A 61,663-nucleotide genomic window follows, 5' to 3' on the forward strand; every position below is an offset into this window, starting at 1 on the left:
AAGTTCACGTATTGTAATAAAAATATAAATATAAAACGAAAACAATTAACCGCTAATTTCTCTTTATATATATATATTATTAAAAAGAATTCTATATTCATAGCCTATAAGATAGAGATTTTTTCATTTTTTATTAAAAAGAATTCTATATTCATACCCGATAGGATAGGAGGCTAAAAACAATGATAGGTAGTAAAAATAAGTAAATTATTAAAATTTAAAGATTTTATTTGATTTTAGAAAAATAGAGAGAATAGATCATGCGGTTCTACTCGTGTTTTATATAACAGATTTTCCATAATTCTATTAGTGATTTAGGACGTGTTTGTTCGAAACCTGCATGCGCCACGCAAAAAAAAAAAAAAAAAATGGATCGCCGACCGACGGAAGCGACGTGTTTCGTTCGACGCCAATGTTTTGGCGAGCCCACATGCACGCATGCCCATTAGTTCATTTTTCTCGCTAATCACGGGCACAGCGTAAATGACACTTCACTTTATCAAGATTTTTACAAGCTCTCAAATTAGCACGAACTAAACATACCGTTAATATCTCGCCTCTATTAACACGACGAAAATGCTCGAAGCAAACATGCCCTTAATATCGCCAGGGGTGCTCTCTTGCCTTTCTCCCCCTCGTCAGTGGTGCTGGTAGTAGCCTTCACGACTAAATCCACCACCGCTCTCGCACCTCAACTCCTCTGGCGCGTTGGGCTCCTCCGCGGCTCCACCAAACCCTAATCGTTCGGGCGCAACCCCGCCCGCCTCGATCCGCTCCAGCGGCCGGCCGCCGAGGCGCGGCGGTTCTTGCAGTCGCGCGCGGCGGGCCCGTCCAGCGCGGGCGCAGTGCCCTCCCCGGCGGCACGGCGTGAAGGCAGGCTGAGGCCTTATGCGAGGTGGATTTCCGCGGGCGATGAGACGGAAGCTGGCGGCTGCGGTAGCGGCGGCGCCGTGAATGGGAGCGGCGGGGGACTGCTGCGGCTGCGGGCTGCGTACATGGAGGCCCGCGTGGGGCGCGGGAGTGTGCTTTGGCTCGTGAGCGTCGAGGTGAGCTGCCGCTGCTTCGATCCGGTGCGGGTTTGGTGGGTGGGCGGGCGGGGAGCGGAGTGCTCAGATTTCCTCAGAGCAAATTTTGGATTGTTTGGGAACCTGCCGAATGTCGCAAGGAAGAATTTGCACCACTTAGCAAAGTTGGAAGCCGCAAAATCAAGAGTAATCGGAACATGAGTCTTGATGCTTGCGACATTGAGGGAGGAGATGGCTGGAGCACGGGCGACGGTGAGGGCCGGAGTGGAGGAGCCGGAGCTGACGCTTCCGGTGTCGGTGCTCATGGCGGCGGGAGAAGAGCAGCGGAACGAGGAGCAAGCAGGCCCTAGATCGGAGCCCGCTCTGATACCATGTAAACGATCTCAGGAGAGAGAGAGAGAGTTTGAGGGGCAGAAGGCACACTCTACCGTGCTGTGCTGCCATATGCTTATATAGCCACGGGAGGCAAGTTAGGAGTACAGGAGATATACATGGAATCCTAACAAACCAAAACAAGCAAGAGATCAGAGGGCAATCGGTTGCTATACAAACCGATCTCCTATTATACAAACCGATCTCCTACCATACAAGAAGATACATCGCTAAAATTGGGTCGCAACAAAACTATGGAAGTAGTCAGATCAAAATTTGATCATTCGGGTGTATTTCTTGGTTGTTGCTTTCTCAATTTGCTAACGATTTGGGTTCTTATAGGTCAGTCCTGTCATTGAAAAGATATGCACTTTTGTATTGATCTTGATGATTTTCTTTCATTCTTTGCTTGTGCTGCAGATTTTGTTAATTCTAATCTGGACTCAAGGAACTGGTGCGGATTCTGGTGAAAGCAAAGCATTGTTTCCGCAAGACGCAGAAGCTGGAGAGAAGGATGTCTACCTTAGCCATTCCTGCATACATGATGAGATACTACATCAGCGGCGAAGAGCTGGGCGGAAGGAGTACTCTGTCATGCCGCAAGTCTACCATGAGTCTCGATACAAAGTGGAGCATGTAAGTGGAAGACACCTGTTGGCTGTGTCGTCTTGGCGTGCTCCACATAGGAATGTCAAGAAGCCAATACGCATATACCTCAATTATGATGCTGTTGGGCACTCGCCCGACCGGGATTGTAAAAATGTTGGTGACATCGTTAAGGTCGGTTTGTCGCATTACCTTCTCATTGCGTCAGTAGCTGCTTTATTATTTAGGTAGTATCATTGATTTTGTTGTTTCTGTTTGGTAGCTTGGCGAACCTCCTGTACCATCAGCACCAGGAACTCCTATCTGTGATCCTCACAGCGATCCACCATTGGTGGGAGATTGCTGGTACAATTGCACCCTTGAGGACATAGCTGGGGAGGACAAGAAGCAACGGCTTCGGAAGGTGCAGTTCTTGTTCTTTTGGTTGTCTCTCTCTGTCTTAAGTTAAAAAGACACAAAAAATTCAATTGTCATAGAAGTTGTAACTATGCCATGCCCGTGTGTTTCTGACTTTTGTTTTGTATTTTAAATTGAATCATTGGACAGGCTCTGGGACAGACAGTAGAGTGGTTTAGAAAAGCTTTAGCTGTTGAACCTGTCAAGGGCAACCTGCGGCTCAGTGGGTACTCAGCTTGTGGTCAGGATGGCGGTGTACAGCTCCCTCGTGTGTATGTTGAAGGTAATTTACCATTATGATGAGTCATTTTCTTTGTCCTGTTTGCTGATTGCCTGATTCTATATATCATATGAATCTGTCTTGAATCGCAGATGGTGTTGCTAATGCTGATTTAGTCCTCTTAGTAACAACTAGACCGACAACAGGTAACACCCTTGCATGGGCTGTGGCCTGTGAACGTGACCAGTGGGGTCGGGCCATTGCAGGTTTGTCAACCACCTCACACTTGCTTGCAAACATTCACATATGGGGGAGTTTCTAATGTTTTCTGACCTAACATATACGTTTCTTTTGCTTTTAGGACATGTTAATGTGGCCCCTCGTCATTTGACGGCTGAAGCAGAGACACTACTTTCGGCCACTTTAGTACATGAGGTTATGCACGTTCTTGGCTTTGATCCTCACGCTTTCACACATTTTCGCGATGAAAGGACAAGGAGGCGTAGTCAGGTACTCAGTTGTTTCTTCTATTCTTCTGGTACATCAACTTCTGCTTAATAGGGCTCCAATTCTTAGAGCCTCAGTTTATTGTTTTTATATATTTGAGTTGCAACATTAATATCTGCTTTAAAGATTTATATGACTAAATCGATGGGCATTGTCCACTCGTTGAATGAATAAATTGATGATTTGCCACTGAAAGATTGACCCTTTGATTATGATGCCACTCATGTCAATGAAATGTGGGACCATCTGAGTCAATGACCATGGGGCAGAGTGGTAAATAAGCGAAGCCACTTCTTAGCTGTGGCAAAAAATCAATTGGCTCCTCGTTGAATATGCTATTTGGTAGTTACCATATGAGCCTAATATGTGAGCTTATAGGATAAACCTGTGAAAGGCTAAATAGACTCCAAGTTTACAAGTGCTTATAAGTTGGGAGGATTGGACTTAAGTGAACAACTTTTGGGTCCCATATGGAAAGAAGCAAGCCTGTTGGGTGTTTATGCTATAATAACCTTCGTGACTTGGCTTATAAGATAATTATAAGCAAGGTGATAAAATCCTCTAATCTTCTGTCACATACTGCCATGGCAGACCCATGCATTTATGGTAAAATGTATGCCATTACTGCAGTTCAATATTTCTTAATGTTCTGACTTTGATACTTCTGTTAAGCCTTGTTTATGTGTGATCGGGTAGCAGCTAACTCATCTTTTTTTTTTCTTATGAAAAACTGGTGTAATAAGTTATCGTATTTTTTATGGGAAAAAGAATAGAAATCCATGCTTGGCTTACCTCTAGGGCCAAACATTGTGAAGGATAGCCCTGAGGGACAGAGCTTTGGAAAATAGTACACGTCACCATATCTTGTTCCATAGCATGATAGCAATGCATCACTAAGCAGTTAACTAATCTGCTTCTCATGGCTCTACTAGAAATATTTACTCTCTCGCTGCATTGATTAGTAGCAGAGCCTGAAATTATGTTGAAATGCTTTCTTTATCTTTTTCTCATGATAGATTATCCCTATCTTCTCAATCTCGATCTATTCTTCCCTCAGGTTACTGTTCAGACTTTGGATGAAAAGCTTGGAAGAATGGTTACCCGTGTTGTGCTACCTCGAGTTGTCATGCACTCCAGGCATCATTACGGAGTAAGTTGTAACTAAATATTGGAGAACTATTTTATCTTTTACGAGCCATTGTTGTGATGCAATTCTTTGGCATTGTCATGCTTTTTACTTAGAAAAACTACCTTATTTAAAATAATCAATTTCTTTGTTGTGTTAAGGCATTTTCCCAAAACTTTACTGGGTTGGAATTGGAAGATGGGGGAGGCAGGGGTACCTCAGGTACATACATAACATGAGTCCTATATAGTTTGATTATATGTCTGCATTATGCAAGTTTCCAAACACCTTTAAGTGTTTATTGACATTTGGCATACTATTAGGTTCGCATTGGGAGAAAAGACTCTTAATGAATGAGATCATGACTGGATCAGTTGATACAAGATCATTGGTTTCAAAAATGACTTTAGCATTATTGGAGGATAGTGGATGGTATCAAGCTAATTATAGCATGGCTGAGCATTTAGATTGGGGTCGGAATCAGGGAACAGAGTTTGTTATCTCTCCTTGCAATTCATGGAAAGGGGCATACCATTGCAACACAACACAATTATCAGGATGCACCTATAATAGGGAGGCAGAAGGTTACTGCCCTATAGTAAGCTATAGCGGGGACTTGCCCAAATGGGCTCAGTATTTTCCTCAAGCTAATAAAGGTATGGCTCTAACATACTGTGTTGACACTGCATAGATCATCTCTTTTCTGATATTAAATAGAATGCTGAATGATATGGAAACTTCAAAGGAATTTAAGCCTCCTGTTTGTCTGTTTTCTTTTGTTCAAATCCCTACTAGTTCTTACACTCTTTTCTAGTCTAGTTAAAATAAAAAAAAACTCATGATTGAACAACTGATTCTACATTTGTTTGCTCTGTTGGAATTCTTTAACGAGCACAATCATTCAAGACAAAATATTGCGGCATCGCACATATTTTGTGATTCCATTTATAAATATTTTATAGATATTCAATATATTGTACTATTAGTTATGGTAAGATGGGGCCTTCATAGATTCTATGCCTACATTGAATAAAAGAAAATAAACTCGTTACATATGTAAGTTTGGAAAAATAGCTTCTGCAGAGGTTTCAGCCATTGGCACAATAGGAAAAAAGTGACAAGTAGCACCTTTTACTTGCAAGGTTCTAAATGACGATAAATGGAGGCCACCCACCTAGCAGCGATCTTATGGCCTCACTAGCAATAATATAATAACAGGTAGGGCACCTGTTCCTAGTATACGGACTAGTCAACTTGTCTTTAGAACGTTGCTTACTTGTGCACCCCTGTTGTAGAATTCCTAGATCCGACGCTCCTTTCCTGATGTATTCTTTCTAACATCCTTTCTGATCCTCTTGTAATTTCTTCTGAGCAATTTCTGTATGTTAGCATCTTACTCTTGTTCTCTCGCATATGATATATTCGGAATTCCATGTCCGCAGGTGGTCAGTCTTCATTAGCAGACTACTGCACATACTATGTTGCTTATTCTGATGGTTCATGCACTGATGTAAATAGCGCACGAGCGCCTGACAGAATGTTAGGTGAAGTGCGAGGAAGTAATTCAAGGTGAGGCTGTTGACAATAATTTGGACATATGCTTTACTACATGCACAAGTTGCATCATAATTATAAATTTGTTAATGAGCAGGTGCATGGCCTCAACTCTAGTGCGAACTGGGTTTGTCCGGGGATCTATGACCCAAGGAAATGGCTGTTATCAGCATCGCTGCACAAACAACTCATTAGAGGTGAATATACTCCTTCGTATCAGTTTGCACTGGGTTTGCTTTGCATTCTTGGGTCCCTGTTCTGTCTGGAGTTTCTTGTGCTGAGTTTGTTTCTATTTCCTGCTAGAATGTCTTTATTATTTTGTAATGATCACTATAAATATATTTGTACAGCTGTAAGAATTTGGAGGTCATTCTTGAAGACCACCCGTTCAATAGTTTAAATTACTTTTTAAATACTGTTTCCTATAGTGAGTGCATCACAATATCCTGTTGTCAAGTTGGAGATGTTTCCTAACGTTTTTTCTAAAAATTGCTCGTGCTGTGTTTGAAATTCATACTGTTAGGTTGCTGTTGATGGGATCTGGAAGTCATGTCCACAATCCGGCGGGCCTGTTCAGTTTCCAGGGTTCAATGGTAAGTGTTATTACCTTAAGATGTGTCACATCAAGCTCTCCTTTTCTTACACAAGTTAATTTTGTGCTGAAGGGGAATTAATTTGCCCGGCATATCATGAGTTGTGCAACACTGTACCAGTCCCAGTGAGTGGCCAGTGTCCCAAGTCTTGCAGTTTTAACGGTGACTGCATTGATGGAACTTGTCACTGCTTCCCTGGGTTTCACGGTCATGACTGCAGCAGAAGTGAGTATACGCTGTCCGTTGGTTCCTATTCACCCGACAGCCACATGAAATGTTGATTTTTTCATATGTAATTATCACCTTTTTTTGCAACTCTAGTTTTGCACCATCCCTATTCCTAAAAAGATGTCATTTGAGGCATTGACAACGATTTAATACACAGTTCCGTTTATTATTTTTATAATTACATGCTAATAAAAATTATGAAAATTTATAATGGTATGGAATTACATTGATCACAAATGTACAAATACCATTTTCATGTGACAAATTAATATTTTGTGTATGAGTGGCCAAAGTTCACAAAGTTTGGCTGTAGACACTCCAGAGCAGCATCTATTTAGGGAAGGGGGGAGTGTCTTAAAAAGGAATATTTTTATAGTTAAGCAATAGCATCAAATAGTAGCATAAGTGAGAAAAGTGGCGTGCATGTTTTTGTTGTTCTGCTTAAAGTGCATTGTCAATCAGGATGAAACAAATAGGCACCATGTAAACCTCTATCATATTTATCAATAGTATGAAGTACTTGTGTTGTTGCTTGCGAAACTGGCATTATGAGTGTAGAGACTAGAACAATACCGTGGTGTTTGGAAACTGTTGAAAAATGCCCAATCGTCTTCCCTCTGGTATATTTGTTAGGAATACCAACTTGTATTCCCTGGAGGCTCTAAGCCTGTATATATACACATGTATAGGTAACAATATGCAAGAAACCCCTTATAGAATGGGGATTACACATAGAGAGAGATATATCTAACACCCCGGGATTAACCACATTGAGTTTGGAGAGATATAACTTGTGCTGAGCTGTACTCTGTGACTTAGTGAAGAAATTAGTCAACTGAAGCTCGGAAGGAACATACTGAAGAGCAATCACTTCATCTTGTACCTGTGTCCGTGTGTAAGAAGCATCAACACCAATATACTTGGTGAGCTCATGCTTCATTGGATCCCGAGCAATACTAATAACACCTATATTGTCTGAGTAAAGAGGAGTAGGTGCAGGAGAAGAATCACCAAAATCTTCAAGTAACCATCGTAACCAACTGAGTTCCGCTGTCAACAATGCTATGGCTCTCAACTCAGCCTCTGCACTAGAACAAGAAAGTGCAGTCTGCATTTTAGTTTTCCAAGCAACAAGAGAACCACCAAGAAAAACACAGTAGGCAGAAATAGACCGGCGATCAAAAGGATCACTAGCTCAAGTAGCATCAGAATAAATACGAAGCTGTAAAGAGCTGGAGCGTGGAAAGAAGAGACGACGAGAGATAGCACCACGAAGATAAGCGCAAAAAATGCAAGAGATGACTATAGTGGAGCTGAGTGGGAGCATAAACGAACTGACCGAGGATGTGCACTGCATGGAAAATATCAGGACGAGTGACACCAAGGTAAACAAGACTCCTAACTACATGTCGGTAGCGAGTGGAATCCGTAAGAGGCTCACCATCAGTGAAATGAAGCTGAAGATGAAGCTCCATGTGAGTCTCAACAATGCGCTCATCAGTGAGCAAAGCACGGTAGAGAAGATCCTGAATATACTTCTCTTGGGACAGGAAAAAACCGTCGTAGTAGAAATCTCAATCCCAAGAAAGTAATGAAGAGGAGGATCGAGATCGGACATAAGAAATTGCTCGTTGAGATGAGCCTTCACAAAGGCAATATACTCAGAATCATCTCCTGTAATAATCATGTCATCAGCATACAAGAGAAGAGTCCAACCACAAGAGGAAGTGTCAATAAAGAATGCATGATCATGATCATGAGCACTAGCAGAAAAATCGGCAACAATGACCATAAAAAAAAACGCTCAAACCAGACTCGAGAGGCTTGCTTAAGATCATAGAGAGTGACGGAGATGAGAAACCATGTCCTCACAGGAACAGAATACCCTGGCGGTGGATGCATATAGACCTTCTCACGCAACTCACCATTAAGAAAGACATTCTTTACATCAAGTTGGGAGATAGACCGCTGACGCACAGAAGCAACAAGAGTGCGCACTGTGGTCATGAGGGCCACCGGCGCAAAAGTCTCATCATAAGCTCAACTATGCTCCTGTTGAAAACCATGGGCGACAAGACGAGCCTTGTAGCGCCCAAGAGAACCATCAGAGTGGGTTTTAACCTTATAAACCCAATTGCACGTGATATGACGAACATGTGGGGGAAGAGGAACTAGATCCCACGTGCCGGTGTGCTCGAGAGCAGCAAGCTCCTCTGCCATCGCATGCTGCCATTCCTGATGAACAACAGCATCACAGTAAGAAGACGGCTCGACAGGAACAAAACCAGCAAAGCCAAATTGATCAGGAGGTAGAATCACATGGCAATCACGAAGAGATTAGCGAGGAGATGAAGGAGAAATTGAATCACCTGAAAAAGAAGGCTCATAAGAAACGATGAGTGTAGTGGAAAGAAAAAGGCTCAATAAGACCGGAAGGAAGAGGATAATGTGAGGTGGAGCCCAAAGGCGTGGAAAGCACTGAAGAAGGCACATTAGGAGGAGGCGTCAACGGTACCCGAGGAAGAGAAGAATGTAGCAACAACAGTGAGAAAAGATAGCGGTTTGACTAAGGACGCTGAAGAAGTGGAAGGAGAGGTCTGAGGATAGAAGGGACGTGACTTATCAAAAGTAACATTCCGAGAAATACACAACCGGCGAGCAACAGGGTCCTAACACCTATAACCCTTATGCTCAGCATTGTAACCAAGGAAGACACAATAGATTGAGCAATCAGTTTGGTACATTCATGGGGGGTGAGAAGAACGTAACAAACACAACCAAAAAGACGAAGAGAGTAGTCAGGAAGACGTCCACATAGACGCTAAAAAAGAATCACACCCTTGAGAGCAAATGAGGTTTGGATATTGACCAAATATGTGGGAGTGGAGACTATCTCAGCCCAAAAATGAGGTGAAACAGAAGACAATTATAAGCGCACAAGATTTCTCAGGAAGATGACGATGCTTGCACTCAGCAACACCATTCTAAGCATGAGTTCTAGGACAGGAGAACTGAAACAATGTTCCCTGTTCAGCAAGAAAGGAATGAAGATGCTCAGAAAGAAATTCGCTAGCAGAGTCAGCACGAAAAACATGAATATGAGTGTCAAACTGGGTGTGAATCATAGTGGCAAAGCGCTTATATAAAGATAACACCTCGCTGCGAGAAGACATGAAATAAATCCAAATGTTGCGAGAGAAATCATCTATAAAGATAATATAGTATCTACGACCTTCTTTTGAAACGAAGGGAGGCGGACCCCATACATCTGAGTGAACAATATCAAAAGGACGTTGAGACATTGACTCACTATGAGGATAAGGAAGTTGAACCTGTTTACCAAGCTTACAACCCTGATAATATAATGACACATCTACTGAGACAAACCCTAAAAGATCACGACGGATTAACGAAGATAGACGTGATCCACAAACATGACCTAGATGATGCCACTGCTGGAAGGAGCCAGTAGTCGAGGAAGCAGAAAGATTAGCAATGACAGCGGAAGGAAGATAGAGCCAGTCAAGCTCCCATAGATACTGAGAATCATGGCGCTAGGGGTCAGTACCAATCAGAGCACTCGTGTACGATCCTGAGCATAGCAAGAGTCAGAATCTAGGATAACACGACAACTATGGTCAGTAAGCTGACTAGCTGACATGAGTTGCATGGTGAGTTGGGAAACATGAGCAACAAAAAGAATGTTAAAAGAAGAATTGCTAAGAGTGCCCTGACCAACAACAGAAAGAGAAGTATCATCAGTGGTGACGACATGAATAGGAGAAACAAAGGGATGAATTGAAGACAAATTGGAAGAATCAGAAGTCATATGAAAGATGCTCCTAAATCAAGAATCCAAGGTGAAGTATTTGACTGCATAGAAGGTGGTCTCTCAGTGATAGAATAGCAGAACCAGCAGAACCTGTCGATGCAAAGCCAGAGATAGCAACCAGGCGACGAAACAACATTACAATCTTCCGCTGAGTGTCAGTCGAAGAGGTAGTCGAGGAGGCAGCTGAGGTAGAAACACCAGAGGAACATCAAAGATGTTTCTTCTGGTAGTAGTTCACCTCGACATGGCCCTCCTTGCTGCAGTAGGCGCAGCGAGGGCGACTACCACCACTTGAAGAGGGCGAAGGTGGCAGAGGCGCACGAGGAGCAGATGACGGTGTAGTCGAAGACGTAGGCGCAACCAAGGTTTACAATATCGTTTGGATCCTAAAAATCGGTCCCCGACGGTAACTGGAAATTCGCGATTATCGCGAAAACAACTCAAAATTCGGTGGGAATTCGTTGAAAATTCACTCGGTCAAATTTGAAAATCGGAGAAAAAATCGACCGAATTGACATTCGGTAATATGTCGAATTGCATCGATAACCGAGTGAATTTACTGATTTATTGATTGGTTTTTCCACATTTTTCGCATTGACCGCATTTCTCGGTAACCGTTCGGTTTTTCCGATTTATCTAGTGGTTTTCTCGAATTTAAGTGAAGTTCAACAAAAAAACCAAAAAATGGCTCAACCGTGTAAAATCAATAACTAATTCATTTAAGCTTCAAATCAAGTGAAATAAAATTTATTGGTTTCCTTGTAACATGATCTACATGATAAAAGTATTTATACTCGTAAAAAAGTTGAATATTTTCTGTGAGAAAATGTATTTGCTAAACCTAGTTAAATGCATAGTTAACTCTTTGCTAATCCAAAAATCATGAAACCAATTTTATTAGTCTTCTTACATAATCCTATGTCTTTTAAAAATACATGAACTCATGAAATAGTTATTGGTAACATGCATGATTGTGTAAATGTGTTGCAACTAGATTAATTCATAACTAACCCATCACACCTTTAAAATTAGTGAATCACTTTTATTAGTTTACTTAAACTATGCTTTTTTAAGGAAAAATAATGGTAGACATGATAAAATTAATTACAATGATGTTTCTTAACATTATTCACTTTATGCTTGTGAAAATGTTAAAAATCATGGAGAAATTAATAAAACTTTAAATGAAGTGAAACTAATTTTAAAGATATTCTTAAGATACGTCTTACAAAAAATGTGTTTGTATGTTAAGCTTTTCCTTAACATGAGTTAATAAATGAGCCGTATGTTTCAACTTTTTTTTTTTCAAACTTCCTCCCTATAGAATATGATGCAAACGACATTATTTTTGATTTTTTTTCACATAAGGTCTTAGAATTGTCTCTAGTTTTTTTTTTGTAAATTTTAAATTCAAATTCGAAAACCGTTCACATTATGAAATCAATGCGGACCGGTAAGCTCAGTAACCGCGATAATCGCTAGATAACCGTCGCATTTTCGAACCTTGGGCGCAACAGGTGGATGAGCAGGCAATACTGAAGGAAGTGACAGGAGTCTAGAACCATACAGACGAGTCTTCTCTAAATGTAGCTCCGTAAGAGCCTCCACAAGCGTGACATGGGGATGTCAAGCAAGCAACTGAGCCCGACACTGCTTAAACTCTGGACGAAGGCGAGTCAGGAACTCATAGAGGCGTCAAATGTCACGCTCAGTATGCAGATCCCAGCAGCACTGATAAGAGTGGCAACCAGCAATAAAGAGATGCCAACTGACGCCACATATTTGACATCTGAGCATAAAATGCATCAACTGTGGTATCACCCTGCTGAAGAGACTGCTCCTAACAAACAACAGACATATAGAAAGCATCGCCAGACCCCTCATATGTCTGACGAAGATGAGTTCACATCTGAAAGGCAGTAGAGAACCTAACAATCTCAGAAGAAAACCCGTGCTCAACACTAGCAATCAGAATAGACGCGGCACGAGCATCATCATCCATCCACTAAGCACAATCAGACAGCCGATCACGATACAACTCCAAAGCTTCTTGATAGGTGGAGACGGCCTTCTTATAAGTAGCTGTGGCGATGTCAATATTTGTCTTGTCTCTTTTGTCAATAGTCGGCTGCACGGGCTTCGTCAAAAGCTCCAGGGAAGACGGACAAGTAATGTCGCCACAGAGAACACCCTAAAGACGAAAGCCGCGCATGTGAACGCGCATATGCTGCGTGAAGTCCCGGTAGTTGGAACCATCAAAGATCACCGAGCACTGAGGAACTGAAACGATGCTCGATGACATCATGAAGAGGTGACGAACGATGGGAGGGTGCAAAGGGGAGTAGCGGTCGACGGCAAGAGCACAAATATAGCGGTGAGCTGCTGCAATTTTTTTTTTGCTGCTTTTTTTTTCTTGCATGCTTATCTACAAGTAGCCTATTTTGTTGAATAGACTCGTCGAGTCAACTGAGTCGGACTCGGTCCGACCAGGACGAGCGGAGAGGTGGCCACAAAGGGGTAGCCGCAGAGGGATGACGGGCGTCCGGTAGGCGACAGAGCCGAGAGGCGGGAGACTGGCGGGCACCTGGGTGGATCGGAAGAAGTGGCGCCTCCAGGGAAGGCGATACTGGCGGGCAGGAGCCAACAGGTCCGGCGGGCGGGAGGCGAACAGTGGAGCCAGATTCGGCGCGTCCGGTGGGCGGATCAGCGCGTTGAGCCGGAATGGGTTAGGGGGCGGGCACAGGAGGCCGACGACGCATCGACCATAGCAGGATGACGAGGTTCACGGAGAGGGTGGGGGGGGGGGGGTGACGCGACAGGAAGGATCAAGTGGGTGATGAGAAGCAAGCCACGACAGGATTGAGCGGGCGACGTGGACTAGATCTAGATGGACGAGTTGTTGCGTCCAAAAACAAACCCTAGCTCTAATATCATATTAGGAATAGCAACTTGTATTCCCTGGAAGCCCTGTGATATGTCCAACCTTGATCGGGTGTCCAACCCTGATATGTCCAACCCTGATATGTCCAGCTGCTTCCCATCCCATGGCTTCCGCAGAAGATCGTTTGGGCAATCTGGAGGTGACAGTGGAGCAGTTAGCCACCGCAATGGACAAGGTTCAGATCATGGTGGTCGAGCTTGGGAAGGCGATCACGGAACTTTCCAAGATCCCAGGCAAGCAACCAATTCAACCAACGTGTGGATCGTCCGTTGGGGCTGGAATTCGACAGCATCTGCGACAAGATGAAGGCACTGATGAGCAAGGAGCGCGCCGCTGGTCAGCGCATGCCCCACGTTACGAGTTACCGCTATACGATGGGACGGAGGACCCGCTGCTTTGGCTCCGGCAGTGCGAGCGTTTTGGGAGGTTGCACGATGTTCCCAGAGAGGATTGGGTGGAGATGGCAGGGATGCATCTGCGTGGAGAAGCACATGAGGTATTGGATAACTGGGAGGAGGAAGATCAGCACATCAGTTGGCATGAATTTCATGAGACTTTCCTTCAGCGCTTCACGCGGCACTCGACCGCAGGACCACTCGGCGACTTAGCGAATTTGAAGCAGGGGGATGGCACGGCAGAAGACTACGCGAGGGAGTTCCAGCGTCTCCTTGCGCGTACGCCAAAGGTGTCGAAGGCCAATCAGATCGAGCTTTTTACAGCAGGATTGTCGCCGACATTAGCCGTCGACGTCCGGCGCGATCGTCCACGAGACTTGGCGGATGCTATTGGTCTCGCTCGGGAGGCAGCAAGGCGGGAAGATTTATGGCTTGCCAAGGTTGCACAGGTGTCACGAGCACGCCCCGGGATCAGCCGCAGCATGCCTACATCCGCAGTACCGGGATCATGGGCATCTTGGAACGCGGCGCCACGAAATTCCGTCCTGGGTGTTTCGGCAGGCAGCGGGACAACAGAATTGGGGACACCCAAGTCGCCGTCTTCGGCGTCCAGTCCAGGGGGCGCCAAGGTGTCCTCTGTTCCTACCCAGACTTCAGCGGCCACGTCAACAGGAAGAACTCAACCATACAGGCGTCGACTTAGTGCAGAAGAGATGGCAGAAAGAAGGGAGAAGGGGCTCTGTTACAACTGCGATGAGGTATACTCACGTGGCCACCGCTGCAAACGTCTTTTCCATTTGGAAGTAGTGAGTGAAGGAGAGGAGGAGGAACTTGAGGAAGAGCCAGCCCTGTCCGCCATCGCAATGCGCGGACCGAAGGCCGGTAACACCATGCAAGTGATTGTGGAGCTAGGAGGCCAACAGTTGGTAGGATTGGTGGATAGTGGCAGTACCCACAATTTTGTTAACAGTCATGCTGCCTCCACGGTGAACATTAACCAGATAACGGCTACAGGACAGCAGGTGCGAGTGGCAAATGGTGCTCGTTTACCCTGTCTTGGGCGCATACCACAGGCCCAGTTTTGTATTCAGACCTACCAGTTCGAGGACTCCTTCTTGGTGATTCCGTTGGAAGGTTTTGATGTCGTATTGGGTGTGCAGTGGTTAAAACAGCTGGGCACTATTGGCTGGAACTTCGACTCTCTGCAAATGACTTTTTCGTGGGAAGATTGCAAGGTGTGTTTGCAAGGCATTAGGAGCAATGCGATGGAATCGCAGCTGCGTAGTCTCACAGTTGGGGAGGACAGGCGATTGCAGGACTTACTCAGTGACTTTGATGATTTGTTCAAGGAGCCACAGGGCCTTCCACCTTCGCGTCCTTGTGATCATAGAATTTGCTTGAAGGAGGGATCAGATCCCATCGTCGTACGGCCTTATAGATACCCACATCGTCAGAAAGATGAAATTGAGCGGCAATGTGAGGAGATGTTGGCACAAGGTATTATCCGACCCAGTCGTTCCCCATTTTCGTCGCCGGTACTCTTGGTGCGTAAGGCCGATGGGTCTTGGAGGTTTTGCGTGGACTATCGCGAACTCAATGCCAAAACCATTAAAGATAAATTTCCACTTCCGGTGGTCGAGGAATTACTGGATGAACTGCACGGGGCTCAATTTTTCTCCAAATTGGATTTGCGAGCAGGATATCATCAAGTCCGCATGAGTGAGGCTGATATTGAAAAAACGGCGTTCCGTACTCACCATGGACATTTTGAGTCCCTGGTTATGGCGTTCGGGCTGTGTAACGCTCCTTCAACTTTTCAAGCTCTTATGAACGAGGTATTAGTCAAATTCCTTCGCAAATTTGTATTGGTTTTCTTCGACGACATACTGGTGTATAGCTCTTCTTGGGAGGACCACCTGCAGCATCTTCACTCGGTATTGGGTCAACTTCGGCAGCATCAGTTATATTTGAAAAGATCTAAGTGCGCCTTTGCTCAGGAGATGGTGTGTTATCTCGGTCACGTAATTTCAGCCAAGGGCGTGGATGTCGATCCCAACAAGGTGCAGGATGTGGACCGTTGGCCGATTCCTATGTCTGTGACCGATGTACGGAGCTTCTTGGGCTTAGCGGGATATTATCGGCGTTTCATCCATCATTACGCGACGATTGCTGCACCTCTGACTAATCTTCTTCGTCGTCGGGAGTTCCAATGGTCAGATGAGTCTGCATCAGCTTTTCGGAGTTTGAAAGACGCTTTACAATCGGCTCCTGTTCTCCGCCTTCCAGACTTTGACATTCTTTTTATAGTGGAATGTGATGCCTCTGGCACCGGCATTGGAGCGGTGCTTCAACAAGAAGGGCATCCGGTGGCTTATTACAGTCGACAATTGGCAGATCGACATAAGAAATTAGCAGCTTATGAGCGGGAACTCATTGGTTTATCAAAGGCGATTAGACATTGGTGACCTTATTTGTGGGGTCGACCGTTTGTGGTTCGAACGGATCATACCAGTTTGAAATTTCTCCTCGACCAAGCTTTGGTGACGCCACCTCAACAACATTGGGTCAGTAAGTTGATGGGGTTTGATTTTGTGGTGGAACACAAACCAGGCCGGACTAATATAGTGGCTGATGCACTATCTCGCATGCATGAACATGAGGAAGCCTGTGCAGCGATTTCCTCGCCTACGATGCTGACTCTGGAGAGTTGGGAGAAGGCACTGCGTGAGGATCCAGCAATCCAACAGCGCTGTACAGAATTATTGGCGGAATCCCCAGTTGCTACTGCGTCACACCAGGGCATTATTGAACCCGAACAGGAGGCGACCCGTCACACTGCGTGTCCATGGTCGACACGGGATGGTCTCCTTTACCACAAAGGACGCCTGTTTCTTCCTGCCACGTCGCCAATTCGAGTCCAGGTGGTGGCTGCATATCATGATGCTACTCACGAGGGGGTTCATAAGACCCTACACCGTATTCAGCAAAGCTTCTTTTGGGAGGGTCTTCGCCGATCTGTGGAGGAATATATTAGCGGTTGTTTTGTTTGTCAGCAAAATAAATCTAGTACCTTGGCTCCGGCTGGTCTCTTACAACCCTTGCCAGTACCACATCACATTTGGGCAGATGTGTCCATGGACTTTGTGGTTGCTCTTCCCAAATCACAAGGGAAGACGGCTTTGTTGGTGGTGGTGGACCGTTTATCCAAATATGGACATTTCACTGCTATTAAACGACCTATTACGGCGTCAGCGATCGCAGATATCTTCTTTGACCAGATTGTGCGATTACATGGAATGCCAGAGTCTATTGTTTCCGATCGAGATCCAGTTTTCACAAGCACATTTTGGCAGGACCTTTTTCAGCGTTGTGGAACCAGGCTACTGACTTCTTCTGCATATCACCCTCAGACGGATGGCCAAACAGAAGTGGTTAATCGTACGATTGAGATGTATTTGAGGTGTTTAGCTGCTGAAAGGCCATCCACATGGGTACAATGGTTACCTTGGGCTGAGTTTTGTTATAACTCTTCTTATCACTCTGCACTCCGGATGACTCCATTTGAGTTGGTGTATGGCCGCCAACCTCCTCCATTGGTACCATATAGCCAGGGTGCAACACTGGTGGATGCAGTTGATAGAAAACTGGTAGATCGCGATGAATTATTAGATCGGGCTAGACAGCATCTTTTGACTGCACAGAACCGAATGAAGCAACGCTATGATCTTCATCATAGAGAGGTAACTTATTCTGTGGGAGATTGGGTTTGGCTCAAGCTGCAAAAGCATCGCCAATTGTCAGCTCGACCGGGTCATGATCATAAATTGGCACCCAAATTCTTTGGGCCTTACAGGGTGGTGGCTAGAGTGGGAGAAGTCGCGTATCGATTGGCTTTACCGATCACGGCTAAGATTCATGACGTCTTTCATGTCTCGGTATTAAAGCCATTTAAAGGGCTTCCTCCTACAGATATTCCCGAATTGCCGGAAGATATTTCTTTTCCTTCACCAGATTCAGCACAGTTATCTCCGTATCGAATACTGGCGCAGCGCTTTGTTCAAGGCCATCGACAGTTCTTAATTCAATGGGCAGGTGCAGGAATAGAAGCAGCTACGTGGGAAGACGCTTTGGATTTCCGTCGCTCATATCCTAATTTCAAGCTTGAGGACAAGCTTGTTCTTGAGGAGGGGAGTATTGATATGTCCAACCCTGATCGGGTGTATTTCCGGAAGAGACACCCGGATTTGAGAAGATGAAATTGGCAGCAGACACAAGGTTTTGGAAAGTATCGCTAGGACTGTAGAAAGGAAAGAGTCCTTTTGCTAGTTAAATAGAAGTTGAATCCTATTAGGAGTCAGTAGTTACTATCCTTAGTATTTTCCATGTTTAGGAGGATTCTATAAATTAATGAGAAGAGGAGAAGAGAGGGCATGTTTTAGATTGCAAACCAACCAGTATTAGGCGTTGCCGACGATAAACGGCCGGTGGCACCGTCAGCCAATACCATAGGTCGTCGACGGGCTGTGGCGTCGTCGTCTCTTCAACGTTCTGGGCTTCGCCCTGGAACTCGCGCCTATAACCGCAACCACCCATATCACCCTGGGCCATATGACAATATGCAAAAAATCCTCCTATAGGCTCGGGATATTACATAGGGATTGATATATATCTAACAATATTAAAGTGTTCATTCTCTTATACCTCACAAATCCACTAACTACTGTTGATGTGATAAACAGGATCTTGCCTAGACAAGTGCAGTGGCCATGGTATATGCAAAGCGAATGGTATCTGTGAATGTCAAAGTGGATGGACCGGGATTGACTGCTCAACAGGTGAAACTTTACAAGTAGTTCACTACTGAATTTTGTACTATAAAATGTTCACATCCATTACTGGGTTGGATTCATGAGATTTAAAAGCATGGTTAAGTGCTTGACAGCGGACAAATAAGTGCATTTTAATTTTGCGATGAAAAACATGCTTTATGTTACTCTTAATTGTTGCCCTGTTCTTATTCTTGTAAGCAAGAAGTAACATCGCCCTTTCTTCTTATGCAGCGGTTTGTGACGAGCAGTGTAGTTTGCATGGAGGGGTTTGTGATGATGGTAAATGTGAGTTTCGTTGTTCAGATTATGCGGGCTACACTTGTCAGAAGGGTTCTGCAATACTGCCCAGTCTGTCAATGTGTCATGATGTGCTTGTAAGAGATGCTGACGGGCAGCATTGCGCACCAAGTGAGCTCAGCATACTACAACAACTTGAAGCTGTAGTTCTTGTGCCAAATTACAATAGGTTGATGCCAAGCGGGCGGACCTTCCTCAACTTCTTCAACAATGCCAATTGTGCAGCAGCTGCAAAGCGGCTGGCCTGCTGGGTACTGCTTTCTTCGACCATTTCTCTAAAATTTCTATTATTATTTTTTCCGAATATTTTAACTTTTAACTTAAGTTTGCAATTGCGTACTCATTTCAAAATCAGGCTGGTGTTCATGGTTGCTTTGAACAAACGATAAATTGAAGAGCACACATCCCACCTTAAGTTGACCAACAAATGCCGCTTCAGATAAGCATATATACAAACTAGATAGCAGCGTGTATCTTTTATGTTAACCACTGGTGCTATTTGAGCTAATTGTTAGCCTGTTGTCCTTACCCTTGTTCTTATATAGTCCCTGCAATAATGCTAGTTTCGTCATGTTAAAAACAAGGATTGGTGTTCTAATATGATTTAGGCAAATTTATCATTCGTTTTTTAGCTCACTGGCCATTCGAACCATGGTGTCTGGGGTTCGAATTAACATACGGGAAAGAAAGACAGATGAGACAACTTGAGATTTTTTTTGGCATTATTAGCAATGAGTAACCTTGTCCTTATCGAACTCCTTATTATCAGATTTCGATTCAACGGTGTGATGAGGATGGGGACAACAGGCTTCGGGTATGCTACTCTGCGTGCGAGCTGTATAATACGGCATGTGGGGCGGGTCTTGATTGCACAGACCAGACCCTTTTTAGCAAGAGGGAAGAAGAAGGGAAGGGTGTTCCTTGCACAGGATATGGCGAGAAGAAGTCTTTCTGGCTATAGCTTTTCCTGAGCTTCCCGTTATCACTTTGTTGAAGCTCAGAAATTGTGTAAAGTATAATTGGCAATGTTCTACCCATGTTCTTTTTCTTTCTCCTTTTTTTCCTTTTCATCCACTACTTCCCAATTGTAGGATACGGGAAGTAGAGGTCCATTTCTCCTAGGCACCTGAAGATGGGTGTCTGGTGTAAAAGCTGTGCTGGAGTGGGCTATTTGTTAGGTTAGTCTGACTGGAAAGAGGGGGGGGGGGGGGGTAGGAAGCTGGAAGTGGAAGGTGGCTGGGTAGATTTTTCTTTTCCGCCCCATCAGAAATAGTGGAGGGAATGTATAGGTTGATGTGTGTTATAATCCATGTTCCATTCTTAACAGAACTATTTCAATGAGAGCCCCTGTGCTGTGACTCATGTCTTTGTTGGTCTGATGTTAATATTCGCACATCCATGATTCCAACGGTGGCCTAACTTTTTTTTCTGTAGATCATCGTAAATTTTGTTGCTGTCTTTTGCTTTAAAATGGAAGTTTCAGAAGGGCACAATGTGCGGGGATTGATGTCATGATGTGTGATTATGTTGCATTGCGGCTGTTCTGGAAGCCGACTGCCGATCGCTGATGAGTTACACTTTCTGCTGTTTGTGGAGGCCTAAATGGAGCTGTCACGGGGCCGCGCTACTGCATTTTGCGCGTGCCTGTTGTGATAACAAGCAGCAGTAACTAGTGCCAAGAACCCTTGTCATACGCAGTCATCGCTGATTACAAATCAGCAACTCTTCTGCGCTGCAGAGTCTAGTATGTAATAGGTAACTCCTGTACTACTTTTGTTCTTTGTACTTATCGTTTAGTATAACAACACGGTTTCTAATACACATGTTTTAATATTACTTTTTAAAACTATTTTTTAGTAAAATTTGTTAAACATATAATCATACGAAAATATTTTTATGGTGAATCCACTCATAATTTGTATGTATTGAGTTTAACAATTTTGTGCGTATTAATAGTTGGTTTTTTAAATTTGATTGTATGTATTTTAAAGCGACATTTATTTGAGAACAGAAACAATATAATTTTGATATTATGGATCCCTAAGCATCGAACTGCATGCCATGGCCTCATGTGGCGAGGTGCAGTCGACGGGCCACATTGCCGTGGCTGGAGCGGCAGATCCATACAACCAGTAAATGCACACATATTTTATATATGTAGAATCAATTTAAGATATAGTAATTTAAAGAAGTAAAAAATAATAATAAAAAAGAGAGTTATATATATGAAATTCACAATATGATCATATAATTTCATAAGAGAGAAGAATAACAAGTATTTAGATAGAATGGTAGAGGGGACAGTATGATTTAGCGTTAGCTGTTCGTAGCAATGTTATCGATTTGTGAGGGGATAAAAATAATTCACGTTTAGTATTTTATTGTAAAAATAGCACAATAGAGATGTCCTTTGTAGTAGATGTTAGTGCAGGTGACATGTGAGTGGTAACACACCCTCTCTATAAAGCTGACACTGTATGAGAAGTGCGGGAAGCGACGCACCATCTGAAAAAAATCTGACGATAAATGTATGAAAAACAAATATTGGGCGTATAGATATGGGATGCAAACAATAAAAGATTGAGTATTTTTGAAATACATGGAAAACAAATAATTGAAGATTAAATGTATTTTTAGAAGGAGAAATGAGATTTAATCTTGCACGGTGACAGTTTGATCAACTCCGGTGAAAAATAAAAATCGATTAGATCCGTCATAATTTATGTATTTTATAAGAGTATAGATTATAGTTTTATAAAAGTATAGATTATAGTTGTATGTTTGGAAAGACTCGAGCTACAAGATGGTAGGTTTGCTGCAACCTTGTCCATGACTCCATGCATATGATCTTGTATATATAAAATCATAACTGAACTAACAACCCCGGTATCATTTGGATACCGCGCGCCTTCTCGTTCTCATCCGGGACACCACCATCCTTCCATGGTGATCGAGCTACAAGCTCTCCTCCAACGCTAAGGAAAAAAAGCGAGCGAACGATCCATTGGATCGGCCTGAGCACTGCACATTGGGCCGTTTCGTGGCCGTTGCCGCCGTCTGCCTCGTGGTTGTGGTTTACACGTACGCCGCGTCTTCTCCGGCTGCCGGCGACGCCGAGAAAGGAGCAGCAGTTCCTAAACATATGGCGCCGCAGATAATCGGCAGTCTACTTTTAATTAGAGTTCACATCATTAACTCTTTCAGGATTGTTACTGCAGCCTAATTAGCTCTAAACGCTAGCTTAATCTTGGCACTGTCAAACGGATGGCCAGGCCTTTGCTCCCGATGATCTGGAGGTGGCGCTGCGCGGCGCTGCGTACGTGAACAAGACACTGATTCTGATCGTGCTGAACAAGGCGTACGCCGAGGAGGACGGCCTGCTCGATCTCTTCGTTGAGAGCCTGAGGGGAGAGGAGGACACCGCGCAGCTCATCGACCACGTCCTCCTCGTGGCCATGGACCGGCAGGCCTTCCGCCGGTGCAGGAGCCTCGGCGGCGTCCAGTGCTACCTGCTCCGGGTGGCCGACGGCGCAGACGACCTCTCGTCTGAGCAGCTCTACATGTCGGACGGGTTCATACGCATGATGTGGCGGCGGATCCGGTTCCTCGGCGACGTCGTCAAGCACGGCTACAGCTTCATATTCAATGTGCGTACATTTGAGATCATGCATGCATACACTTGTCTTGCCTTGATTAGCACATAAGCTGCTTGTTTTATGTGTTCATGCAAACAATTGTTGTTGTGTGCCATGCATGTTTAGATTTTGGTTTGTTGATTTGTAAGGATCTGGACGTGATGTGGCTGAGGAACCCGTTCCCGAGGCTGGACCGCGGCGACGGCGAGGAGTCGAGGACTTCCTGATCAGCTCCGACAAGTTCAACGGCCAGCCGCACGACTACGCCGCCAACGAGCTGAACACGGGCTTCTTCTTCGTGGCCTCCAACAACCGGTCGGTGGCGCTGTTCGACGAATGGCACGCGGCACGACAAGTCTCGGCAGGCATGAAGGAGCAGGACGTGCTGAACCGGATGAAGCGGCACGGCGCGTTCCCCACTCTCGCCGTGCGCGCGCGCGTCCTGGACACGGCGCGCTTCAGCGGTTTCTGCCAGGACAGCCGGGACGCGGCGCAGGTGGTCACCGTGCACGCCCCAACTGCTGCCGCACGATGCGGGCCAAGGTCGCCGACCTCAGGGCCGTCCTCCGCGCCGTGAGGCGGCTCAACGGGACGACGGCGGAGCTCAGGTGGCCGGCGCACTCGGTGCGCGAAATCGTGGACGTGAGACGAGGAAGGCTTCTCTCAAGATCCTGCGGTCTGGTGGTCTTCTTGCTTTTCCTCCCGCTAACAATGCTGTAAAGTGTAGCATAATAGAAGTCACTGCTACATAAATTATTTTTAGAGATAATTGTAACCTGTTTTCACAAACGTTTGGTTACTGTCTATGATCTAAGACCCGTAAAAATGGACGGTTCACTTCATCTGTGATAATTGATCCTCAAATTAATATTTTTTTTCCTAAAAGAAACGATTTTTTTTACTCGAGGAACCCGCGGCCGCGACGTTACTAGTCACAAGCCACGCTATATTTTCACACTGTTCTCAGTCTTTAACTTCCATGGGAATTAAACTCGTGACCTCCCTCCCTTCTACCGTCGCGCGTGAACTCTCTTACCACCTCACCTATCAAATAGCTATGATCGAAACGAGAAGTTTTATCCTTTTAACCTTTTATGTCAAAAGTTTTCACAGACAGTTCTTTTAAAGAATCGTCTATGAAAATCGATTTTCACATGCGGATCCTTAATTGAACCACATGTGATAATTGATCCGCCTCTGAACTGTCTTCGATAAAACCAGCATAACTTTTGCATACGGACTCTGATTTGGACGTTTTTTTTTACTTTACGGATATCTACAGAAAAAGTTGCATCCATTTCTCCTTGACTTTGTCGTGTTTGATGAATTTTTTTAAGGTCAAAAATGGCTTGGAAGATTGATTTCTTGCCCCCGAAATTTCTGTATCATTTTCGTAACACGCATTTGTGTCTATAGCCGCCACTCATTACATCAAATTTTAACAAAAAAATATATTGGTTCATATTCTAGTATTTCTAAGGTGAGAAAAAAATAAGAGAAAAATAAAATAAAAATAAAAAATATTTGTGACAGTGCTGACATTTGATGACACTTGATGTGCTATTGATATTATTACTTGTACTTCTGTAATCTAAATCTTGTTGTTGATCTTGTTAGAGATGTTGAAGCTAGTAGTATTTTTTTTCTCTGAGTTTACTTGTATTAATAGGATTTGTCATAACAATAGTATATGTGTGATTAAAACTTATGTGTGAAACTTCAACTGATTATTTAAGTATCTAAATAATTTTAAATGAAAACGTTTTTAACTATAAATTTGTAGATCTCATCGAGGACTATAATTTTCATATAAATTTTGTTCTCATCCGAGTTTGTACGAAAAAATTATAATTTTTTAAGATAAACTATCATCTATTATCACAGACAGTTCCTTATGTGAACCGTATGTGGAAATGGAGAATTATTTTTAGATTATCTTAAAATATCATAATATTTTCATACGAACTCTGATGTAGACAAATTTTATATGAAAATTATAACCCTCGATGAGATCTTCAACTTTGTAGTTGACGTATTGTTCATTTGAAGTTATTTAGATATAAAAATAATCGTTTGAGCTAGACTGATTATTTAGATTTCTAAATGACTTCAAATAAAAAAATCAACTACGGTTCTGAAAATGGTCCTCTATTTTCACATACGATTCTGGTAATCAATCTATTTCCAGATACGGTTTACATAAAAAACCGCATATAAAAATAAATACTTCCTCAGACGGTTTACTTAAGGGGCCGTCTATAAAAATAACCTATAAAAATAAACACTTCCTCAAACAGTTTACTTAAGGAGCCGTCTATAAAAATACCTTTGCATAGACGGTTTCTTTTATCAACCCCCTCTAAAAATCATCTAGACAGTTTAACATATGATCATCATGTGAAAAGGCAATCAGGGTGTCTCAAAAAATCGTTTTTTATAGTGAGTCGTGCTTCTCTAGCAGAAATTTTCTAGTTGAACCAATTGTTTTTGTTGACCCATTAATCTATCTAATGATAAAGAAATTGATATTCTGATATGTGAATTGCAAGAAAAGAACTTCGTTGAGACGTTGACAGTCTGAGAAGGCTTAATGCTTTGTTACTTTTAGACTTGCACAGCCCTTTTGCACCTCAGGTAGTCTGCTTTACAGAATGGTCATGAGAGCATGATCCATCCGACATCATGCAGTACAAGCTTGACATATCACGGAGTTAGAAATAAAAAGAAATAGATCAGAGAGTAAGTTGAAGTTCATTACGATTTCTATTACAGCTGATAACATATCAAAACTGGATTTAAGCTTATTATACACAGGAACTCTGCATTTTTTGCACTTACGAGTTTCGACAGGTACAGGAAATCCTGAATCTAAGCTCAATACAAGACCTAACACATGGGGTCTTCTTCACGAGAGATTCTACTATTCACCACTAAATAAGTTGTCTATTCTACGATATGCAATTAGTGTGTCAATGACATACAGGTCCAGATTCCACATGTCATTCTCACAATGAATGTTATATCGTAAAATAGACACTTATTCAGTGACAAATTGTAGATTATTTCCTTCTTCATATGGAAGAGACACTCCCCTGACATTAACTAAAGGGCCAACAAAGTTATAACAGCTGATGCAACTGTTATTCATATCAATGATTACAATATTCCATTCCACCAGACTGTAAATCCCAGCCCAAGGAAAGCCCTGTGATAGTATATGCCTAAAGCGTTACATTCTTAGCTACTGTACAAGCATTGCATGTGCAATGGTTCTACTAACCTTTGCCAAGCCATCAGCTATTATGCTCGTTACCAAATTTCTGCTAAAAAATTTACGCAACCTGCAAAACTTCCTGACGCTTGATCTCAAATACCTTCTGCAGCGCATCCTCAACAACCTGCATAAGCGGAATATCAACATTATTGTTACGCAGTTTTATGTTTATCCATTCTGCGTAACAAGTGCACTAGTACAAGCAGGCTATGTACAAAATAAGCAATTAAACCAGATCAGTAAAACTCCACATTACCTTATCCGGAGTTGAGGCACCAGAAGTAACACCAACTGTAATAGGCCCTTCAGGTAACCAGTTCTCTTTCTCGACAAGTTCACCATGCTGTTAAAAAAAATAATCAAAATTCAGTAAATTTTATACTTTCAACTGTAATTTCACCTTTTTCCAGTTTCCTATTTATCCATTGCAAAATCACTTTTAAATTCTGTTATTTTTTTTTAAATACTGTACTCTTGGTTATCAGGCAACATATATGGACTATGGAGGGCATTAGAAAGTACATTTAGCTTGTAGCTGATCCTGTTTCCTGGTCCAATTCTTTGTTCACTGTCAATCCAGTATGACGGAATTCCACTGAGTTCTCCAATTTCTTGTAAATGAGAGGTGTTACTGGAGTTCCACCCTCCAACAACCAGAATGAGGTCAACTTTCTCCTTCACTAGCTGATACATAGCGTCTTGTCTTTCCTGAGGTATCAAGCGGATTGATATAAATCGATAAGGTACATCCTGAAGAAAATTTTTCACACACTAAAAGTAGAGCAACATTGGTGTAAAATAAAGGTGGGATATAGTTGTTTCAGTTCCCTTTGCAGGTAGCATGTAAATGGGGATTGAATTGGACCCATGAATGACTAACAGCTATCACTAACTGTATGTTCCCTTTCCTACAACATTACAGTCGAAAAATAATAATCCCACACATAAAGATGAAGCAATACTGTAAGATTGCCAGTGCCATTATTAAATTTATTTTATGCGGGGTAGGGGGTGGTTGTGTGAAGTGTTGTGTTTGTTTGTTGACTTTGTTCCAATTGATCAACGAGATCATGCAGTTGAGTGTCTGTTAATACGTGAACATGGCAAGTTTGGAAAACAAATTGTCTGTTACGGTTGAGAACATTTCGAATTTGATATCTTTGGCCATTTTCAATATGAAGTCCAAAACAAAATATAAAATATAAAATTCGTTAGATGTACCTCTGCTATATTCTTCACAATGATGTACTTTCCCGCAAAAGAAGCAGTGGCAACAGTTTCTTCATGGGAATATTTTCCATGAATAATCGAAGTATAGTCACTCTTCTTGTGCTTTTCGACCATGTTCCACACCTATATTTAACAATGGAGTTCATCAGACTGATATATTTAGTTTTTGACTTTTGAGGAACAGAAGTGACATAGAAGGCAGAGCAAGGGGGTCTTCAAAAGCAAAATATACCTTTGAAACCCAAGGGCAAGTGGTATCAACTATCTGCACTTTCTTCTCGTTTAGTGTGTACATCTCCTCCACGGCAGCTCCAAATGCAGGCAACACAACAACATCGCCTTGTTCAACAACATTAAAATCCTTGATACCCGCGTCAACAGGAATGATTTCTACACCCATCTCATCCAATCTCTGCATCTCACTCACAAGAATTCGACTTAGTTAAGCACACCAGCCCTCCAAAACATATCACAAAATAAGGACAAGTAGGTGTGGAGACTATGATGTTTTCTTAATTTCTTTGCAGATAAGAACATGAACACTGAGGCCCAAGTCAAGTGCAGTTAAAGAATGAATACTTTCACCACTGGAGTTTAATTCGCATATTTTAATTGGACAAAAAAACTCATTATCTGTGCCCTTATACACATAAACATAAGAGAATTCACCAGACAATTGATTTCTTCATCCATCCAGTTCCACACCAAGCTCAGACTATTCCAACGAGCCTCCCATGATTATAAATGAGAAAGTTCAGTGATATGGATAAATTTACCTTGTTGACGGTGGGGTTGTGGATGATTTCGTTGGTGAGCCAGATGCGGTCCTCGGGGAACTGTTTGCGCGCTTCGTAGGCGATCTGCACGGCGCGCTCGACGCCCCAGCAGAAGCCGTAGGCCTCCGCCAGCTTCACGGTGACGGGCCCCCACGTGTACTGGTTCCCGTTCTCCTTGAGCGTCTTGATCACATCACCTGCACAGCACAGCAATTCGATTCATTTCGCCCCCCCCCCCCCAATCAATCAGGCAGAGTAAGCAAACAAAGATCCCCGAATCAGCTCGCAACTCACGCCTCCGCGCTTACTTACTGGTGTACTCCTGGCTCATGAGCTCGAGCGTCTCCTCCTTGTGGCCGAACCCCTTGCGGTTGTAGTTGTCGCTGCGGGTGAGGTTGTGGCGGAAGGCCTTCTTGTCGAAGTCCGTGTCGAGCGACACGGCCGCCGACGCCGCGGGCGGGGAGGAGGAGTCGCACCGGACGGAGGAGGACGCGCGCCTGCCCCCGAGTCGGCGCGCCGAGGAGGAGGCCGCCGGGGAGAGCAGTGCGGAGCGGAGCTGCGTGGTGATGGTCGCCATCGCTGTCTCCGCGAACCTCGTGGTGCACGGTGGAGTTGCGGGGAAGCACTAGCGGAGCAGCAGCAGGCGGCCGGCGAGGGGCGAACTGCGATTAGCTGCCTTGGCTCGGGATCCGCCTTCTTATCTCCGCGCCTCTCACCGTCTCGCGCCCGTGAAACGGGGGATATTCCGGAGTTTTTTTTAAGTAATATTAATTTAATAGAAAATTGTAAAAATATAATGTAGTTTCCAAAAATTGTAAAAATAATACCCTATTGATACATCAATTGCTGACAGACCGACACGCCTGCCGCATTATTTTAATTTTTTTTAAAATACAAATATTTTATAATTTTCTCTTAAATTAATACTATTTAAAAAAATCGATATTCCATGGCGCATAAGGGTTGGCTTCTCACCTGTCGGTAGGCCAATTATCCGTAGGTGGCAAGCGGCAATTCATTTACCGACAGGGTATTATTTTTACATTTCTTTAGAAATACATAATATTTTTATTTTTTATTAAATTAATATTATTTTTAAAATGGATATTCCATGGCGCGCGAGCGTTGGCTTCCAGAGCCGCCGGTTCGCGTCCTCTTGTGCGGCCGTGCCCGGGTGGGGTCAGCACGACGACGGGAGGTGAAGTTTCCAGAACGGTCGATCGGGTTCAGCGACCGGGCACACTACCTTTTTTTTCTTCCTGGCCACCCAAATTGTGACGGCTCGGGTGGTCGTTAACACGCGCGGCGGTTTTACGTACTACTGAATTTTGTATGCTAGTATCCGAATTTTTGTGGGCCGGTGGAAGAGACGCACCACGGCCGAACTATTTACTGACACGTTTACGAGAGCACTGCGCACTTGTGGGGTCCATGGATTTGCCACACTTTCTCGGCTGCTTGATTACCATGGAGTATGTCTCTTGATGGTACATATTTTTTAAAAGATTGTGGTTCTATCGTGTGATCAGGTAATGCTCTCACGACCAAATTTTTTGTCGCGAAGATAAGCACTGCGACTATGATAGATATTCCATTTTAAACTATCAAGTCATATTACATGCTAACTATTTAAATATTTTCTTTTCTCAAACACCTCCTTCAGTGAATAAAGTCTTGACCGACACATATAAACAGTGTCCCATCTGGTAGCAATAAATGTTATGGGATGGTATTACAAACAAGCGTGACGCCGCACACCGATGGGATGGCATCACAAGCGAGCATACGGTGTGAGGTGACGGGATAGGGTAGATCGGTTGACCAATATAGGGTCTGCATACCTACCCTGGTTAGGGGTAGTTGGTTTCATCAGGATTAGATCGATCACGTTGTTGGCACAATCTGTTTGTATGTATACAATCCTTGTTATATAAATAGAGGAGGAACATGCTTGTAAGAAAGACATGAACACATCTGTAAACAGTTTCATACTATCTGTCGGTGACACGGGAACCGGGGGTCCCCGAGTCCGGAGGCCAGAACAGCAGAGTGCCACTGTTGGTGGCCCTGAGCACCCAAGTTCCCCGATGATGAGAAAAGCCAAGTACCGGGAAGAGAGTGCTCGGGGCTGCGAACAATGGCCTCCGAGCACCCAAGCTCCCCGATGATAAGAAAAGCCAAGTTCCGGGAGAGAGTGCTCGGGGTCGTGAACAGTGGCCCCCGAGCACTTGGTTCCCCGAGGACCCAAACAGTCAGTTCCGGGAGAGAGTGCTCGGGGCCGTGAACAGTGGCCCCTGAGCACTCGGTTCCCCGAGGACCCGATCAGTCAGTTCTGGGAGAGAGTGCTCGGGGCCGTGAACAGTGGTCCCCGAGCACTCGGTTCCCCGAGAACCAAGAAAGGGCTTATCCGGGATAGAGTGCTCGGGGTTGCGAACAGTGGCCCCCCCCAAGCACTCGGTTCCCTGAGGGTCTGAGAAGTCCTTCGCCGGTGGTCCCCACAAGGGCTCAGCGGTGAGGTGTCAATTGGTGAGAAGCTCTATGCCGCATTTAAGAGGGTGCGTGGCCTGTCACTTCCAACTGCCCCCCCACGCTTGCTGTCAGTCCCTGCCACGGCCTGGCAGGGAGGCGTGGGGACATTTAATGCACGGGTCCCATCGCGCGTCATCTGGCGCGTCTCGGGATAACGTCGCAGAGCTCGAGGCGCCCCGCTTGCCGTCCTGCTGTGTCAGACCTGCTCTGACCGGGCGGGCACGCCAGGCTGCTCGGTGGGCCCTCCCTGCGGCGCCCGTTGAAAAGTGGCATGAAGACGAACAAGACCGGACAGGGGCGCGTTTTCAACCCTTCCTGTCACCTCGCGTAGCAGACCATGATAGTTGCTTTCCATTTATGGCGCCTTGGAACTTGCCATCCTTTCTGGGTACACTATCGCCCCAGCGGGTATATAGGCAGGGCGGGCTCCCCGGAGAAAGACAACTAAGTTCAAGCTGAGTTCAGTTGAATTCGGAACCAAGTAGAGATCGACGAACCAGAAGACAAGTCTCGAAGAACAAGGAGCACGAAGCTCTAGACTAGACAAACATTCCTGTAACCTAGCAGATACTTAGAGAGACATTCTCAGAGCATTTATAGCATACACACAGGAGTAGGGTGTTACGCTCAGTGCGGCCCGAACCTGTCTAAAAATCCCCTAAGTATTTACTCATTTCTGCATCCGATCGTTCCATTCCACCTGCATCTCATTTACTCCTATTTATTTCACCTATGAAGCGGATTCAGAATCATCCCTCCAGCCGAATCTCAAAGGGGGTCCCTCCGGATCCCCGCTTGAGGAGTTCACCCTCTGACACTATCCATAAAAGAATACATAGGATGTAAGACTGTTATCCTACGTGAGGTTTGAACTAGATAATCCTGATATTCTAAGGTTCATACATACACCGAACACGTCAATCACGCACCCATTATCTGGTATACCCCGGAAGTATTGTCAGATATTAGCTTTCGACATTTAGTGTGCCATGTAGGGGGTGCGTTTTCATGTTTCGATAATGTGGGGACATGTCCAAATTGTATTTAAATTAATCACCAGGGCAATCATTTGATAAGATGAGAGCTAGCCCACACATGTCTTCCGACGCGTCGCGTGCTAACCCACATCTCATCACAAAGATTGTAACCACTAATGATTAGCCCGAATTCAATTCCGGCAGTCCCAGGAAAGATCTTGTGCCCCCTCCACAACAGGAAATGCTCAGAGACCCCTGTCACATTATGACAGCCAACCCATCAATCTGCGAGACTCTCCTCGCCAACGCGAACTCCGCAGTGTATCCAGGGTCAAAGGGCTGACCGAAAACATGGAGATCATGCTCGACGTGAGCTAGAAAATGGCAAGTATCCCTACCACTCACCTTCCCCTCCTAGGGAGGCATCGAATTCCTCCAACCCATCGCTTGGGCTGTGAGTCTACCGCCTCTCTCCCCGAGCACATGCCATCGCCCATCAGCGAGTGATACCCCGTTACGGGACAGGGTGCAACACCCTAGCCTTCTGACTCTGAGAGGTACGCTAGCTGGACAAGTTCCGATCGATCCTAGCTAAAAAATACGATGGCTCGACTAATTCTGAGAAGTTCCTGCATATCTATTCCACCATGGTGCATGCTGTGAGAGGCCACAGGAAAGTCATAGCCAACTATTTGCCGATTGCCTTGACCGGCTTAGCTTGGTTCTAGTTTATGAACCTCCCGCATAGGTTGGTTCACTCCTGGGAAGACTTGTATGTTTAGTTTGTCACCAACTTTCAGGTGACCTATACCCGACCAAGTTTGGATGATGACCTGTATCAGGTCAGGCAGTGACAGGGCGAGTTGCTGCAAGACTTCATCTGTAGTTTCACCGAATGCCAAAATACCATTCTAAGGATCACGGGTGAGTCCATAGTCATAGCCTTCCGAAGGGGGCTGAGACCAGAAAAGAACAAGCCTACACCTCAACCTACAAAGAAGAAACCCACACCTAAGAGAGCTCCACAGCCTAAGATGAGGGCATCTGTGAGAGATCCTAGAGTGACTAGCAGTCGATTTCCTAAAAGATGCTATCACTGCACCTACTACTAGAGAAATGATCACCTTATTAGGTTTTACTTTCACCGTATGAGAGATGAGAGGCGTGGTGGGAGTGGAGTACCCGGGACATGTACCGCCCCTCAATTGTTGTACATGAGTATTTTCCTTGCTAATACCCATAAGTCTCTAACGCTTTTCAGTCACTTCCTAAAGGCATTACCCGGTGTGGATTTTATTATGAATCATATGGTTTTAGTCCATATGTAAGAGACTTTGAGTTTTAGCGCTTTGGCAAACCATGTGTTCCTCATTCGTGGTACTAATTCCAAGCGTGTTAGTGTTAAGTTGCATGCTCCTACTATTTTAGTTTCAAGACGGATGACCCAGTACTAGATTCTGAGGAGGTTTTTATTAACCATAGTGTTGAGCCATCCACATTCTATTCTTCTATGTAGGTGGCAGGTGGAGGCTTGGAGAACAGGTAGTTCATTGACTCTGGTTGTTCATGCCACATGACCGAAGATTCATCATGGTTCTCTAGTCTCACCCTAACAAAGCATCACAAGTATATCACTTTTGGGGATAATCGGAAAGGTAGAGTGAAGGCTAAAGGAACGATAAAGGTAAATGAGAGTTTTACTCTTAAAAATATAGTCTTGTTTGAGGATCTAGGATACAACATGATTTTTGTATCTCAGTTGCTACATAAGGACTTAAAAGTGTGTTTCAAGTACGATACTTCTCGACTTCTTTATTCTTCTGGCGCTTTAATTTTCATGATTTTTCAAGTTGTGAGAGTTTTTGAGCCAATTTTTCTAAGGTTTCTGGTTCTTCTCAGTGTTTACTTGCCCAACCTTCTTCTGAGCATTGTATGTGGCATAGGAGATTAGGGAACATGAGCTTTAATTTGTTTACTTGTTTTAGTACTCTAGGTTTGATCCAAGGATTGCCCAAGCTCAAATTTAAAAAAACCCTTGTTTGTGCTCCTTGTCGATATGGCAAGATGATTGCCGCTTCTCATCCACCAGTCAATCTGGTGATGCTTGAATGACCAGGAGAACTTCTCCATATAAACATTGTTGGTCCTTCCCAGGTTCATTCGGCGGGTAAAAAATGGTATGTACTTGTTATTGTTGACGATTACTCTCGTTACTCTTATGTCTTCTTTCTTGTAAGAAAGGATGAAGTGGTCTCACACTTTCAAAGCTTAGCTTTTAGATTGTTCAAAGAACTCATATATGTATTGAAAGCAATTTGCAGTGATAATAAAACCGAGTTTAAAAACTATATTTTTGATGCTTTCTGCCTTGAACATGACATTGAGTGTTAATTTTCTACCCCACAAGTTTCTCAGCAGAATGACGTGGTTGAAAGAAAGAATAGAACTTTGGTGGAGATGGCTAGAATGATGCTCGATGAGCATAGGACTTCTAGAAAGTTTTGGACTAAGACTATTAGCACAACATGCTACATCTCTAATTAGATTTTCTTACGCTCGATTTTGAATTTGACTTCTTATGAGTTGCGTTTTGGGAAAAAACTGAAAGTTTTGCGTTTGAGAGTTTTTGGTTGCTGGTGCCTCATCCTAAAGCGTGGCAATCTTGATAAGTTCAAGTCATGCTCTTCTGATGGTATTTTCTTATGGTTTTCTCTTCATAGTAATATTTATAGGGTTTACAATCTTGACACTAACACTATTATTGAATCAGGTGATGTGACTTTTAATGAGTCAACCCCTGTGTTAGTTCTGTCTTTAAGTGTGCAGGTGATCAGAAGATAAGCGAGAGCATCTTTGTAGATAGCGACCTTCCAGCTTTTGATGATGAAAAGGATGATCCACTACTTTCCTCGACCACACATGCTTCAGAGCTGGCTCCTGCTTTTTCTACTCTAGCAGAGGGTCATGCAACATCTATTTCTACTTCAGCTACTCTTGAGCCTACCAGCTGTGTTTGAGGAGGAGGTTCTCTCAAGGTGTGAGTCCCCTCAACACATTCAGTGGTGACACCCTCCACAGACGATGATCAGTGACATCAATGAAAGGGTAACGAAGTCCAAATCTGCTTCTCATGCTCGTTTTTACTGATTTTAGATTCGTTGCTTCTTTTGAGACCCAGGATATTTGACATGCTTTATCTGATTCAAATTAGGTCAATATCATGCATGAAAAGCTTAATTTTTTTTGAGAGAAACCAAATTTGGGTCCTTATAGAGTCACCCCTATTATTCACACCATATGCACAAAATGGGTTTTCAAAAATAAACAGAGGGATGATAGGTATGTAGTGAAAAATAAAGCTAGACTAGTGGCTCATAGTTTCACTCAAATTGAGGGGATAGATTTTGAATAGATCTTTGCACGGGTAGTTAGACAAGAAGCTATTAGGATCCTCCTCGTATTTACAATATGCTAGGGTTTAAAGCTATATCAAATAGATATTAAGAGTGTTTTTCTAAATAATTTTATACAGAAAGAGGTCTATGTCGAACAACCTCTAGGATTTGAACACCCTAAGTACCCTCATAGAGTATACAAGCTCTCTAAAATTTATGCTTTTGTTTGTGCGTTTTTAAGAAACATTAGGTAAACAAGAAGTATGTCATCTATTTCGCAAAAAATTATGAGATATTTGTTCACCCTCTCTAGTTGTCATTCTCGATCCTATAGCTTCGAATTCGTTAAAAGTTAGATCTCGGTTGGGGCACACAGAGGAGGAATCAAATTTTATAGATCCAATTCAGAAAGATACTCGTAAGATCATATTTATACTATTCATCTCGTGATCTAATGATTGAATTAAAAGAGAGATAAAGTAGACACGTGTAATTATAAGAGAGAGTCTTTCGTATAATAGAATGCTATATAATTTGCTTCCTGCAAAGGACTAGTAGCAATGACTATGAGTCGATCACATTTGCAGACCGGAAAGCAATAGGCAGGCACGAGAGCAAATCAAGTCAGTGATCCTTATGGTCAAACAATGTGACTTCAAAACACATGCTTGTCACGCTGAACAATCCTCGTCTCGGTCGCATGAAAACGGTCTACACGTGCATGGTAACTGAGTCCCTGTTTTGAAATTGCGCAACACGTGGAAGCGGGTACATGAAAATGTGCCTGGGAAATGGCCTCCGGCGCTTTTGAATTTGGACTCGCATGCCGTCTCTTCGCAAAGTCGGGAAGAACACAGCCCTAACCATAGCGTTTGCGCCAGTTGATTGACGCGGGATGGATTGTTAGAGGCTCATCTTCTTCTTTTTTCCTCACCTTTTCTTCTTTCTCTACCTCTTCTTCTCCCTTCTATAGTTCTATTCCTCCTTTCTCTCTACGGAGCACCAGAGCGCAGGGGAGGGCTCCCGCGCCCTATGAAGATCCGCCCTGGTTCGCGCATCTTAACAAATAAAGACACGTCAAGTGAACCCATCTCGGACGGTACGTGTACTACCTACCATACGACAGCGATAATGATTTTTTCCTCAAACGTGACGGACTGACGGGCGGCCGCGCGGGCTTTGGTCACGGCTCAGCCCAACCTCGAGTCGTTGCGCGAGGTCGGTCAGGGCATGTGCCAACTGACTTCCACAGCAGTGACCAGCGTTTCGGGGGCGCGCGCAACTATATATGATGTGCCCCAGCGATCGAGTGCCGCCGGCGGCGTCGCTCCCCCTCTGCCGGCTCAGCGCCTCTGCACTCTGCCCGAGCGTTCACGACATGCTCGTCGCACGGTTATCGAGCACGATCGTGTCGTAAGTCGCTAAGACGCCGACACGGTGAGCGCAGCCGGGTCTGCTCGGTGGCCTCGAGCATCCACTGCTGGATCACTGCCAGCCACTACTACACAAAATGTCATCACATGCGAATGATAACACTTTTTTATAGACGTTTAGTGTATCCGTCTGGGATCAAATGTCTGTGAAAATGAACGATTTCTATAGGTACAAAACAGATCGACTATGAAAATTCATTTTTATTGATGGTTAGCTTAAGGTTTTTTATATGAACTGTCTGAAAAAATAGAGATATTTTCATATACAGTTTACATAAGGAACCGTTTATGAAAATTATTTTTTACAGGCGATCCACAGCCGAACGGGACCGCAACCACTCTCTTACGTGGTTGATCCTACCTGTAAAAATGAAATCTAGATATCTCAAAAAATAACTTTTGTAGTAGTGAGCTCCTGACTCGATGGATCATGTGTATACCTTACTGATGGTGGAGTTGTGGATGATCTGATTGGTGAGCCAGATGCGCCGGTCCGGGAACAGCGTGCGCGCCTCGTAGGCGAGCTACACGGCGCGCTCCACGCCCATGCAGAAGCCGTGCGCCTCCTCCAGCTTCAGGGTCACCAGCCCTCCCACAGCCGCATACTCGTCCCCACTCTCCTTAACCTTACTGATCAGCTCGCCTGCAGAAACAAATATGCATGGATCGATCGATGAGCACACGTTGCTGGAAGAGGAACCGTTGAGCAAAGTTAGTGTGAGTACGTGTTCTTACTTCTTACTGGTGCATTCGAGGTTCATTTGGCCAACGGTCTCTTCCTTGTGGCCGAAGCCCTTGCGGTTGTAGTTGTCGCCGCGGGCGATGTCGCGGCTGAACGCCTTCTTGTCGAAGTCGGGGTCGCCGGGGCAAGCGGGCATCGCCGGGGGCGGGGAGACTTTGCCACCGCATCGGACGATGGAAGGCATGGAGAAGGCGGCGGCTCCCGGCGCAGAGGACGGGGACAAGGCGAGGCCGAGACGCGCGAGGCTGATCGCCATCTCGATCGTGTCGGTGTGAGCGGGCCGGGATGCTCTTCTGAACTTATGGTCGCTGGCGATGTTCGACCTCGTATCTTCAGCTTTTAGACATCGCGCGAGCATGGTGGGCACGGCGCTCGCTGGGTAACAGTTTAAAATTGCATGGGTGCTTTCGTGAGTGAGGTGAGCGAATCTCTTCCAGTCTTCCTTGACGACTTGGCATGCGCACCGTCCCAGCCGCCCCCTCACCCCTGTTTGCTTGCTCCCATGCGTGGTTTGCCCTGATTCGTCAAGACTCAAGACGGCTCGGAAAACTGCCGTGTGCCCTGCAAACTGGAGCGCGATGCATGCACCGGAAGAAGCCTGCGCGGATCGCCCGTTTCTCGTCTCAAATTTTCGGATGAGCACACGTCTTCTCCTTTCCCTACTCTTCGCTGCAAAGCGATCAAACAGCTCGTACTCAGGCCTTCGCCGCCCTTCCTACAATCGCCTTGCCCATTGCACGCGCGCGCGGCGGCGACGGCGCGGTGCTCGGCAAATCAGCGGGCTTGCCGCGCCGCCCGCAGCTCCTCGTGGTCGTGCCGTCGTGTACGCCGCCCCACGAAACGCGCCATGGCCCATGCATCCCATCCGCGAACAGTTATGGGCCACGGGCCGCGCTTCCGCCGCCGCCGCCGCCGCCGCCGCTCTGATTAGATGGCTTTGGACCTTGTACGCCTACTTAGATCTTGGGCCGAGTGTGCATGCCGCGTCTGAACGCTATGTCCGGTCAAAGATCAACACATCGTCTCCTTGGGCCCCGGGAATAATGTTGTACTTGCCAGCCCTTTTTCTTTCCTTGTCATGATTTTGAAGAATAGCAAACCAAGGTCGCTAGGCGTTTCATACCATTTCTAGTAAAAAAGGAGTTTCATAACAAATGCACTGGTGGATCATTCCAAAGTACTTAGGTTTGTTTGGCAGCATTTTCCGCTCTTAAAAGTATTATTTTTCCTCCTCTAATATATTAGCTGATTGGTGTTATGCTTTTTGGAGTCATAGTAGAAATATTTTTTTTACTAGAATATGTACATACCTAGCAAGAGCACAAAACCACGGCGCAATGAATGGCAAACTGCCCTTCGTATAGTAAAACAGTAAGTATTGATCCAAGCTTAGCTTGAACAACTGATAATAGGAGTTGCGAGAGAAGTCGACATGCTGGAGTATTTTAGTTCACTGCTAACGTCAACATTTGCTCAAGTCAATTTACACAATTATATAGCGCTGGTTCGAGTAATTAACACGCTGAGCCTATCAATCGATGAGATCATATATGATCAATGCACGCGCTAGCTCCACACTCACGTCACAAGCAGTTAATTACTCCCTCCGATCCGCTGGATCACAAAGAAATTAAGACTGACTAATTAACCACGGATCATAAGCTTCAGTTGATGCACGAAAGCGATCGTTCGACTCGACGGGGCCACTCCCCGCTCCCGTCTCCTGCAATGTTCTTCTCTCCTCCCGTAGCAAATCAACATCAACTTCTGCACAAGTTCCAGTACTGCGTGAAGGCGGCACAGAGCAACTGGGCGCGTAGACTAGAGGCCACGCCACGCACTGCCGCGCGCCTGATCGAACGAGACAGGGACAGCACGTACAAACGAAATCTCTGAATGAATACTGGCGCTAGCTGCGACCCTGCAAACGGCTCGCGGTCAGTCGCCGCAGAGATTGTACATCGACAGCTCGTCATGTCAGTCTTGAAACCAGTGCATTCCCTTTGCCCCAGCCAGCTAGGTCGTAGAGTAGTACGTTACCCGGCTAGAGCAGCAGATGAGCCAGCCGCGATCGACGACGACGACGTGCGTACAGCATGCAGCAGCGCGCGCCCGTGGCAGGCAGAACGGCAGAAGCAGCAGCGGCGCCTTGGATCACTCGGTTGCGCCCGGCAGGGCTGTCCCTGCCCTCCTTTATTTCAAAAAAGAACCCGGAGTTTTCAGACGGCGGCAGCGCGCGCCGCGGATGTGCATGCAGCGTGGGCGCGCGGCAGTGGCCTAGCTAGCAAGGAGCATCTTGGCCGGCGGGCCAGGGGATTCTCTTATTTATTTTATGTTTATTTTTTATCTACTTTTGTAACGTAAATAAAGTCCGTGCTAGTGGATTTTTCGTTGAATAATCATCATCGGTTCATGATTCAGCAGCGTGTCATGGAGTGTATGTGGAAGGACAGCAAATACCTAGACAAGGAGAACCCAGGTCCTATCTAGATAGACTATGACTTCAAAGTTTTTGACTGGTTGAAGAAGTGGTTGTGACAGTTGAATTTTAGTTATTAGTTTTTCTAATAAATTTTTAGCTTCTCAGCATATAAAAAAATTAGAAAAATCTGTCAAAATCTGTTTATCAGATTTTAGTTTATTTCAACCATAATCGCTTACTCAGTTAGAAAAAACCATTAAAAACCTTAAATATCTTCTGACTTTTTAAGAAAAAGTTGAAAAAAATATATCCAAACTGGAGGGCAGGCCTGGCACCGCCCCACACATAGTTGGCTAGTACCACTGACTAGTGACTGATGCTAGTTGGTACCTTAGCTTAGCTTAGCTTAGCCTAGCTTGCTGGGCAGACGGATGGGCCTGCATGGGATCTCTATGATGCTGCACAAAAGCTGCCAAGCTGGGCCCCCATGCTACTACTACATTCCAGGCCCACTGCCCAAGAGCCCAGAGACAGAGGGGGAAGAAAACTAGCACAACACCAGCTGGGTTTTGGCACACGCCACGTAGTACAAAGCCAGCGTATACACTCATCACATGCATGCAAGCGGCAAGCGTATACGCCTAGCTTGTGTGTGTGTGTGTGTGTGGACCAGCGTAGATGTGGTGGGTATTTTGTACGTTGGGTCCGGTCCCCAGCGGTGGAGTATTTGGGTTAGCTGCAAGCACAGCTCAAAGCAGTTGTCCGTCTCTTTGGGCCGGCCGGCGCCGGGACCAGATGCCCTCAACTCCAAGCTACTCCATGGTCCCCCAGGTAAATGAAACCAACCAGAATCACACCAGCAACCAGAAGATCTCCTGTGACAAGCCCCTCTGGCCGGCCCTTCCGGTCCATCCATCCCACCCACTTCCTTAACTAAACTCTTACTGCTGCTGCTGCTGCTTGATGCTGCTAAAGAAGAGGTGGATTTTGACGGGAAACTGACACACTTAATACGATCGATTGCATTGGCACCATCAGATACAGGTACCTGCCCCTCCTTTTTCTTTAACTGTTCAGAAATAACTCGCACGAGGTCGGTCGGTCGTTCGATCGATCGATGATGGTCATGCTATTTCCACGCATGGTCGTTCATTCTTCTTTCAGACAAACATACACGATTCTCCAGTGTATTATTATTATTATTACAACAACAACAGAGATTCAGTTGCGCTCGTGTTACACATACAAACACAATACATGCGCGTGGTGACACATTTTGGTGCGGGGGAAGGGAGCTACATGCATGGCGGCAGAGCGGCCCACGTCGAGCGGTAGCGGGGATGGCAGTGGCATCGAAATGCTATCGGCTTTAATAATTTATTATGACCAGTGTCGTTATGGGCATGGCGGCATGGCCTACCACGGCGGCAAGTTGTTGCACCGGTGATTCCCTCGCAGCTCGCCTGCCTTTGTGTGTTGTGGGCATCTCTCTCACTTGACCCCACTCTTCCTGTTCCTCTTCCCCTCTCTCTACACACATCACTTTCTTACCTTTAGTATTATCCGTTTTCCCTAGTGGCATAGGAGAGAGGAGAGAGAGACATGCTGATAGGGAGATGTGTGCATGAGAGAGAGGCAGGGGTGACTAGCGGTGTTAGATACTACTGGGGATTTCAATTTTGTATACAATTTTTTTCATTCACCACTGAAAGACTGAAATTCGCTAAATTTATCAAAATTTTGGTTATTTTTTATCCTATGCTCTTTGGATCTTCCATGTCAGTGAAAGAAAATTTTAAAATTAGATTTTATTCACGTCCAAAGTTACTGAAATCCGCTAAATTTTAATCCTGAATACTACTATATCATGCCACACACTGGCAGAGAGAGAAGAAGGGGAAATGGTGGATCATGTTCATGGATGCCCTGACCTGTTAGGATTGGGGGGCCATAGGCCATAGCCATTCAACATGCAGCCCTAGGGCCTTAAAAGGGGTAGCTACCGATGAGACGATAGCCACCGACTCTGAGGAAGAAAGTGACTAACTGGACAAAGAATAAAAGATGTTGGGGATGCAGGTGCCATGGCCGCCAGTTGGAAATAATCACCACAGTGACTGGGGCAGATGGGGTCTCTGGCTGCTCAGATGTGGCAAATTGTTCGAATCGGTGGGCATTCCTGCTAGCCCCGGGCCGGGGTGCCCACACACTTGTGGTGGCGTATCCGTCGACTCTGCCCTACCATGCTCCAGGAATTGACCATTCGGAGCTCTGCTTTACACGCTATAGTTCTTCACACGGTTTTCGTTTTTATATTCTTTTCCTGATGACCCGCCCTGTCATTATGGATTTATGATTGTGCTTGCGAGATGCGTCGATCGATTTAGGACCGGGCAGCTTCTACTTGATTGCTTTGTGTTTCCAATACAACCAGTTGCTATTTAAGCCTGAATATTTATGAGAGATCTGAATTTCTGCTGTAAATCAAGAATTTTCTCTTATAGCAAAGACATCGAAATGACGTAGTCGGTAATCGATTACACTCACAAACTTGCATGGCTCGGAGATTAAATGTTCAGGTGAATCATGTGAACCAATCCACTGGATGGGAAGGAAAACAGCGATGCGTGCGTGGTACAGAGTACAGACAAGCCTGTGTGGACTAGAGCTACGCATGCATTCAAGCGCACCTGGAATATCTTACCTGGCAAACCATCAATTTAACTCCCCACCCCTGTCGCATTCTTCCCCCATGTGCCCGCAAATCTTCAGAAGCACACAGATTCACACAAGCGCGGCGGAGGCATATCCGAACGAGGTCGCCATCGCGCCATATATGCGTGAAACAAGCAGCTCCCAACAGTCATGTGTGCTTGCTGCTCTCCAATGGCGCCGCACAGCACAAACGAGTGCAAGTGCCTATGGGCGTAGCTGGATACGGCTGTTGCTTAATCGGCCAGTGGCAGGTGCATGCACCAAACATACGCAGGGACCTGCGGCCCTTTTCTTGGCAATGAAGGTTCGCTCCGGCCATCTCTCCGATCAGAGCTCGAGAACAGGATAAAAAATTAACCAACGCATGATATGATTGGGAGCACAGTATCAGCACACCATGTCGTCTTCGTAGTATAATATATGTGCAGGGAAAGAGACTGGAGAGGGGAAGAGAAACTTTACGCTAAAGTGACATGGTATTGTTGACTAGCAGCTTGAGCTGAACTTTAGTCATGCCTGGCAGCAGCCTGATCATTTTCTTCCTTGCTGCAGAGGCCGGACATGCATGCAGTGCAGCAAAAGGCCGGCTCCATTGATCGATCTGTTGTGTCGCGCGGCACTAGTGGAGAAGGAAAAGGCGCCTTTGATTTGATCCACAGGTAGTGTGCGATTAGATACGCTGATTAGGACACGGTGATATCGATCGAGAAGCTCGGACAACAAAGGCTTGGAAAGGTGCAGATTAGACTAGATATATACCATTGTACATGCGAGTTGATGCTAGCTAGAATAATGCTAGATGATCTAGAAGGCCAGCGTCTGCAGCTTTTGGATTCACTGCATGTACATCCGTGCTCAGCTAGCATACGCTACACTAAAAGTATGGAGTGGACGACAGATTACTGTCACATGTGTATTATTTTTTAACTGATGACCACATCATTGCTAACAATCGCTATATATTGCGCTTCTTTTATTGCACCTAGCTAATTCCAAGCTTAGAATAATCCGCTGTTGGGAGTATTTGGTCACGTCAAGAAGCAGCCAATAGTAGTATTTTTTTCCGCCCGTCCTTGACCCCGGTGCTGACAACTTCTCGCCCCTTCCCTCGATCTGGTGTGGATAGATTCACCGGCAGTACTTTCTCTGGAGGAAGAAAGAACACACCGGCGAAAGGGCTTGCTTGTCCGGGGTTACACGTCACTCGATCGTGTGACATGATTGGCCACCTGGAAAGGGCAAAAATGCAAAACCACCCCAAAAGTCATTGGATTTTGACTTCCCAAAAATTGTTTTGTCGAAAAACCCCCTCAAAGATTTGGTTTTGTTAAAAAAACACCCCCAAAAATTTAAAACAAATCACAAAAATTCTATAAAAAAACTAGAGATAATTTTAAGACCTTTTGTGAATTTTTTTTTCAAAATAATATCCTTTGTATCATATTTCATGGAGAGTAAGTTTGAGAAAAAAAAGAAAAACGTGCAGCTCATTTATTAATTCGAGTTAAATGCATAGTTAATTATTTACTAATCCAAAAATCATGAAACAAATTTTTTTAGTCTTCTTACATGATCCTCTATCTTATAAAAATACATGAAATCTTGAAATAGTTATTGTAACATGCAGGATTGAGTAAATGTGTTGCAGATAGATTAATTCATAACTAATCTATAACACCTCCAAAATTAGTGAAACCACTTTTATTGTTTTACTTATACAATTATTTGTGTAGGAAAAATAATGGTAGACAAGACAAAGTTAAAATAACATGAGTTAATAAATGAGTTGCACATTTTCCTTTTTTTTCAAACTTTCTCTCTATGAAATATGATACAAAGGATATTATTTTTGAAAACAAATTTCACAAAAGGTCTTAGAATTGTCTCTAGTTTGTTTTAGAATTTTTTTGTGATTTTTGTGATTTTTTTAATTTTTTTTGGGGGGGGGGGGTTCAATAAAGTCAAATTTTTGGTGGGTTTTTTGCAACAAAATAATTTTTGGGAGGAAAGTCAAAATCCAAATGACTTTTGGAGGAGTTTTTGCATTTTCCCCCCTGGAAAAAGATGAAAACAATGCGTTCTCTAGCTAGGCTAGCCCGTGAGTTTGCTACATCGACCGGGAGTCCTGAACCAAATCTGCTTCGGTACCTGCAAATTACCATGTTTGCGAGGCTGGGCACCGTCGTCGAAACTCTTGGGAACATCTTGGGAACATCAGATGAGCCTCTCGCCTGCCTGGACCAACGCCATGCTCGGTATGGGAGGTCTGGGTCAGCTACTCGATCGATCGGCTTGCTTGGAAGAACAGGAAAGAGCTGATGCATGAGCTGACATGGCTATATGTGCACGTGGGGGGAGCCGTCTTCTCACGTGATTGGGGCCAGATGCCAAAAGGAGGGGTGGGCGAGGTCCTTGGATGCTGTTGGTGTGGTCCGGTTCTTCCTCTTGCTTTGTTATGGCTAGTCCTTTCAACTAATTGCAGAGGGAGAAAAAACTGAAAACTGCACTACCCACAACAAAAGTCTGATCATTTCCCTCCAGAAATAAAATATGACAACAGGAGGAGATTTTCGATTTATGTTCTCTAGCCGTCCACATCTACGTGCCTTTGTGTTGGTGATATTTTTTCTGTTCTTCATATCAGTTTTCACACGTTGCGGATTTCTTAGATCCTGGACCGACGTGACAGCATCCGCAAACTGAAGTCAAGGAGATGGTAAACATGACCGGAGGTGCCATATGTGTGTCTCAGTGTATTTGTCAAGTACTACTTCAGAATGTTTTGCCCATGCCGGAAGGGCATTTCTTTTCAGTTAGACACTGCTTCAATCAAGCTACAATTCTATTGCTTTTTAGTGTAACTTTCAAGATATCATTACGCCCTCTCCTTAAGTTTTGGAGATGACAGTTCGCCAATCCTTATAATTGAATCCTCGACCGTCATACAGGAGCCAAACTGATTGGACTAGTAACAAATCTTCGAACAAGCTATCGAGTTTATCACCTTCTATCACAGGGCGCACGCGCTGGTTTGTGCTATGCAAGTGGCGGAGCTTGAAGAGAATTGTCCAAGTTAGAGGGAGCATGCTAAAGTTTGTGCTTTTGCTAGTAGGAAGTCACAAGTGGTAAAATTAAGTGTTTCCTTTACAACATCTTAGCGTGGCAATTGTCGCTCGCTCATTTCAGGGCCACTTCATATTGGGACTTGGGAGATCTCCCGTCATCATGTGAAACCCTACATATCAAGGCCATCCATATTGTTAAATCTGATGTGTTTAATTCAAAGCTATATATTCATCTCTCTAAAAATGTTCCCATCTTCTTCTCTTCTTTTTTTTTGGCGAGTAAATACTTCTGGTATCTGCAGGTTTGCCATCAATGGCATCAATGAGACAAACACACCTAATGTTTCAATTGGTCCTCCTTCCCTTGCATTATTTTGTAAATTCCATCGTGTCATTACTCGTGTCCACACATGTTTTAAGCTGGAAATAATGTTCCATTGAATTTGAGCGATGAAATTTGGTTCCAAATATTTTAAGTTTTTTTTTAAAGAAAATAATGTTCTAATGGGTACAATTTATGTTATGTTAGTAATTGGCCAACAAAAGTCTCCTCTTTTGCTCTCAAGGTCCAGAAATCACCACATTAATCAGAGAAAAAAATTCAAAGTGTCCTTATACGCACATGCATATAAATTACCCACCACTGATATTATAAAAAATTAAACCCAAAATACTCATATATCTTCTTGTATATTAACCACCTCTGTCATTATTAAAAATTGAAGCTAAATGCCAGAAAAAAAGACAACATAAATTTGATTATCATTATCTTAGTCATTGTGCAAAAAAAGGAACCATAAGTTTAATCTCAAGAGCCAGAAAATTTCACGTTAATCCGAGAAATAAAGAAAAGATTTAACCATCTATTTTTACAAGCCCAAATTAACAGTATAAATTAGTTCTAGAGTTTAAGGTAACAAATATGGAATCCATTGAGATTACGATGCTAACAAGCTCATGTTGGCAAGAAGCCATTCAATGCTACGAAGACAACATCTTACAGACGGGAATATGCATACGAGGTATATCTTCTATTATCTTAATATTTGAGAGGAAAAAGAAATTTTCACGTTCGCTCTTAAAGCCACAAAATTATCACATTAATCGAAAACAGAAAAGGATCTACACCATTGATTGTTATGAACATTTAACAGTCTAGATTAAACTAAAAAGTCCATATCAAATACGATTGATAAATAGCTAAATTCAGAATTAGAAAATATGGAAAAAGGAGAGAAAGATCTAAATCGTTGATTTTCACGGGACTAAGTTATAATGATGTAGATTTAATCTAGAGAAGTCCGCATTGAAGTTAAGGTGTCGCATAACAAACTAAAATTAGGACTCTAAGTCCTATTTGGAGAGCAATCTTTTTGCTAGAAGGAAACTAATATGAAGTCTATTTATTATATTAGTAATTGTCCAGTAAAAAAAGTTTCATCTTTCGCTCTTAAGGCATATAAATTACCACATTAATCAAAAAAAAAAACAAAATGTCACTATATATATTTATAAATTATCCATCACAGTCATTACGAAAACCAGCACTGCCATTAAAAAAATAAAACCAAAAATATCCATATACATGCTTGTATATTACTCACATATGCCATTAATGAAAAATAAGAGTTCTTTTGGAAACTAATCTAAACGATCAACGCATGCAATTTTCTCAGATACGATTGGTAAACAGAATAAGAGATTGAAAACAAAAATTAAACATAATCCTATGTAGATAAAATATGAGATATCAATATGTATTAGAGTCCTTCTATAAACTATTTAAAAACATCCTAATCCCAAGACCTGCAATTTCCTAACATTATGTTTGGCGATATGAGCATTGATACGATCATGTGGAGGCGAACAAAAGGGGGAAGATGTAGCTGGGGAGAAAAAAAAAGGAGATAGAAGCCAATCCAAGGTTTTGGTGGTTTATGCCGACTTTGAGGCTGATGTTCAAAGTGATAGCGGCCATGTCATATCGGTGTAATAGGTAAGGGGGTGTCCCACGTGGCGCGTCCCGTGCCGCCAAGTGTCAGCTAGTAGTAGGTATTGTCAAGACCACGGACGCATCGCGTGACCAACCTCCTTGTCGCAAAGTGAGGTCTTGCGACCAATCTTTGTTAGCCGTAGAGTAGGTACTCACCTACTCAGTCAAATCTTATTTAATGTTGCCTACTCGAGAGTTTTTTTTTTTCTCCAGGCATTTAATTTCATGAGATATGGTTGTGGGGTGGTGTGGAGTTATAGTGATCCATCTTATAGCATTTAATACTACTGGATGATCTAACGGGTGAGCTTTATGTCATTCGATGATAGTACAAGATGTGTAGGACGACAGAGCAAAGCAGACATGCCTATTCGATATTATAATAGACTAGAGATAGTTGACTTTATCAGAGGTAGATCTGTCATAAGGTGAGCCTACTTATCATGACGTCGGATAGGCATATCATGACGTTTGGTGAGTGCGGTAGTGGGGAGGGGCGGAAGCATGGCCGGATGCGAGGATACAATGCTATCTTCTCAACCAGCAAGCAGCAATGCGACGCGAGCAAGCTGGAGATCGGTTTCAACGGCGGCCGGATTCGACAAGGAGGAGGTGGCGGCGCCACTTGAAACGAGGAGGTCATGGTGCACGTGAGCACGGCGGTGAAGGGAATCTTCGGGTACCTAGGCCTGGTCACCCGGAGTACTTCAACACGCAACAGCTGATGGACAGATCGGACGTGTACTCCTTCGGCATCTTGCTGTTCAAGGTGTTCCACGCCGCCCGGTGATTGACGAGGGCCTGGACCTTAACCAGATCAACCTTGCCGAGTGGGCCGTCGTACGGCAGCAGAAGGGGCAGCTCGACAAGATCGCTGACTCGAGGATAATCGAGCAAGTGAAAGCTCGCTGCACAAGTTCACCGAGACGGCAGCTGAGAAGCGCCTGGCGGACTACGGCCTGAACCGGCTGGCCGTCCATGGGCGGCGTGCTGTGGAATCTCAAGTACTGCAGGAGACGCACGTGAGGTGCATGGGACACGTTCGAGGACAGGGATTCCGCAGCGATGGACGATGCGGACTAGACGAGCGTGGAAGACACGGGCGTCGCCAACAACAAGGTGTTCTCCCAGCTGAGCAGCAACAAAGGACGATGAGCTGCTTGTGAGTTGTGACCGGTAGTGCAATCTGAGTTTTTGCTTAGTTATTAGATAAAGCTACACCTCACCGTTCTCTCAATCCTCCGAAGCCCATGCATGCTACAGCAGCCAAAAACTTCAGAATCGTTCCTGACCATGCTTAAAGTGGTAATGCAGCGGAATGTTGCGAAGCTTGCTGTCCCAGCTATCTGGATCATGGAGAGTTCATGGTCGTTGTAAGTGTGCACAGGACCAAAATAGTTGACAAATGATTAACCGATCTTTTTCTTTGCTTCACAGTCATTATGACTTTGGCATGAGTTTTGGTCCATATAGAATTACTACTATATAACTGTCTAGCTAATCCCTCAGTTTTTGAATATTATAACAGTTTTGACCAACCAAGGCATATGCTTAGAAATTTATGGTTTGGATAAAATTAGGCAAAAAGAACCCTATAATAATATGACAAACATGAAAAACCAGGTAATAGAATTATGATGTGTATTTTTGGAAATTTCACTTTGAGGGTGAAAAAATGGCAAGTATTGCAGAAGAAAATCTTGGTGAGAGCAAAGTATTTGGAAATAAGAAAAAGTATATACAGTGCTCACAAACATATATAAGCACTGGTCCAATTCAAAAGTTAATAATATAAAAAATACACCGCATCTAATCTAGCCGTGCAAATGCGCAGGTCACCTTACTAGTTTTCTAGAAAGTATGTATTCCACGAGCACATCGTCTAACGTATAATATTTTCACGAATATTATTACTCAACATGTGCTACGCCACTCTCCTGTTAGTGCAAAGTGAAGCAACTAAATATGCATGTTTTAACGAGGAAAACTTTATTAGAGACTATGAAAAACTTTGATACATACTACTACAGAAATATGTTTTATTGTCGGCTTCAAAATGTTTTTGACTATCGATTTTGAAGTCGGCAGTAGGTAACAGACAGTGATAGTTAGAATACTATCACTGTCGGTTTAGGAATCGACAGTGTTTATGAGGAACCGACCAAATAATATTCAAATTAATTATTAGGACGATTATTTGCTTAATCACGACCATGGTAATTAACCGGAATACCATCCCGATAATCTCGACATATGTTTTATGCCCAAAATCAAAATACATGTCTTTCTAATATATAACATCACAACAAAATTTAAGAATTAAATTATATTATAAGTTCTTAAATATTTAACCATTTACACAATTTACAACAAAAGAAAATTAGGAAAATAAAGAACAGTTCACCTTGTAACCAAAACTAGAAACTACTTAACAAAATATTAACATCTATAAACCAACAAAAGCTAGGTTAAGCTGAAGGGATCGATGATGTTCTAAGATAGAGATGAATTAGGACACTTAAAATTTAATTGGCTCTAAAAGCTTCACAAGATAAACATATATCAAATTCTATCTAAATGTGATCTAGGTTTATCTAGTGTGTCTACTCTACCGCTTAAAAGAGTTTTACAACGTATAGCCAACCCTAGCAAACTACTCAAGATAAATGCGCAAAGGTAGATTGCAAGTATGTAAATACGAAAATGTAAATAAGGTAGAGAGAGCAAACTCGACATAAGGGATTTTTATCCTGTGGTATCGGTGGCATAAACGCTACCCCTAGTCTACGTTGGAGCTCTACCAAGGATATACTCCCGGTCGACCCGATCACGACTCTTGAGCCACCAAGCCACCAAGGCAAGGCTTTAAGCCAGATAAGCCACTAGCCTCTCTGCCGGTCACTTGCCGCCGTGATAATTGCTTGAGCCACAAAGGCAAGGGTCTCCATATCCGCGCATAATCGCCTTGTCGTCGCTCCATACCAAGTCGAAGGGTCAACAAGCTTACCGGTGAGTCACCAAGATTTCAAGGTATCGGCGTATCTCTTGGTACAATTTAGGATCGCTCATTAATCCCCTCTCAAAGTCGTAACACCTAGCTACAACTCTCTCTAGGCCTATAAGCACTCATCACTCTTTAATCTTGTGCTTAATCGCCTTGACTGATCACTTTAAACACTTTGGTGACTTGGATGTCTTCTCAAGTGTTTATGAGGTTCCCTGAACTCCAGCAGCGTATCACTCCTTCAAATGACTGAGTAAAAGGTATTTATAGCCTCAAACTCGCGAACTAGCTATTAACTCAACAACTTAGAAAAGTTGTTAACATCGGATTGTCCGATGACAACAGTAGTACAATTACCGGACAATCTGGTGAGTACACCATCAGAAACTAGCCATTGAATTCTACTAAAAGTCATCCTGAACACCAGACATTTGAGCCATCACTGGACTATACAATGAGTACATTTGAGCCATCCGAGCCTATGCAGTCTCTTTGTGTAAATTGCTCCGGTGTAAATCTCTGGTGTACACTGCACCTATCATCGGACCATCCAGTGAGGTATTCGTTGATCTTCAACTCTTAGAAATGCTTCTGCCAGAAATACTCTGGTGTGAAGCATCCGGTATCTACAACACAAACACCGAATCTTCTAGCAAGTTGATCTTCGTTCTTCTGTGTTTGGATTCTTCTCTACAAGAATTAGTTCGACGTGATCCTTCGGTGGTCACCGGACCATCCGATGAAGCCATCTGCATTCTCCCCTTTGTCAACAATGCTCTGCTGCTTCTGGCCATTTGACACTGGACCATTCGGTGAGGTAAAACTGCTTGTAGATACAAAGCTCCGACGCGTATAATTCTTTCCGCATCGGACCATCTGGTGAGTTTATTTTTCTTGGGACTTCTCCAATTCAACCAAACTTTGTCCTGGCTATGGTGGCTTCTTGATGTATTGCATCCATAAGACATACTAATATATATTCTTGACAAACATATTAGTCTCGATGACTATGTTGTCATTAATCACCAAAATCATAATCATGGTCTAATAAGGTCATTTTCGCTACAATCTTCCCTTTTTGTGATTGATGACTACACAACCAAAGTAAGAGACAAATAAAAAATGGTACCAGTTGTAAATGGCCAAATGTCTTGCCTCTTTGCTTGGATGAATTTGTCTCCTCTTGTGGCTACAATGGAGATAATTCCCCTCTTTCTCTATCAACACTATCTCCCATGATCGACCCATGCAAAAGCTACAATTCTCCCCCTTTGTCAACCATTATGCCTCTTTGCTTTGGTCATCAAAATCATCTCCCTTTGTCAACAATATCAAAAAAGTCTACAAACACATGTTGGACTCAATAGAAAACGTTAGAGCACACATGAGATATCTTCATGATCCATGATCTAATAAATTGATACCAATTGTAGGAATGCATATCAACTATGCAATAGATATGAGCAATGGATATCATTTGAAGAGAAAACACATGGATCACAATTTATAAAACTCACAAAATATGATTTAAACTCCCCCTATATGTGTGTATACATTTGCATAACTAGACAATATATGGATATAGGAAGTTTAAGCCATATTATGCATGGAGGTAGGTTAAATTAACAAATAAATTGACAATGATACCAATTGAAGCCTTTAAGCATTGCATACCTCTGGGGACTTGTAGATTACTCCATTAGACTACAAAAGATATAACTTGCAGCACATATTAGTCTTAAAATCATAACCCATAGGATATACTCTATCTAAATGTGTATATACAAGTGTTGAATACTTGTGAGAGACATGCACTTGTCATTGACGACAATGAGGAATTTACCCTATAGATTGGACTCATGACACACAAAGAATATCACTTGTAGGGAAATGCCATGAAAAGAGCCTATATTTAATAAACCATTTAGTTACTTATAGTTTAGAAAAAAACACAAGTAACCTACCATATAAAAACCTATACTAGATATTGCAATAAATTGAAATATGCAAATGCAATCCTAGACAAGGCAAAATACTTGATGCAAAATAAAAAGCATGAACATAAATCAAGCTGTCATTACCTACTTTACCTTTAAATGAGAGATGCTGGGTATATAATGATCATGATCTTTATCAATACGCTAAAAGTTTGTATACTTGGCTTCTTTACTTGAACTTTCACTTCATCTTGTGAGCAAGTCTCCAACTCCCCCGAGCTATCCCTGGGACTTCAAGTCTTCTTTAGAAATAAATTGATTGAGATCCCTTCATATTAGTGATGACTTCTTTGGGCACCGAAATAGGTTGGTTTCACCCTAATCCCCTTCTCCCAACCTTGTGTGCAACTACCATGCTATTGTTCTTCTTCTAGAACTTGTAGTGGTTGCTTTTGTTCTTGATCTTCTAATTAGGCTTGGTGTGAAGATTGGAGGTCTTGTTAGATAGGTTCATTGCTTTCTTCTTCTTCTTTTTTGTCTTCTTCTTGACTTGCTTACATTGGAAGGACTTATGACCTTCTTAATGATACTTGAAGCATGTCACAGTGGACCCATTGGCGTCGAATGATGCAAGGTTCTTGGTGTCGAATGAGGAAGAAGCTTTCACCTCTATATTCATAGTCATCTCATGGGCGGTGATCTTACCGAGCATTTGACTTGAAGTCGTTCTCTTGATGTCATGTTGTCGTAGATGATGAAGACTATCAACTTGTACTTTGAAAAAAGATCTTGGAGTATTCTTCTCACCACTTGATTATCTTCAATCTGTGTCAAACCTAACTCATTGATCTTTTTTACAAGAATATTCAAACGTGAGTACATATCATTATCATTTTTATGGGGTAGTTGTTTAATGTTATTAAACTTAGTAACTAGCACATTATATTTCTCACTACGTATATTCTTTGTGCCTTCATGAATTTCAATGAGACTAGTACAAATATCATATGCATTGATAAGAGAATAAACATGATTAAATGCATCAATATTTAAAGATGATAAAATGATACTCTTCGTTAATGTATCTAATTACCTCTCCTTGTTGGTGATATGTTACCTCATTCCTTTCTCGGTGACTCTTCAAACATATAGACCTTTGGCTTGAAAATAACAAGACATTATAATTTTCCAATAGGGAAAATTTATGCTATTGAAAAGTAAAACACTATGGGTATCCATCCCAACCCCGAACATCACAACTCACTAGACGATGAAGCCTAACCGATCAAAATGAGACAGGGTCTCGAATGCTACTTGAATGGCGTGTCCTTGTGAAAGATGTGAGCTCCAACTCTGATACCACTTGAAGAGATCGGTGATGTTCTAAGAGAGTGGTGAATCAGAACTGTCAGTGAATCAGGAACCGGGGGTCCCCGAATCCCGAGGCCAGGCCAGCAATCCACCACATGGCACCATCCCGCGGAGTCTCCTTCGCGAGGTAAAAAAGATTAAAAGTCCCGGGAGAGGGCGCTCGGGGCCACAGTCGGTGGTCCCCGAGTACCCAAGTTCTCCGATGATCTACGAAGTCTAAGTGCCGGGAAGAAAGTGCTCGGGAAGGTATACGGTGGCCCCCGAGCACCCGAGTCCCCCGACGATCAGGAAAGCTAAGTACCGGGAGAAATGTGCCCAGGGCCGCGAGCGGTGGCCCCCTAGGCACCCAAGTATCCCGAGGACCCACAGAAGGAAGCTCCGGGAGAGAGTGCTCGGGGCTGCGTGCAGCGGCCCCCGAGCGCTCGGTCCCCCGAGGATCCGTACAAGCATGTCCGGGAGAGAGTGCTCGGGGAGGTGGACAGTACCCCTGAGCACTCGGTTCCCCGAGGATCAAGAAAGGGCATTCTCAGGAGAGAGTGCTCGGGGAGGTGAGCAGTGACCCCCGAGCACTCGGTTCCCCGACGACTCAGAGAGCCCCTCGACAGTGGCCCCAGAGGGGCCCACTGATGAGGTATCAGCCAGTCAAAGGCCCAAGGCCGCATTTAAAGAGCGCGCGTGGCATGTCATCCCCAACTGCTCCCGCCACGCTCGGTGTCAGTTCCTGCCACATTCTGGCAGAAGTGTGTGGGGTCATTGAATGCACGGGTCACATCCCGTGCCATCCGACCCGTCTCGGGATAACGTCGTAAGGGCCGAGGCGTTCCGTCTGCCGCGCTGCTGTGGCAGGAGAACAAGACAGGGCGGGCACGCCGGGCCGCTCCGCGGCTGCTCGGTGGGCCCTCTCCACGGCGCCCGTTGCCAGTGCATTTATGGTGACGGATGACCGGGCGTGGGACGCATTTTCCACCCCCGATCACTTCACACAGAGGCTATGATGACGTCCTTTCCATTTATGGTGTCTCAGAACTCGTGCCCCCCTCCCGTTCGGGGCACGCTACTACCGGCGAGTATTTAAAGCCGCTGGCAGCACGGGCAGAAAAAAAAAGTCTCTTTCGAAGTTACTCTTTGTGAAGCATTGAAACCTCTGAGTAAGCTCGACAAGTTAGACGATCCCTGAGAAGTTTTTTTTCTTCTGAGGAAGTTTTGGAGGTAGCGAAGAGAAGCGCAGACCGAAGAACAATGAGCCCCAGGCTCTAAGATAGATAGACATTCTTGTAATCAGCAACATCCTTGAGGGACATTCTCAAGGCAATTATAGTATCCATACAGGAGTTAGGTGTTACGCCTCTGTGCGGTCCGAACCTGTCTAAACACCAGCGCATTTACTCCGTTCCGCATTAGATCATTCCATCCCCACCGGCCATCGCGTTCATACCCATTTATTTCTCCGGCGAACATATTCAGGATCATCCCCCCGGCCGAATCTCTAAAAAGGGGTCCCTCAGGATCCCTGCGACAGGAGTTAACCCTCCGACAAGAACACTTAAAATCTAATTGGCTCTAAAAGCTTCACAAGATCAACATATGTCAAATTCTATCTAAATGTATTTTAGATTTATCTAGTGTGCCTACTCTATCGCTTAAAAGAGTTTTACAACATATAGCCAATCCTAGCAAACTACTCTAGAAAGATAAATACGCAAAGGTAAATTGTAAGTATGTAAATACGAAAACATAAATAAAGTAGGGAGAGCAAACTCGGCATAAGTGATTTTTATTTCGTGGTATCAATGGCATAAACGTCACCCTTAGTCCACGTTGGAGTTTCACCAAGGATATGCTCCCGGTCGACACCCGATCATAACTCTTGAGCCACCAAGCTACCGAGGCAAGACCTCAAGCCGGATGAGCCATCAAGCTACCAAGGCAAGATCTCACCACTAGCCTCTCTTCCAGTCACTTGCCGTCGTGATCATTTCGGAGCTTGAGCCACAAAAGCAAGGGTCTCCGCGTTCCCGCACAATCGCTTTGTCGTCGCTCCACACTAAGTCGGAGGGTCAACAAACTTTCTGGCAAGTTACTAAGACTATAAGGTGCTGGTGTACCTCTTGTTTATTGCATCCATTAGACCTACTAACATATATTCTTGACAAACATTTTAGTCCCAATGACTATGTTATCATTAAACATCAAAATCACAATCATGGTCTAATAGGGCTATTTTCGCTACAGAAGCCATATGCCATTAGGCTCCACCTAAAAGCCTCGTCCCACGAGTAGTTTGCATTACTCATTCCCTCCACTTACATCGACAGGCATGAAGTAGCCAAACATAAGCTCCTCCTCACTGGTAGAACCTGAAGAGCAGTGCGAGTACGAAGGTACTCGTAAGACTTAATCTATAATGGGTACATATAAATAACCCGACTTTAAGGAGAATGCATTGAGGTATAAGCATGAAATCAGCCATATGGTTAAGTAACTTCCATAAGAGAAATGCAACTTGACATACACATGTGAGCATCTATACATAACCACAGGTACCATTCTATCTCATAATCACCACAAGAACATATGCAACTGGAACCATAATAAGCATATCTGTAAATAGAGCCATCTCAACCATAGCCCTACATGTCATACCATACCATCCCACATTTGTGACTCTATGACTGATACGGATGGACGGAAACATGCTCATGACCAAGAGCATGTCAATTTGAATTAATTTTACACCCTGCAAGGGGGTACAACTTTACCCACACGACTCAACTCCATCCTCTTGGCCCCTGAGATAACCTTTCTCATACCCGGAACTACCCACTAGCACATACCCCTATTTTTCTTACGTGTTATAGGGCCACAAGGCAAGCCTCAGCACGATATATGATACTCAGCTCATTTGTCCATTATTAGAATATGTGATTGCACGAAAAGTGCTAAAGCCAACAACACCGACGGACAGTGCTTAAATGATGCAAGCTTCTATGGCATCCGAGCTTCTCTCTCGACCTACCCTTAGCACTGCCCACATCTAGCTTCATCCTCACATCTCAACCATTATCGTTGTCATTGTGTTTGTAAACTATAAGTAAGCCCTAAGCTCGCAAACAACGGTTGAACCAGAACCCCACTTCTACCAAAAACCTATGCATTGCTAAGCATTTTGAATAACTCTGAAGTTAGACATCAGCAATGTTAGCAAGGCTACAAAAATATTGATCATCAACAACTCAAGATATAGGTAATGCAAATAAACATAGGTTCTACCCATCTAAATCTGACAATGGATCCACTACTAATGACAACATACATAAAGCGTAATTTATTAAATTATACAATATAAGATCCAAAGTAGTAGGTTGAGTATGCTGAGATGCTTGCCTTGCTGCTCTAGCGGTTGCCTCATACTCCTAGCGCAACACTTATAGAACTCCGGTAGATTTGTGTCGCCTTCACTCGCTTGAACCATCGGCGTAACGCTCTCTAAATGAATTAAGAATGAATTGCATAAATGATCAAATTGTGGAAAAGTGTGCATATAATGCATACTTGAATATTAGTAGAGCACAGTGGTTCAAAAACATTTGTAAAATACCACCAAATCATTAGGGTTCCGAAGTTTGAAACCCCGAACAAGGTAACCTAAGTACACACAGTCTTGCATGGCTAGCGGTTAGACTGACGTGGAGGTAGTGGTCCAACCGTCGGCCTGCAGAAAGTTTTGGTGCCTGGCGTTCAGACCGACGGTATGTCGACGGTCTGACTGCCCCTAGTGGCGATATGACCGCGAGACCCTATCGATGCCACTTTGCGAGGCCGCCTGCGAAGACTCTGGCGAAACCTTCAAACACGAAGGGTACCAAAATGCTCTATGTGACTGGGGGAGTGCTTCTAATGTGATTTGGACAATATTCACCAAGCTAAACTCAAAATACCCCATGGATAAGCCCTAGGTTAGGGTTAACCTTGGGTCTAAATAGAATGGGGATCGATTAGACCTCGGGAACAATGGGGAAATGGTAAGGGATGTCTCACCTTAGCGTAGAGAAACCTTTTGTTAGAGGGGATCACTCCGGAGAAGCTCTAATTTGGAGATCGGGCTCCGGAGTGGTTTGGGGCTTGAGGTAGAAAAAACGCACATAAGAACTCCTCCGATGAAGATGATGAAGGGGATGAGCTCGAGTAAGCCTTCCGGGAGCTCGAGGAAGTCCCCTCCGTCGATCTTTGATTGTCGTGAACATCGAGGTGATCTCTCCCTCTCTCTTGGTGTGGGTGAAAGAGTGAGTGAGAGTGAGAGTGTGTGAGAGAGTGAGTGTGAGGGAGTTTGTCGATTTTCTTAAGTGGGGCTTCTACGCTGTGGTGGTCAAACCACGGGATGGGTCGGTCAATCCGCAGGAAGCTCATATGGCAAGTCTACGTGGCTGCCCCTGGTGGTCAGACCGCGGGGAATCCTGATCAAATCACGAGAGCGGACTTGTGCTGAAAACTTGATTCTATTCCCCTGTTCTATTCTTCTTCATCTCTAAAGCATTTAAGGTTTTCCTAAAAGGCTCTAAATGGTCTCTAAGTACTTTTGAAACATGTTTAAACTCAAGTTATCAAACGAATATACATAAAAATAATGACATGATGATTATGAACGCTTAATCACGTGATTAGTGTTTTTGGACGTGATAGTGTTGCCCCTTCCAGAAAACAAACAAAAAAAAAATGAGTCGGCTCAATTCCGAGCAGGCTTGGCTGTCGCTCCCGTGGCCGTTCGGCGCAGTGCTCCCGCCCCCACTGTCGACGGGCACCGCCGCCACCGGAGAGGAAGCTGGCGCCATGCCAGTGCTCCAGCTCCCGCCACCACCACCCCCGGCCACCTAGCCCTGCGCCCGCTACCGCACCGAGCAGCCGCCCTCATTGCCCCCACTAAGGAGCCCCCATGAAGGACCTCGTCGAGCTCAAGTCACCCTCAACGCCCCCAGCCACCTCGCCTTGCGGTCGCCACCGCACCAAGGAGCCGCCCCCACCAAGGAGTCTCCCTCACCATCGCCACACGCAAGCACCACGCCCTACATAGAAAAATGCGACCACACGAAGGCCGCCGTGATAGCACACAACAAACATATCCATAGCACACAACACGAAGGCCGCCACCACATCACATAGATTCTCGTCGCTGACTATCGCGCTCCGTCAAGCTCGCCACGGCCTGAGCTCCTTCCCTTTCCCGAGCTCTCTCCTTCTCCATCGCGCACGACCAAGCGCTACCGCTAAAGCTCGCTGTTGCAGCAGCTGCTTTGACAAGCGTCACCACGTCGCCACGCTCCTCTGGCCACATCGTCAACCCCGTCTCCGCCTCATATCCCCCCTCTTCGCTTAGGGATGAGGGAGAGAGGAGGAGGAGGAGGATGGCGACGGCCAGTCACCGCAGTGCCCCCATGCCATGGATCTCAATTGAGATCGAGTTCCAGAGAGAAAGAGGAGGGGATCAGAAGAGATAAGGTGGATAGATTGAGTGGAGGGGATGGAGCCAAATGGGTAAAATATTAGCTGACCTGAGCGTGAGCGGATGCGAGGCCAAGTGAGCCAAAACCGGATTCAGTGAAAATTTCAGGTCCGAAGCCGATTCGAATTAAAAACTGGAATTGAAACTATTATTGTTGATTTTTAATACGATCTAACAGTGATAAATTATTTTCATTATCGTTGTTTCTAGAATCGATAGTAATACCTTTTTTTTACAACCGGAAGGGATAGTATTATCACTATCGGTTTTTAGCGATTCGGCAGTGATACGTCAACATATAAGATTTATTTTATAATAGTGATACATGAGTTCTAGTGCAAGATATGCGAACCAAGCCTGCGCATGGCTTGGTTTCTTGATCTGCCGATGAAAATAATCACAAAAGGAAGAAAGAAAAGAATGTAACAGGAGGTCCCGTGTGAAGGCTGAAGAGAAAGAGGAATAAGCAAAACGCGCATGCATTTGAATGGATTACCATTTTCATGTGACAATCAGGGAGGAAGATGAGGCGGCTGTTCAGTCAGGGTCGAGATCACTAAACAAAAGTGTCACACAGATATATTTTTTTTACTGGTAAATAAAATTTATCAAAGATCATCAGTAAACATAATATATCGGACATACTAGAAAAATTCAAAAAAATTAAACGAGATTCAAATAAACTTAAATAAGATACAATAAATATGATAATTTTTTCTGTTAAGGTATATAGGATATACCGAGCCGATTTTTTTTTACCTGCACACAGAAATACCAAATTATTACAAAATCCCGTGGGCCCACCGTGGCTGGCAAGTGGACCCCACAAAAATGTCCCAGGGAACGCTGCTCGAGTGCCTCTCGTAGAAGTAGAACTGGGTGATGAAGCAAAGCCATTAGCCAACACCTTTTCCCCGCGCGGGCCCCGCAGAAGATAACACATGATCACGTACTGTGTGAGACTAGGATTGAGTTGGTGCGGAGTCCTAATCACAACGGTCCAATAATTGATCGGGACGCCACTGGGAGGGAGGGCACGGATGGCACCCTCCTCTCTCCCTCCGTTCCCAGCGGCCGACAAGGCCCGCCCGTGGCCGCTATCGCACGTCTGGACCACCCCTCCGCCCACCGCCCGATCCGCGTCCGACGGCCCCGGCGCACCGATGAAGATGGAGACCATCAAATTAAAAGCTAGTACCCCTGAGCTGAGTTCAGCCAAGCCCTCCGGCCACCTCACATGGTGCTGTGCCGTGCCGTGCCGAGCTGCGCCTGGGCTGGGGCTCACCGGCGGCCTCGGGTCTCCTCCTTATCCTCTCTTTTCAGCTGGGCCTCACCTCGCCGGTGAAACGACCGGACCACCCCTCTTGTCCACGGAGAAAAAGTCAGAGATGGCCGGAGAAACGCGCGCGCTCTCTCTCTCTTTCAACCGCCTCTTAATAACTATCACTGGAAACACAACAAGAAAGGTGCTCAACGGGCTAATTAAGCAGGTCAACACAGTCAGGAGCAATAAAAAGGAGCCGGTTGGATTAGCAGTTGGGGCCGGATTAATTAGGCCAGCAGCGTCAGGTTAAGGCTGAGGCTTATACACGCACGCGTGGTCTCGTGGCTCATCAGGTTTCCTTTCCTTTCTCCATTCATTAAGGAGCAGTGTCACACTTATGTTTTAAAAAAAACTTACGTGAATCCTACGCACAATTGACATGGCAGCGACAGGTTGGTTCAGCAGCAGGTTGGGATGGCTTGATTCATAGAGCACGGGGTATCTATTCACTTATACGTAAGATTTGTTTGTAAATTCTTTAAGTAGTAGACATAGTATTACCTTTTATTAAAAGGGAGAAAAAAAGGACAGGAGGGTAGCACACTCGCACCCACCACCGGGCTTAGATTTTTTTCTTCTGGTTTCGCAATAAAATCGGGGATGTAACATATGGCGTTCGTTCGAGCACATGAAAAGAATTTTTATTTTTTTATTTGCTGGGGGCCAATTAATTTCCTCCTTGCTCCTTTCGAGTGCTGGTCAATTTCGAAATAAAAAAGAAAAGATGGAAAGATGCAGAGAGGGACTCCTCCTCATCGCTTTCTTTTTCCATCAGTCCCTGCCTCCTCCTGCCCCTTTCTTTGCTTTTCATCAGCTTTCTGCCTGCTGGATAATACTAGACATGATTAGCTTCTTTCCATCCAAGTATCTACCTAGCTGCTCGATCATGTTCGGAGCAGTTAGAGCTGTGCGAAACAGAGAGCAAATTGCAGAGAATTTTAATTTCTAGCATATAGTATCTTGAATTGATTTGTGGATAGAAAAAGGGAGGGGGGGGGGGGGGGACAGACAAAAACAAGGGTACGACATCACCAGCACCAACAATAATAACTTAACCATAACACAACAACGACACCGATTATTAAACGCGGTACAAGCAAGAGAATAAAAGAAAAAGAGGAAGGGGAAGAGAGAGAGAGAGCGACCTTTTCCTCCCTTTGGGATTGGGTTGCTGCTGTGCCGGGCTCTGTCCAATTCCAATATCAGCAGCCGCAGCGGCAGGAGGGATCAGCAGCAGCAGAGCGCCGAAAAAACTCCTTTTTTTTATATACCAGCCTCCGTCCCTGCGGTGCTGCCCTCCCCTTTGCGTCGCTCTTCCATTTCAGAATCAGAAGGCGATTGCACTTGCACAAGGCTGCTGTGCCTGACCGGACAAAGGAGGGAGGAAAAAATATAGAGTTAGTCACAGCACAGGGGGGTTGGG

At 44.4% G+C, this 61,663-nt stretch overlaps 4 protein-coding genes and 1 pseudogene across 5 annotated transcripts in view; 3 read left to right on the forward strand and 2 right to left on the reverse strand.

Annotated features, from left to right (window-relative positions):
- Window positions 1-616: 616 nt before the first annotated feature.
- Window positions 617-20,283, forward strand: LOC133913233 (uncharacterized). 2 transcript variants are annotated; one of them, XM_062356320.1, is made up of 16 exons: window positions 617-1,046; window positions 1,818-2,177; window positions 2,266-2,406; window positions 2,550-2,682; window positions 2,772-2,885; window positions 2,981-3,129; window positions 4,184-4,276; window positions 4,414-4,474; window positions 4,576-4,908; window positions 5,695-5,821; window positions 5,904-6,003; window positions 6,330-6,399; window positions 6,472-6,624; window positions 18,535-18,630; window positions 18,856-19,172; window positions 19,277-19,683. In XM_062356320.1, exons 1-16 carry the CDS (start codon window positions 996-998, stop codon window positions 19,313-19,315), a joined length of 2,337 nt encoding a protein of 778 aa, XP_062212304.1. In that variant the 5' UTR covers window positions 617-995; the 3' UTR covers window positions 19,316-19,683. The 2 variants fall into 2 exon arrangements, with proteins under 2 accessions (XP_062212304.1, XP_062212303.1); XM_062356319.1 differs by lacking the exon at window positions 19,277-19,683 and adding an exon at window positions 19,691-20,283 and having other exon boundaries at window positions 618-1,046.
- Window positions 20,284-20,982: 699 nt separating this feature from the next.
- Window positions 20,983-23,202, forward strand: LOC133910752 (uncharacterized protein At1g28695-like; annotated as a pseudogene).
- A 2,088-nt stretch (window positions 23,203-25,290) lies between these two features.
- LOC133913234 (4-hydroxy-3-methylbut-2-enyl diphosphate reductase, chloroplastic-like) lies at window positions 25,291-28,564 on the reverse strand. The gene is made up of 7 exons (XM_062356321.1): window positions 28,149-28,564; window positions 27,837-28,033; window positions 27,293-27,472; window positions 27,052-27,183; window positions 26,353-26,538; window positions 26,087-26,173; window positions 25,291-25,954 (listed from the first exon to the last, which is right to left on the reverse strand). The coding sequence occupies exons 1-7, from the start codon at window positions 28,411-28,413 to the stop codon at window positions 25,889-25,891; spliced, it is 1,113 nt and encodes a 370-aa protein (XP_062212305.1). The 5' UTR covers window positions 28,414-28,564; the 3' UTR covers window positions 25,291-25,888.
- Window positions 28,565-36,588: 8,024 nt separating this feature from the next.
- On the reverse strand, window positions 36,589-37,789 carry LOC133913235 (4-hydroxy-3-methylbut-2-enyl diphosphate reductase, chloroplastic-like). The gene has a single exon (XM_062356323.1). The coding sequence runs from the start codon at window positions 37,268-37,270 to the stop codon at window positions 36,902-36,904; it is 369 nt and encodes a 122-aa protein (XP_062212307.1). The 5' UTR covers window positions 37,271-37,789; the 3' UTR covers window positions 36,589-36,901.
- Window positions 37,790-61,452: 23,663 nt separating this feature from the next.
- LOC133913236 (BEL1-like homeodomain protein 4) overlaps window positions 61,453-61,663 on the forward strand; it is a 10,298-nt gene continuing 10,087 nt past the window's right edge. Inside the window, exon 1 of the mRNA XM_062356324.1 lies at window positions 61,453-61,663. This exon is cut by the window's right edge and continues 144 nt beyond it. The gene's annotated coding sequence lies outside the window, so the exon portion shown is untranslated.

This window comes from Phragmites australis, chromosome 3 (assembly GCF_958298935.1).
Source record: "Phragmites australis chromosome 3, lpPhrAust1.1, whole genome shotgun sequence".
Taxonomy (NCBI): Eukaryota; Viridiplantae; Streptophyta; class Magnoliopsida; order Poales; family Poaceae; genus Phragmites; species Phragmites australis.

Bases quoted from the DNA above. Each gene is read 5' to 3' on its own strand.
- LOC133913234 (XM_062356321.1), bottom strand. From the start codon at position 28,413: ATGGCGACCATCACCACGCAGCTCCGCTCCGCACTGCTCTCCCCGGCG. The intron at 28,034-28,148 runs GTAAGTAAGCGC...TGTGCTGTGCAG, and splicing joins CATGAGCCAGGAGTACACCA to GTGATGTGATCAAGACGCTC. The intron at 25,955-26,086 runs GTAATGTGGAGT...CCGCTTATGCAG, and splicing joins GTGCCTCAACTCCGGATAAG to GTTGTTGAGGATGCGCTGCA.
- LOC133913235 (XM_062356323.1), bottom strand. From the start codon at position 37,270: ATGCTCGCGCGATGTCTAAAAGCTGAAGATACGAGGTCGAACATCGCC.
- LOC133913233 (XM_062356319.1), top strand. From the start codon at position 996: ATGGAGGCCCGCGTGGGGCGCGGGAGTGTGCTTTGGCTCGTGAGCGTC. The intron at 4,277-4,413 runs GTAAGTTGTAAC...TGTTGTGTTAAG, and splicing joins ACTCCAGGCATCATTACGGA to GCATTTTCCCAAAACTTTAC. The intron at 19,173-19,690 runs GTACTGCTTTCT...CCTTATTATCAG, and splicing joins CAAAGCGGCTGGCCTGCTGG to ATTTCGATTCAACGGTGTGA.